Source organism: Sorex fumeus, unplaced genomic scaffold (genome assembly GCF_029834395.1).
Source record: "Sorex fumeus unplaced genomic scaffold, SorFum_2.1 ptg000098l, whole genome shotgun sequence".
NCBI lineage: Eukaryota > Metazoa > Chordata > Mammalia > Eulipotyphla > Soricidae > Sorex > Sorex fumeus.
This window is the reverse complement of record NW_026606155.1, coordinates 73,586,217-73,658,305: the sequence shown is the minus strand read 5'-3', so window position 1 is coordinate 73,658,305 and position 72,089 is coordinate 73,586,217. Positions and strand designations below refer to the sequence as shown.

Genomic DNA, 72,089 nt, shown 5'->3' with positions numbered 1-72,089 from the left:
CTGTGTGATCACAAAATAAATAATAGACAGCGTCAGTGGCGAAGTGGTCTTTCTCTCCCACTACGTGATTTCAGTGGGCATGAGTTTCTTCCCCACCCAAGCCTGCAGCTTCAACCAACCAACACAGGAAGGAGGAAACAGGGTCAACAGGCTGGTTGGTGATCAGTTCCAGTCTCACTAAGCCCCGCATTCCAGTCTCATACTGCCCCACATTCCTGTCTCCTCCTGTCCCCCATGCTAGTCTCTCCAGGCTCCATCTCACAGCCTTAGTCTCACTCCCAACCTCCAAGCACTGGGGATAGCAACTACACCCAGGTGAGGTAATATAATCAATATATAAAAGTTCTTCCTTCCAGGTAAGCTCTTCTAAGATAAGATGAAGATTTCCTGCAGCCAGGAGTTCAATCAAATGTGAAATACCGCCTAGGGGTGTGTTTACCCTTTCCTTAGTCCAATAATCATCTTAGACTTACTTACTTCTAAATAATCTTTCTATACATTTTGTGTGGACAAAGTAAGAGATAGTTAAGTTTGTAGGGTGACTCTCCTGGAGACATCTCGCTATAGATCCCAGACTACAGTGCTCAAGCCAGAACAGTTTTTCCTAACCCTAAGAGGGTCCTAATCCAGTTGTTACTCTTTGGATCATGACAGAATTTGTCCATGATCATACTTGTAACTTAGAGTTAAGTATTATGACTCTTGGACTGGCCCATTTCAATGCCAGGGTAGCTCACAGTTTGCCCTGGCCCCATCCAGTCCCTCTCTGGAACCCTGTTTTGGGGTGGTAGGAACTAAAGGCAACTGAGCCTTAAGTAGAGAAAATAGATGCCCAGGAGTGAATATATTTGGAGTCAATTAACTTCCAAGTTGCAAAAAACAGAGCATTAACTGTCTTCCTGTGTCTATACGAAAAGGACATTGCTCTGAAGTAAACTACGCAAAGGACGTAGTGGAGAAGAGGAAAGCAATATTTCACTTACAAATACAAGTCAACAGAGTCTGATTTGGAGATTAAGGTGATTGACCAGTTGGGAAAGAGATCACAGAGAAGAGGTTAAAGGTAAACACAGAGGAATGGGAGTGCCTCTGGAGCACTGTGATGGGTTTACCCAATAAACCTAAGCTCCCTACAGCCAGTTATTCTACACCCACCCAAAACAACAACAACAATTAGCTGACAATTTAGGGAATTTGCTTTGTTGATTAGGGCAACCTACTTTCCTAGAAGTTGAAGTTAATTTTAACTTGCATAAGTAAATGATATCTAATGATCTGTGTTAAAATTTTTTAATGTAAATTACACAGCCTAGCACTTTGGTCCATGCATCCCCAATTGGTAAATGATGCATAGTTAATGTGAAAAATTTGTAGGTGATTATTGCTGAAAATATGCCATTTAACTGCAGTCCATTCTAATTAGCTATTTCATGACTTTTTTAGAGTTTAAAATTTATTGAACATATTGAACACGTCACAGGTAGCTTGCCAGGGATTGCCGTGACAGCGGAATACTCTCGGTAGCTTGCTGGGATCTCCCAGAGTGGTGGAGGAATCGAACCCGGGTCGGCCATGTGCGAGGCAATTGCCCTACCCACTGTGCTATTGCTCTGGCCCCTCATTTGGTAGCATAAAGACAATTGCACTATTTTATTACTAGCATCTAATACACAATGCATTCTTTAAAATTTCAAATGCTTTAGCACATTAAGGAAGCTGTAAAACAATTAGTCTTTCATACAGAATAACAAAAGAAACAAATGCTCTTACTTAATAAATAAACTAAAACATATATACAAAAAAACATTGTAATAACAATGTTTAAGATATTTTATTTGTATAGTCATGTTACAAATTTATTTTTATTACATATTTCACATAACTACACTTGATCTTAGCCAAAAGGCCGAAAAGCCATCAGAGTCTCCTGCCCCCGCTCCTGGCCGTCCTCATCGGGGCCCCTTGGAGGGGGGGCGGGTTGAGTCTCCCTCCCCCCTCCCGCCTCGAGCAGAGCCCCAGCAGCTGAGGACCTCTGGAGCCAGCCACCGCCATGCTGGGACCACTCTCCACACGTCTGGATGGGTCTCATGCATGAAAGATCTGGCAGAGGAACCCAGTCATGCAGGTCCCGGGGCTGAGAACTCCAAGCCTGCTCGGATTGGGACTGGAACTTCTCCACCCAGATCCCCATCTTCCAGTAGGTCGGCGTCACACCCACCAGCTGTCGCCAGCGCCAGGTTGGTCTCATCAATGGCCAAGATGCAGAGACTATAAAACCCAGCTCCCGGAAGTGCACGGCCGCATTTACGGCCGCGCGACATCTTATCTTATTTTTCCTTTGGAGAATCTGGCAGGCTACCAAAAGTATCCTGCCCACACGGCAGAGTCTGGCAAGCTTCCCGTGTCCTACTCAATATGCCAAATGCCAGTAGCAATGATGGGTCTCATTCTCCTAATCCTGAAAGAACATTGAAATGGCTCTTTTAAAATCTCAGGGCTAGGAAGAAGGAGACGTTACTGGTACTCGAGGAAATCGATGAACAACAGAATGATCATGATCGTGATCGTGATTTCGCATAACAAGATATTAAATTTGATCCTCTTAGAAATGTGAAATTCATTAACAAGAAAATTGAAGTCCGTTCTACCCCTATTCATCTTTTCACACTAATTTCTCTCTCCTTTTCCTTCTTCCTTCCTTCCTTCCTTCCTTCCTTCCTTCCTTCCCTTTTTTTTTCTTTTTGGGTCACACCCAGCAATGTTCAGGGGTTACTCCTGGCTCTACACTCAGGAATTACTCCTAGCGGTGCTTAAGGGACCATATCCTACCACCAACCCTACCACCATAACACCTTTCCATCACAATATTTGAGATGTTCCCATCCCTATCCCTTACCCTTTCCCTAAAACAGAACCAAAATAATTCATTTCGTATTGTTTGTTATGAATAAATCACTAAAAATGATCCAAGAAATTTTCCTTAGAGGAAAGTGTGGGAAGATTGTTGTATTCACCCATGGGACATTAAGCCCTTCTATAAGAGGGCTTGTTGAAGGTTAAATCTTGTGTGCCCATATATATTATATAGGTTAAAGGTTAAATCTTGTGTGCCTATATATGTTATATAGGCATATATATCTATAAAAATATATTTTCCTCTACAATTGGTTGCATTCTACTTCAAACCCTGTGAGTTAAAATAATGTGTGGGTGCTCTGACAACTCACGTGCACTGGTGGCTAAGAGCCACCTCCCATCTTCCCCAGGCATTTCCAGCAGAGAGAGAGAGATGGGGAACACAGCCTGATGGTGAAAATGACCGTTTAGTGCAGAGCTGCTAGCATTCTTAGAGAACACCTGAAGGGGCCAGAGGTGTAAGACTGTGTAACCGTAACTGTGTGATTTACTGAGGTAAAGCATTCCACCAGAGGCAATAGTCTGGGGAAGATAAACTCCAGGAGACTCTCTGTTTCCAAGAGATATCTATATTGCTTCTCTTTTTTCCTCTAGTCATATGTATATATCAAATTTAAGTCAGACAATTAGTCAAACAATTAATTCTACATCTTACCAATACTTGCAGTCATTTGGATAAACAGTAAGAGATAAAGATTCCAAAACTTAGTGTTCTGGGCTCTGAGAGCAAGCAAGGCTTTTTCTGTAAATCTCAGACTAAGACCTCAGACAAGTTCAGCTTGTCCTTCCCCATGGAAGTCCTGTCATAACAGCTGACATCAGGACCAGGCATTTATGCTTTCTAAACATTATGGTGCCGGGGTAGCTTTGTCATTCGCCTCAGGTCCATCCCAGTTCCATGGTGGGACCTCCCTTCTGGGGTGTTAGGAACTATAGAAACCGAAGCCTGAGTCAAGTAACTTTAACAGATGCCCAGGAGTAGGTATATTTCAGAGTCAATCTGATGTCGGTGGGTGACTTATGTGAAGTGGGGAGGAGAAAGACGGTCACTTTCTCCCCACCTGCCTCTGCCACCCAGGACCCAGGGTTACTGGGTTCTTGTCTCGCCTCGAAGAAAGGAATTTCAGGAGTAGACAAGCAGTGAAATAAATAGATTTTATTTGGAGGATTTTTAAGGTGTGGAGAGGGAAAGAATGAAAGAGAGTAACGTACTCAAGAGAGAACACGGGCTTCTCCAAGGGCGGAGAGAGCCCCTACACACATCCTACTAGCATTAGATACAAAAGCATGAAAAGTACACATTTCAAGAGGGGAGTTGCTGATGACACATGTGCTTGGGCACCACGTGAGCACAAGCAGCACATGGGCTCGGGCAGCATATGCGCGCCCTTCCTTTGTTCAAGGTGGCCTTTATAGGATTTCTCCAACTTTCCCCCACGTGGGGCTTCTTCCCAGGTAAAAGTTCATTGCTAAGGAGGTTACCAGGGAGGATGGGAGTGGTGATGGTCTTCTTTGGGCTGGATCACATTTTAATCAGATTAAGGGTTGAGGGTTTGAGGAACTTCACAGGGAGGGGGCCTATATCCTCAGGGTCTGCCAATGGTCTTATCAGGTCTTTGTTTTCTGTATCTACAAGGTGGGTCAGTCCTGGAATTCTTCTTCCATGAAATTTTGTTAATCCAAGTTTCATTGTAAAGGGCCTTTCCCTATCTACCTGCCTACATCATATCTCCCTCTAGAGATTTCACCACCTTAAATCTTCAAGGGGAAAATGATCAGTGGTCCATCTTCTGAAGCTGCTTCATGGTGACAGAGGGGCGCAGATCCTGCCTGTGCAAGGGGGAAATCTCACACTACCTTAGTTTATAATGGGCCCCAGGCAATGAATTGGTACACTGATATCTAGTATTATATTCCCTTTTTGCTCAAGGCCCTCCCGTTGATCGTCGATTTGCTCGAGCGGGCCCAGTAACGTCTCCATTGGAGACTTTGTTGTTACTGTGTCTGGCATATCGAATACTCTCGGTAGCTTGCCGGGCTCTCCGAGAGGGGCGGAGGAATCGAACTCGGGTAGGCCATGTTGGCCGCTTGTAAGGCGAACGCCCTACCCGCTGTGCTATCGCTCCAGCCCCATTCCCTTTTTATTATTCTTAAAACCTACCTACCAGAACTCCAAAAAAAAATTGTGAACTTATCTTGTAGCTTGATTGTGAAATCAAACAGCACAAAGTGAGATTTTCTAAATTATTTTTCCATATAAATTTCTATAAAATATCATTTTAAAAATTTACTTGTTTATTTTGGTTTTGGGGTCACACTCGGCGATGCACAGGGGGTGATGCACAGGGATTACTCCTGGATCTGCACTCAGGAATTCGAGGCTGAGTTCGAGGAACCATATCAGAAGGGAATAGAACCTGTGTTGGCCGCATGCAAGGCCAAACACCCTACCCTCTGTGCTATCACTGCAGCCCTAAAATAACATTTTAAAGGTAGAACCGGATTTATTTATTTTGATCTTACTTTTTAAAAAAATCAGGAATTTTGTTGCCCAACTATGTGTTTTCAAAAGGCTGGTGGCACTCTATCTCTCTTGCTGCCTCCATTCAGTGGTCTCAGGCTGCTTCCCCCACCCCGAGAAGGTCGATGGCAATGGGCAGGCAAAGGAAGGAAAGGAAGGCCAGGATGGTCAGGATGGTCGGTATCAATTGTAGTTTATTCCAATCTCCACTCCCCTTCTGCTTCTCTTTTTTCTAGCCCGAGCCCCCTTTCATTTTCCTTCTTGCTACCCCCTCAATCTCCTTCTGGCCTCTGGATCTGACTCTGCCCACTCTGCTCTTGTAGTCTTAGTTTATATAGCAATCACATAGGGTGGTGACAAAAAAAGTGGGCTGAACATTAACAAATCAACAAAGAGAGGTAAGACCACTCCTTCAGGAGATTAACTCAAGGATAAAATCTCATCTAAAGAGATTACTCCAGATTACTAGGAGATCTGCTCAAGGGTGGGATTCTAACGAAAGGGTGTGTTCTTTCCTCAGCTAGTAATCCACTTAAATAGTTGTAGTAAATCTACTTCTAATATTTCGATCAATGTCATTCTGTATGAGCACAGTAAGAGATATAAACTTAGAGTTTGGTTCTTCCTAAGGACAGCATTTGTCCGTTATCATGCCCTCAACTTATAGTTGAGAATCGTGGCACTTTGGCCTGGCCCACTTCAATGCCAGGGTAGCTCACAGCTTGCCCTCGGTCCATTCAGTCCCTTATCGGGACACTGCTTTTGAGGTGCTAGGAACTAAGGGCAACTGAGTCAAGAAAGCAGATGCCCAGGAGTAAATATTATTCGGAGTCAATCAACTCCCAAGTTACAAAGCATAATATTGTCTTAATGTGTCCATACAGAAAGGACATTGCTTTAAGGTAAACTATTCAAAAGATGTAACTTACAGTACAAGTTCAGTGTCCTTAGAAGGATCTGATTTTACAAGTTAACAGAATCTGATTAAGGAAAAAGGTGATTAACTGATTGGGGAGACAGCATAGAAAAGAGTTTACAGATAAACACAGAGCAATGGGAGTGACTCAGGAGCACTGTGATGGGTGCAACCCAATAAACCTAAGCTCCCTGTGGGAAGGGAGAAAGGACAAACCAATGTTATCTTACACCTAACCAAATTCATTTCTTTCTTTAGGAAAAAAGAGGTTGTGGTTTTTGAATTTGAAATTGTTTTTTATTGATGCTCTCATCCCACTAGGGGGCATTCTAAGCTATAAAAGAAACAGATGAATTGTTCAGAGAGGAGACCAGGAAAAAAAAAATGTGGCTCAATCAAATTATAGACAGCAAAAGCCAGGTGAGAGGAAACCAGTGTATCAGGTTTTCAAATCTGCCATTACAATGTAAACTGCAGAACACTGGAGCCATACTTCTATAAATTCATAATGAGGCTGAATCTCTGAGCAGAGGTTCAGGAATAGGAATATTACCAGGCATTGAGTATAAGTCAACGGAGAAGAGGAAGAAGGGGTAGGAGAGGCAGATTATAAATAGAAAGAGAGGGAAAGAACAATATTTAGCTTTTCAGGCACTGTGTGAGTGGTGTGAGTGAAGATTGCAGAGCAGATTGGGTTGAAATTGTCAGAATTTTAGTTTATTCTGAAAATAAGGTGTACAAAGTCATTGGGAAAATGCTCCTGCCAGATGACAGTTCTTATGCCCTGAGTTTTTCCCAATCTCCTGATTTCAAGAAAATGTACTAACCTCTTTAACTCATAATGAAATATACAAGAGTTTCCCTACATAAGAATTTTTTTAAACTGAATTTTAAATTATATGCCCAAATAAGCTAATTTATAAATGAGGTTCCTCTGTTTCTCTTGGGGCTCCCGTTAAACTAATGGAAACCATCTTCTCCTCTCCCAGCCTCCCCCCACCATCCAGTCAAACATCATCTTCTCTTCCTAAAGGTGAATTTCAAGGAAAAAAAATCATCGTAACTTCATATACTGGAAAGAGTTCCCTTACCCTCTGCTCAGTTTGCACCCACAGTTCATAACTAATTACTGGCAGGTCTCTGGATTCAGGGGGTGGAGTTTCCTGTCAGGTGAATGACAGCTCAGATAGGGCTGGTTGTCAGTGATGCAGGGAACCCGGCATGATTCTAAGAACATTTGCCTGGGCCTGTGTATTGAAACTTTTTAGAGCAGCGTGCAAGTCACCCCAGCACCAGGACAAGTATGACACGCTGGCATGCTTTGCTGGTTCTCTTGTGGGTCCACTTTTGCTGTGAGTTGAGGAGCCCCAGAGTGCTGGGGGAGTGTTCGCCGCCAAGAGTGAGGAAGAGGAGAGGGGGGACACGCAGGGAACTCTTGCAGAGTCCTATATCCTCATGTGCATTTCTGGGATATTTTTGAGGTTCAGAAGCTGCATCAAGGTCACTCCAGTGACTTCATATGTGTTTTTCTCTTTCTAAGCAGCGGTGAGAGGGATGAAGGTGGAGCAAACTCCTTCCTCCCTGAGTCTCCAGGAGGGAACCAGCTCTACTCTGAGATGTAACTTTTCTACATCAGTGAAAAACGTGCAGTGGTTCCGACAGAATCCCGGGGGAGGCCTCATCAGTCTCCTTTACATCGCTTCAGAGGCGAAGGAGAGTGGAAGGTTAAGAGCCACAGTGAATTTTCAGGAGCGGTTCAGCACCCTAAACATCGCGGCCTCCCAGCTGCAGGACTCAGCCATCTACTTCTGTGCGGTGGAGCACAGTGCTCCCAGGTGAGCTGCAGCCTGAGCCCAAACTGCAGCTGAGCCGGCAGCCTCACCCTTCACGGGGCAGAATCCTCAAAGTAGTTTCTGCACAGGAAGTTGGGGTAACTTGGGACGCTTCAGGGTCTTATCTGGGTGGCAGTAAACTTTATTGATAAATTGTTACACATTAAAAGTATGTGTTTTTTACTAAAGTGTATCAAGGTGTTGAAAGGAACTAAGAGAAGGAGGGCCCTTTTCATGGGAAGTTATGAATATTTGAAGAGGAGATCTCTGATGGAAGTTGCCGTGCTGGAACATTGCACGTATGAAACCATGTCATTAACGGTATTGCAAAACTCCACGCCTAACATCAAAGAAGGAAGAATATCCAAGATCAAAACAGAAAAGAAATATTTCAATGAACCAATTATTAATACAAAAGGCAATTTAAAATTATTTTTCCTTGTAACTAAGGATAGTGTGCATCAAAAAGCATTCTGAATTACATATAGAGTGTCACATTTAGTTTTTTAAAACACAAGTCCCAGCAAATGTTATGGAAGCATTAGAACGGTAGCGCATCTATATGCATTTAAAATTCAGTGCAGAGTCATAGGAACTTGGAAAAAGAGCTAAATAAAACATAGAAAAATTGTCTTACTAGGGACATCAACGCTCACTAGGTTTAACAAAATTCATATGACTTATTTATCAGTTTTACGCTAATGGAGCATCATGTAGAATGATCTTTTATCAGTTAAAATGTAACTTTGAATTTAAAAATGAAAAAATAAAGAATTGAGCAGGAGAGGTAGTACAGGAGACAAAGCTCTTGCCTTTCATTGACTAGCTGTGATTTGAATCCTGATACACCTACTGTCCCTTGAGCACTGTTAGGAGTGCTCCCTGGTCACAGAACCAAAATAAGCCCTGAGCACTGCCAGGTATGGACCCACAAACCAAAAAATGTGAAGTACAACAACAACAACAAACCTTCAAAATTGATTTGGATCTTGTGCTTATGTATAGTACCTGACATTTTTATTTATTTATTTTTTAAAATTTTTATTAGTGAAACTTCAGGTGTTCAGGTCTGAAGTTTCACTAATAAAAATTTAGTGAAATAAAAATTTACTGAACACCTGAAGAACCTGCCGTCAGTACTCATCAATACACTGGCTCGGCTCTTCACATGCTACCTGGCTGAATGCAAGGTTCCGTCCCAGTGGAAAACCAGCAGGACCGTACTACTGTTCAAGAAGGGAGACATCCATGACATTGGCAACTATCGCCCGATCTGCCTATTGTCTGTCATCTACAAGTTGTTCACTCGAGTCATCCTAAATAGAATTGGCAGAACACTAGATGAAGGACAACCATGCGAGCAAGCCGGGTTCCGCAAAGGATTCAGCACCATCGACCACATCCACACGATAACCAAACTCATTGAGGTTTCTCGGGAGTTCAAGATGCTGCTCTGTCTAACGTTCATTACTTTAAAGAAGGCCTTTGATTCTGTTGAGACGGAAGCGGTCATTGAAGCCCTAGCCAATCAGGGCATTCAAGCCCAATACACCAGGATCCTCCGTGAGCTGTATTGCGGATTCACTACCAAGATCTCACAATTCTACAAAGAAGTGATCATTGATGTCAAGAGAGGGGTGCGGCAGGGTGATACCATTTCACCAAAACTCTTCAGTGCCACCCTCGAGAACATCATGCGACGACTGGAATGGGAAGGAATGGGAGTGAAGATAGATGGTCGGCAACTACACCACCTCCACTTTGCTGATGACATTGTTTTAATAACACCAAACATCAGCCAAGCGGCACAAATGCTGGCCGACTTTGACCGTGAGTGTGGAAAGGTAGGACTACAGCTGAATCTTACGAAGACAATGTTTATGAGAAACAGCCTCGTTCCTGATGCCCCATTCGCTCTTAACGGAACGACCATCTCCGAATGCAACAGCTATGTGTACCTAGGTCAACATGAAGTCAACATGACAAATGACCTGGCACCCGAGCTGCGCAGGAGGAAGAGAGCGGCTTGGAATGCCTTCAAGAACGTCGGAGAAAAAGCTAAGAGGACGAAGAACCTCCGGCTCCAGGCACATCTCTTTGATTCCACTGTTCTTCCTGCATTAACATATGCCTCAGAGACCTGGGCCCTACGCAAACAGGATGAGAACGCTATTCAGGTCTCCCAAAGAAGAATAGAAAGAGCTATGCTTGGAATATCACGTTTCACTCAAATGAGAAAAAGAATCTGGAGTTCCGACATCTGTCGACGGTCAAGAATCAGGGACGCTGTCTCGTTTGCCAAGGTGTCAAAAATCAGATGGGCTGGTCACGAAATGAGATTTAAAGATGACCACTGGACTAGAGCTATTACCGACTGGATTCCACGGGATGTCAAAAGACCGCGTGGCCGCCCACCTACCAGATGGTCAGACTTCTTCATCAAGATCATGAACGATCGGTTTGAGGCTCTTCATGTTCCCAGAGCGAACAATGCCATTGGGCTACACTAGCACACGACAGGGACAAATGGAGACGTTACTGGCTCCCACTCGAGCAAATCGACGGCTAATGGGAAGTTAAGTGATTAAGTGATTAGTGAAACACCACGAGTACAGTTGTAGACTTACAAATTTTTGTGCTAGGGTTTCAGTTATACAATGATCAAGTACCCATCCCTCCACCAGTGCCATTCTCCACCACCACTGATCCCAGTATCCCTCCTATCCCCCATCCTCCCACCCCACCCTGCCTCTGTGGCAGGGCATTCCACCTTCTTCTCTCTCTCCTTTTGGGTGCTGTGTTTTGCAAAAGAGGCATTAAGTGGCAATCATGTTAGATCTAAACTCTACTCTCAGCACGCATCTCCCAACATGGGAAGATCCTCCCAACACCCTTTATTTGGTGCTTCCTTCTCTATCTGAGCTGCCTTGTCCCTCAGCATGTGTGGCTGCCCTCCAAGCAATGGAGTAAACCTCCTGGTACTTAAAACCTGGTACTCTGCTATTCTTGGGTGTTAGTCTCTTGTTTTGTTACTTTATGTTCCCCAAATGAATGCAATCTTTCTCTGTCTGTCCCTCTTTCTGACTCATTGTGCTTAGCATGATACTTTCCATGTAGTACTATTTGTATGTAAATTTCATGACTTCATCTTTTCTAACAGCTACATAGTACTCCATTGTGTAGATGTACCAAAATTTCTTTAACCAGTCATCTGTTCTTGGGCATTCAGGTTTTTTCCAGATTCTAGCTATTGTAAAGAGTGCTGCAATGAACAAAAAACGTGCAGACGTCACTTCGACTATACTTTTTTCCTCTCTGGGTTATATTCCCAGGAGTTGTATTGCTGGATCAAATGGGAGCTCAATTTCTAATTTTTTGAGAATCGTCCATACTGTTTTCCAAAAGGGCTAAACCAGTCGGCATTCCCACCAATAGTGAAGGAGGGTCCCTTTCTTGCCACATCCATGCCAACACTGGTTGCTTTTGTTCTTTTGGATGTGGGCCAGTCTCTGTGATGTGAGATGATATCTCATTGTTGCTTTGATATGCATCTCCCTGATGGTTAATGATGCATATGCCTTTTTGCCATTTGGATTTCTTCTTTGAGAAAGTTTCTGTTCAATGCATCACCCCATTTTTTGAGGGGGTTGGATGTTTTTGTCTTGTGGAGTTCAACCAGGGCTTTGTATATCCTTGATATAAATCTCTTGTCTTTATTGGGTGACTATCCTTTCCCATTCTGTAGACTGTCTTTGTATTTTGGTCACTGTTTCTTTTGAGGTGCAGAAGCTTCTTAGTTTAAGATAGTCCCATTTGTATATCTCTGTTTTCACTTGCTTAGCCAGTGGTGTGTCATCTTTAAAGATACTGTTAGCTTCAATGAATTTCAGGAGTGTTTGCTCCATTTCTTTGCCAACTTTGTCTTCAATGTACCTTATGGATTCCGGTCTGATGTTGAGGTCTTTAATCCATTTTGATCTTCTTTTGTACATGGTGTTAGGTAGAAATCGGAGTTCACTTTTTTGCATGTAGCCGTCCAGTTTTGCCAACACAATTTGTGAGAGGCTTTTCTTCATCCACTTCATACTTCTTCCCCCCTTATCAATGATTAGATGTTGAGGGGAAATGTCAGTATATTCAACTCTGTTCCATTGGTGCAGCTCTGCATTTGTTCCAGTATCTTACTATTTTGATTATTACTTCTTTGTAGTAGAGTTTGAAGTTAGGGAGGTTGATTCCTCCCATTTTCTTTTTCCCAAGAATTGCTTTAGCTATTTGTAGGAGCTATTGCTTTAGCTATTCATAGGAGCATATGAATTTCAGGAGTGTTTGCTCCATTTCTTTGAAGAATGTCATGGGTATTGTCATAGGGATTGCATTGAATTTGTACAATGCTTTGGGGAGTATTGCCATTTTGACAATGTTAATTCTCCTGATCCATGAGCAGAGGATATCTTTCCATTTCCTTGTGTCCTCTTTAATTTCCTGAAGTAGCGTTTTGTGGTTTTCTTTGTACGGGTCTTTTACTTCCTTAGTTAAGCTGATTCCTAGGTACTTGATTTTCTGGGGCACAATTGTGAACAGGATTGTTTTTTTATGTCACTTTCTACTCTCTCATTATTCGCGTATAGGAAAGCCATGGACTTTTGGGTATTGATTTTATAGCCTGCAACGTTACTATACAAGTCTATTGTTTCTAGGAGTTTCTTGGTAGAGGTATTAGGGTTCTCCAGGTATAGTATCATATCATCTGCAAATAGTGAGAGCTTGATTTCTTCCTTTCCTACCTGAATGCCCTTAATATCTTTTTCTTGCCTAACCACTATTGCAAGTACTTCCAGTACTACATTGACCAGCAGTGGAGAGAGTGGGCATCCTTGTCTCGTCCCTGATCTTAGAGGGAATGCTCTTAGTTTTTCCCCATTGAGGATTACGCTTGCCATAGGCTTGTGGTAGATGGCTTTAACTATATTGAGGAAAGTCCTTTGTATGTCCATTTTGGCAAGGGTTTTCATCATAAACGAGTGCTGGATCTTGTCAAATGATTTCTCTCCATCTATTGATATGATCATATGGTTTTTATCTTTTCTTTTGTTGATATGATGGATTATGTTGATTGATTTTTAAATGTTAAACCATCCTTGCATCCCTGGGATGAATCCCACTTGGTCATGGTGTATGATTTTTTTGATGAGTTGTTGAATTCTATTTGCAATTTGTTGAGAATCTTTGCATCTGTGTTCATCAAGGATATCGGCCGTAGTTTTCTTTTCTTGTGGTGTCTTTGCTTCCAAAGTATTAGAGCGATATGGGCTTCATTGAAACTGTTTGGAAGAGTCTGTTTCTTCAATTTCCTGGAAAAGCTTGAGAAGAACTGGCAATAGGTCTTTTTTAAATGTTTGAAAAAATTCGCTAGTGAATCCATCTGGACCTGGGCTTTTGTTTTTGGGAAGAATTTTGATTACGGTTTCAATTTCCTTTATGTTAATAGGACTATTTAGGTACTCTAGATCTTCTTGATTCAGTCTTGGGAGATTATGGAATCCAAGAATTTATCCATTTCTTCTAGGTTCTCTTGTTTCGTGTCATACAGTCTTTCAAAGTAGTCTCTGATGATCTTTTGAATTTCTTTGGTTTCTGTTTTGATATCCCCCTTCTCATTTCTGATTCGGTTTATTAGGGTTCTCTCTCTCTCTCTCTCTCTCTCTCTCTTTCTCTCTCTTTCTTTTGAGTCTTGCTAGTTGTTTATCTATCTTGTTTATTTTCACAAAGAACCAGCTCTTAGTTTCATTGATCTTTCGGATTGTTTTTTGGGTTTCCATGTCATTGATTTCTGCTCTAATTTTTTTTATCTCTTTCCTTCTGCCTGGTTTGGTCTCCTTTTGTTGGTTCTTTTCTAAGATCTTGAGCTGTGAAGTCAAGTTGTTTATGTGGGCCCTTCCTTCCTGAGAAATGCTTGCAGAGCTATAAATTTCCCCTTAACACAGCTTTAGCTTCATTCCATAGGTTCTGGTTGTTCATGTCTTCATTCTCACTTGTTTTCAGGTATCTTCTATTTTTACCTTGATTTCCTTCCTGATCCACTCATTGTTCAACATTGAGTTATTTAATTTCCAGGTGTTTAATTTGGTTGTCCGTGTTTGTTTGACATTCAATTCTATCTTCACTGATTCGTGGTCTAAAAAGATTGTTGATATTATTTCTATCTTCCTGATTCTATTGAGGTATGTTTTGTGGCCTAGCACATGGTCTATTTTGGAAAACGCTCCGTGTGCACCGGAGAACAATGTGTATTCTTTCTTTTTGGGGTGTAAAGCCCTGTATAGGTCTATATGCCCTCTCTCTTCTATTTCTTTCTTCAAAGCCAATGCTTCCATGCTGAGTTTTGTTCTTGTTGATCTATCCAGAGGTGATAAGGTGATGTTGAAGTCTCCGACAACTATTGTGTTGCTAGCAATGTCCTCCTTAAAATTTCTTAGCAGCTGTTTTAAATATTTAGCTGTTTCCTCATTAGAAGTGTATACATTTAAGAGTGTGATTTCTTCCTGTTGTACATATCCCTTGATTTTTAGAAAATGACCTTCGCTGTCCCTTCTAATCTTTTTTAACCTGAAATTTATGTTGTTGAATACTAGTATGGCCACCTCAGCTTTTTTGAGATAGCTGTTTGCTTGCAGGATTGTTTTCCATCCTTTGACTTTGAGTCTGTGTTTGCTCCGAGTGTTGAGATGAATTTCTTGTAGGTAGCAGAATTTTGGGTTCTGTCTCTGAATCCATTTTGCCACTGTGTCTCTTAATTGGTGAATTTAGACCATTAAACGTTGAGAGAGATTATTGTTATGGGGTTTTGTGTCATCTTTCTGTAGGGGTCTGTTGTGCTTGTAGGGTTTGTCTTGTCTTATAGTAGCCCCTTTAGCCCTTCTTTTAGGTTTGATTTTGAGTCTATGAAGTTCCTGAGCTGTTGTTTATCCACAAAATAGTGTACTGTTCCTTTGAGTTTGATTTGGTTGTCCGTGTAAACTGAGAGTTTAGCCAGATAGAGTATTCTTGGTGAAGTGTTCATTTCAGTGAGTTTTTTTCACTATATCTCACCATTACCTTTGGGCTTGGAGGGTTTCCTCTGAGAGTTCTGCTGTGAATCTAAGGGGTGCTCCCCTGTATGTGATTTCCTTCTTTGACCTTGCTGCTTGCAGTATTGTGTCTCTTGTCCGTGGCATCCATGATTCTAACTATGATATGTCTTGGAGTGTTTTTGTTAGGATCTGTTTTAGCTGGCACCCTTAGGGCTCCTTGAATCTGAATGGCTGCATTGTCCAGCTCTGGGAACTTTTCAGCAATGATTTGTTTAACCTGGCTTTTTTATTGGGATTGTTTCCCTGACCTTCTGGTACTCCAATGATTCTAATGTTGTTGCTCTTGGAATCATCTCCTAGGACTCTGATTCGATCTAGAGCTATTCTGAGATCTCTTGCCATTGTTTGTTGTTGCCTGTAGGTAGACTTCGTTCAGCTAATCTTCCAGCTCACTGATTCTGTCTTCAGCTATGGCCATTCTACTGTTGAGGGCACAGACTGAAATTTTTATTTCATCCACTGAATCTTTTTTTGTGACATTTCTGTGCGCAGCTTTCCAATTTCTGCTCTCATTTCTTTCTGTATTTTCTCTATTGTTTCTCTTATGTCTTCCTTTAATTTACCGGATATCTGTCTCACTGTTTCATTGAGTTCATTGAACATCTGCTTTCTACTTTAAACCCCATAAAATGTACGCTACTCTTGGTACATTAGTGATGTAAAATATGACATGACACATGGCTGTAAATATGGCTGCGTGGTCCAGTAATAGATTCACTCGTGGGTGAGGATCCTCCAAACGTGTGGAGAGAGGTCATGAGCATGGAGGCAATGAGTTCTGGAGGTTTTCAGCTGCTGGGGTAGCTCTGTTGAGACAGGGAGGGGAACTCACCTGGCCCACTCTGTGTGGCCCCAGATGAAATAGCCTGGTATGGGGCCTGAGGCATCTCTATGGCATATCTCTCAAACCAATTTTCAGATGGTAACATTCAATGCTGGATACAGTGATGCAAAAGGCAAAATATTGACCTAAAGTATATGTTTCTAATGAGAGAGAAATCTGTCCAATGAGGAGTTTGTGTATTGCATAATATTGAGGATGGATGATAAATTTAACAAAGGTTATTAGAATAAAGAAGTTTTATATAAACACATTTTTACACAAAAATTGACATTTTGATTTGTGATTCTTCATTAAAAGTTTTCCTTAAGTATTGATGGTGTAAAATTGTGAATAAAGAATTTTGTTTATCTTCCTTATTTGTAGAAAAGTGGTACAAATCACAGGAAAGGAGTTCTTCTTTTTCTATTTTTTTTTTCATGTAGGAGTACTGCTGTTTATTCAGCCACTGATTAGGCTGATTGAATTGGTCATGAACTCCACCTTGCCTTTTTTTTTCATTTTTTATAATTTTATTTATTGAATCACTGTGAGAGCAGTTACAAAAGTTTCAGGTTTAAGTCTTGGTCACACAATGAAACACCCATACCTTCACCAGTGCCCATTCTCCACCACCAAAAGCCCCAGTATACCCCTATCCCACACCCTCCCCCTACCTGTGGGGCAGATGACCGCCACATTACTCTCTACTCTGATTACATTCAATAATTTGACACCTGAACCACCATTATTATTTGGCATTTTACCCCAATACTCAGATCTGCCAAAAAGGCAGCAGTAGACAATTTGTTCTCAATTGCTGATTATGGATAACATATGATGTCGATTTTGAAATTTCGAAATTTTAACAAATCTGGAGGGATTTCTGCCAAAACCTGCTGGGTTCTGAGATTTGTTCCTGAGTCTACGGGATCATGGCCATTTAGCAGCTTGATCAGGAGCCACAGAGGCCGTTATGTGTGGCAACTCGGGGTCTCATTAGAATGGGGAGGAAAGTGCCAGCTCCACCCCCATCCCGTGAGGCCCAGTGTGTCTCATCACTGCGGGTCCAAATCTGACTGTCCAATAGCCTCTGGAGGATGGCAGCTATCGAGAAACCAAGGGGGAGCACGTGGAGGGACAGTGGCTTCTGGAGGATGGCAGTCATCTGGCTGCCAGGGGGGAACAGGCCAAGGCATGAAACCTATTCCCACCTGAGGTGGCCTGGCACCGGTAACCTACTGCAGGGACTGAACACGTTTCTGCCAAAAGTCACTGAGTTTTGAGATTTTTATTCTGAGTCTCTGGTATCATGGCCATTAAGCAGCTTGATCAGGAGTCAGAGAGGCCATTCGTGGGCGGCGACTTGGGGTTTCATTGGGACGGGGAGGAAGGGGCCAGCTCCACCCCTATCCCATAAGACCCTGCATGTCTCATCACTGCAGGCCCAAACCTGACTGTCCAGTGGCCTCTGGAGGATGGCAGCCATCGGGCCACCAGGGGGAACAGGGCAAGGCGAAACCTATTCCCACCTGGGGTGGCCCAGTGCCAGTAACCTACTGTAGGGACCAGACGCAGTTCTGCCAAAAGCCGCTGGGTTTTGAGATTTGTTTCTGAGTCTCTGGGATCATGGCCATTAAGCAGCTAGATCTGGAACCAGAGAGGCCTTGCCTCAAGTTATATAACTGTGCCGGAGTTGGTTTGTGGGTGTGTCTCCCACATACCTAACTTTTGGCTATTTACTTTCTTGGTAAACTTTGCCCCAAGTTTTTGGGGTCTGGCCAAAGGTACAGCAGAAATTTTGAGGTATATGGAAGTCTGAAGGCGCCATCAGGCTGCTGATGCACTCACCTCACAGGTACAGATTGACCTGCTGGCAGCACCATACCCCCAGGAAAGGAGCTCTTACTTATAGAAATGCGATAGTCTTGGTACCCCAGAGATCATATCTCAAGGTCAATTCTTTAGAACCATTTATTTATTTATACACATACCTTGGAATAGATTTAATTATACCAAATTTCTCATGGCAAATCAACCAAATCTATTGGTCAAGCTATTTCCTATAGTTGAAATATAAAACTAACGGAGCTATCCCCTTATTTATCATTGAGAGTTGATCTTTTCCTTTTATCACAGTAATATTTATTGAATAAAGAGTCCAAATTTTTTATTTTTGGATCTCAGTTCTAGAAGAGCAATGCAAGACCTCTTTTCTTCTAAAAAAGAGGATTGGAGATAAAAGGCCTTTGAAATACTGAGTATTTTTTCTATCACTATTCTCAGTTTGGGTTATATTTCCATTTAGAAAAATACATGCATCATAAAACAAGAGGATAAAAGGCAAATTTGACCAAAAGGAAAGAATGTATTTTCTTAGTTTAAGTGAATGAACATGATGTTTTTCGGAGTTATCGTTTATTTGTAAATCACATCTACCATTAAACACCAAGGTTATTTACCTATTTCCTACTTACTCACCTTTACCTGGTAGTGCTCAGATATATAACTCCTGGTCTCTCCATTCAGATTTTGAACCCAATCCTAATTTATGTGACCTTTGCTTTCTTTTTGTGTGACCGAGTCCCTCAATGGCACTGCAAAACACACGGGAGCAGCAAGTTCAGTAGTTGCGGATGTGACCACTAGATGGCAGTGCTGTTGCCGCGGAACATTGGCTTCAGTAAGAACAGCCTGTGGCAGAAGCACTCTCTCATTGGTTGAGGAGCTCACGCCTGAAAACATTGGCTGTTAGGAAAAGAACTAATTTGACATTGGAAGCAACTTGTCTGCTGGGCATTGCAGGTCCACGCTTGGTCTCTAAAGGGAGGGACAATGAAACCACCCATTGGAGCCGGATTCCTGTTCCTGTGGCTGCGGATGGGCTGTGAGTTGAGAGATTGGGAGAATGAGTGAGAAGATAAACTTTAGCAGCCAAAGAAGACTTGATCGAGGTTTTCTCCAGTCCTATAGTAAAAATTATTCTGATATGTAGCGACCTATTTTCATAGTGTCACGTTTTCTTTCTCTTTAGGTGTCAGTGGAGGAGAGCAGGTGGAGCAGAGTCCTTCCACCCTGAGTGTCCAGCAGGGAAGCAAGGCTGTTATCAACTGTAACTATTCAAACAGTGCTTTAGACTACTTCCCCTGGTATAAGAAAGAACCTGGGAAAAGTCTCCAGCTGATAATATACATTCGTTCAACAAAGGCACAAGAACAAGACAAAAGATACACGGTTTTACTGAACAAGAATGAGAAACATCTTGCCCTGCACATCGCAGACACGCAGCCCGAAGACTCAGCTGTGTACTTCTGTGCAGCAAGCACACATTGCTTCCCAGGCACCTGCAACCTGTGCTGAAACCCAAGTTTTGGGGGCAGCCCCCTTTTCTTTGGTTCTGTTAGGTTTGTCTGCAATGGAAGCTAATGTATGAGACAGTAAATTATAAAAGAAGTCAGATTCATGCAGGTGTGAAAGAGTTAAAAATGTTGTTGAGTGAATGTTGCTGAATAAATCCTTGAAGAGATTTTGTTATGTTTTATATTACAATAAAGTGCATGAAGGCAATTCAACATTTTTTTCAGTCTCTGCTAATTAACTAATCATTTGTAAAAAGGTGAAATTTATTTATGAATGAGTTTTTATCTTTTGTCTTCAAGTAATGCATGCTATTTTATATTACATCACATGTTAAATATAAAATATAAACATGTGAAATGCATAATAAACCCAGATAATTTACTGCTTATATTTAGTTTTGCTGTCATTACAAATCATTGTATAATTAGAATTTAATATTTTTTACATAATATTCTTTCTTGAACTAAACAATCAAAGTTCTTTTATTTCTATTTCAGATTTATAATGGGTTTGTGGGCATTTGTCAACGTAAAAAGTAACTCTTTCAATTATTTGTGATAAAATTTATACATCTCAGGTGGAAATTTTACAGTTCTTCTTTCTTGTTGAGATAGTTTCACCAGCATTTTCCCATAGATCCTAGTCATGTTTAGATTTCTTGTGTGTTTGATGGAACTTACTAAATGAAACTATGTATTGTAGAACATGACCGTCAGATTCAGCTCACAAATATGCTTTTATTTCTCCATATTTTATTATTACAGTTATATATTAACTTTAAAAATTTAGAAATGTTATTTATTTGTTTTTTGAGAATTTAGTCTTTTAATCACGGCTACAGAGAACAAAGTTTTAATATAAGCCTACTGATTTAATTTAAATTATTTTGTGAATAACAAATATCTGAAAATTGACCTTTGATTATTCAAAAATATTGCTGGAACACAATCCATAAATCTTTATTACTTTAAGATTTATTCCAAGACTTTTTTTTTCTTTTTTGGGTCACACCCAGCAATGCAGAGGGGTTACTCCTGGGTCTGCATTCAGGAATTACTCCTGGTGGTGCTTGGGGGACCATATGGGATGCTGGGAATCGAACCCGGGTTGGCTGCGTGCAAGGTAAACACCCTACCCACTGTGCTATTGCTCAAGCCCCAGGACATTTTATTTGTATTGTTATATTTACAATATAAAATCATTGTCATTTGTATGTGCAAAAATTTTATTCGTATTTGTTGTTCATTTTACCCAACTCGAAAAAAGAATGGAAATTATATTTTTTTATTAAGATTAATTCTTAAACCATTTTTCCAATGGACAGGAATAAGCTGCTCTTCAGATTCTTTTAATATTCCCTCATATTCTAAGTATGCATAAGTTGGCAGCTGCTATGGTGAGCTGATATATCTTGGCTGAGTCTTGGGTGCTACTTAACTTGCTAGAAAATTTAAGTTTACAAGGAAACTTCAATTGAAATGAACACATCTGAATAAGAAAGTTGTTAGGATGCGGATCGTGATCTCCCTTTAACGACAAAGAAACTCCAGAGACTGCAAACAGCAAGCAAGGTTTATTGTGAGACTGGCTAGCCAGGGTCGAGCTGCCTACACAGACACGCAGGTCAGATAGGTGAGGCAAGACCCCGAACTTCTTCAAAGGGGATTTTATATAGGCCTTCACTGGCCATTACAGCAAAGCCCGCACATTTCATAGCCAATAGATTTGTAACAACATATACTTTCTTAACCAATCCATTTAAAAGTACATCACTCCTTAGCCTATAGATTCAAAGATCAGCATTTAAGTACATAGGCATTGTGGCTAGTGGGCATCTGGTACCTTGGACATTTGGTTATCACCTGGCTCCCTTTGATTCGGTGGAAGCGGATAAGGGAAAAGTTCCTAAAAGAGGTAACAGATAAGGAAGGGCTAACAAATGGTTTCCGAATTTACATCCCAGCAGGGAAGAGTCAACGAATGATTTCAGAATTTACACCCCAATAAGGAAGGGCTTCACAGCTTAGGCTCTACTAGGGAGGGGGCAGGAAAGGGAGTTACTAATTAGTAGAGTTTTAACTCTGGAATCTCCCTCAGGGTCCCAAGGGACCTTACAAAAGTCAGTATTACAGCCCTCAAACACAATTGTCTTTGTATTTCTCTCAGAGTAACAAATAGCCCCTGTGACAGAAAATGTGATGTCTTTTAGTTAGTTTCTTAGAGAATCATAGCAGAAGGAGAGGGACCCTAGAGTCAGTTTACTGGTTTCATCTTGAGAAGATTCTGTTACCATTGCTCTGAAGTGCCTTACCACACTTGGGGAGAATTTATTGTATGCAAGGAAAAGAAAATCTCTCTAGGGTGAGAATCTAGATTGATTCAGATACAGATAATTCAAGTTTAAACTTCCCCCAGGGCTGATTTTTTTCTACTCTCTGGATAATTTGCCATAATCTTGGTGAATAAAAGCAATAAAAGGCCTTTTCTGTCATGGGTCTGGAGGTCAGGAGTTGAAATGAAATGGGGGTGTTGGCAGGGATGCCTCTTTCCAGAGGCTCCAGGACAGAACCTGCCCCTTTCCTCTGCCAGCATTTCTTGGTGGGTGGGTGTCATTTCAATTTCTGTCTCCATGATATTGCTTTGATGTCTGTGGGATCCCTGGGTGACTTAGGTGGAGTGGGGAGGAGAGAGGAGGCAACCTGTAGAAGGGGATCTGCTACGTCCTCTTGATCTACCTCTGCCCTGTGAGAACAGCTGGAGAAATCTAGGACTGCCAGGAATCAGCTGTGAACCTTGCTCCTTGCAGGAAAGGGAAGTCAGTCCTGGATCCTCCCCAGGCCTTTTCGGTTTTCATTTTCCCCTCAGAGAAAAGAATTTCAGCAGACTAGCAGTAAAGTATAAGGTTTTCTTGAAGTTTTGAGGAAGGGAGAGGTATGGGGTGTGGTGGGAGGAAAAGAGGGAGAGAGACAGACAGGGAGAGGCAGAAAGACAGAGACAGAGACAGGCAGAGACAGAGAGAGAGAGACAGAGAGAGACAACGAGATGCAGATGCATCAGAGAGAGAGAGAGAGAGAGAGAGAACATAGGAACCCCATTACACCCCAGTGTTACATGTGGGCACAGGCAGTACATGGGCTCAGGTAGCACATGTGAGTACTTCCTTTGTTCAAGTTGACTCTTATAGTGTTTTCCCAACCTGCCCATGTGTGTCTTTTTACCTAGGTAAGAGAAGGTTGATATAGAGTGATTGCCAAGAGGTAGAGTAGGGAGTAGTTGATGGTCTTCTTTGATATTCCTTTCCAGGCCTTTGTTCTGCTGAAGCTTCTCTCTGAAAGGGATCCAGTCTTTTCTGGGTCTGTGCTGGCCCAGAGAAAGGTTTTATCAGGTCTTAGTTCCTGTGCTCACAAGGTGGCTTTTTTCAGCCCTGGGGCTATTGGATACTTTACTTCCCAAATTCATAGTCATGAGGGGGCCCTTCCCTAGGTACCTGTTACCTGCTTCAATTTCATTTATCTCCCACTACCATTCAGCTAAATTTTGCACATCATTGCATTTAGAACAAATAATCCAGACATTTCCCCCCTCCCCCCATCATCTCAGGATCATGACTTAAACAGAACTTAATTACCCTCCTTAGCACTTACATACTTGAGGACATTTGAAAACCAGGAGATTTAGGATCTGATTTCATTTTATTTGCTATTTTACTCTTCAAGCCTGAGATTTTTCCAAGTTGGAAAAACAAAATAATGTGCTTACTGGTACCCAGTTATTAAAATAGATCTCAGTGCCTTATTATCTCAATGATTTCACTTCTCAAAAATCATGTAAAGGGGCTGGAAAGATAGCACAGCGGGTAGGGCATTTGCCTTGCACGCAGCCGACTCTGATTCGATTCCCAGCATCCCATATTGTTCTCCGAGCACAACCCGGAGTAATTCTTGAGTGCAGAGCCAGGAGTAACCCCTGTTCATTGCCGGGTGTGACCCAAAAAGAGAAAAAAATCATGTAAAAATTGATTCTATTTCTGTGCAGCTATGTGTCTGAATTTCAAATTCTCATATTGTGTTTAGGTCATGTAAGCAATTATGGTACAATTATGGTATGATCACACAATTATGGTACAAAACTGTGCTTGTTCTGGGAAGTTATCGTCATATTATCATTTTCTCTCCCAGGCTTACCTCCTGGAAAGACATATTCATTTTTTTAAAATTTTTATCTTATTAAGAATGTCACATTAATGTAACCATAAATTTCTCCCTGCCTCTCCCATATAATTATGTGCAAAGGAGGACGTGGTTGATGAATGTGAGGGGAATGTGGGTTGGAGGAGCCTCTCAATGCAGGGGAAGTTTGATCTGACACACACACCAACTTGCTGTACCAGGAACCCCCTGTTTCCTGTTAGGGGGCAGCAGCAGCACAGACTCAGCAGTGTTTCCCTCACCCAGTCAGACTCACCTCACAGTGCAGAGCCCTGTTACTGAAGATATTTTCGGCCTGGTGGAAGAACGGAGGCATGTTGCTCTGCGGTGCTCTGAAGGTGTTCCTGGCTTCCATGTGGCTAGGTGAGCATGGCCCCAGTGGGAATGTGCCTCCTCCATGGCCAAGGGACTGGATGCAGCAGTGTCCTGTGGGTGCCCTGGGATGCAGGGTAGCAGAGTGCAATATGGAATCTCTTTGGCCCACACCTCTTATCTTTTTTCTCCCCTCCAGGATCCAGTATTGCCCAGAATGTAAATCAAACTTCGTCTTCCATACTAGTGCAGGAGACAGAGACTGTGACCCTGGACTGCACATATGATACCAGCTCCTCCATCTACAGTCTCTTTTGGTACAAGCAGCCTAGCCATCGGGAAATGATTTTCCTTATTAGTCAGGACTCCTATAATGAGGAAAATGCAAGAGAAGGTCGCTACTCACTGGATTTCCAGAAGACAAGCAAATCCATCAAACTTGTCATCTCAGCCTCCCAGGTGGAGGACTCTGCAGTGTATTTCTGTGCACTCAGAGAGACACAGTGAGTGGTGTGCCAGAGGGAGGCATACCAGAATAGCAGAGCTCTGCTTGATGCATCGACCTGCTGCAGGGACCAAAACACAGAATCGCAGGTTGCAGACAGGAAGTGGCTGGGCTGTGGCAGCTCAAGAGTAGAGTTAAAGAGAAACAGTGAGTTTAAGTGAGAACCTCACCAGAGTGTGAGTGCCCTGATTTATCCTCAGCACCACATGGTCCATCTAGTAATTCTGGGTATGACCTAGAAGTCTCTGAGCACTGCACTCCATGCTCCTGAATGCCAAGGAGCACTGCTTGAAGTAATGCTTGATACTACAGGGCTGGGGGACGACTGCCTAATCAGGGCTTATACTGAGGTGATTGCTGGTTGGATAAGAACTGACAGGAGAGCTTCCAGGGCCACCTGATCATTTCTGTGAGGCTAAAATAAAACAAAAATACTGCTATCCTGGGTCCATCGCCCATGTCCAGAATTATCATTCACCTGTCACATTCTTACTCTTGAAATCTTGCTTTGATTCGAGATATACAGAATTTTTTACTAGATTCAAGAGCTACCCAGCTGAATAACATTCTAAGAACCTTCACACTTTTTCAAAGGGGCCACTCCATCTCGGATTACTGCCAACAGTACAGATGGGTTCAAATAAACCCATATCTCTAAAAACTGGACTGTAGCACTGCCCTCCCATTGTTCATCAATTTGCTTGAGCAGGCCCAGTAACTTCTCCATTGTGAGACTTGATGTTACTGTGTTTGGCATATCGAATACATCATGGGTAGCTTGCCAGGCTTTGCTGGGCAGGCAAGATGCTCTCGGTAGCTTGCTGAGCACTCCAAGAGGGGCGGAGGAATTGAACCTGGCTTGGGCCAGGCCCGTGATTTGCAAGGCAAATGCCCTACTGCTGTCCTATCACTGTAGCCCCATCCCTAAAAATCACTTGTCTTTTTTTACTTTTGATAATAATCCTTTCTGAGAGATATCTCATTGTTTAATCACTGTATCACTGTCATCCCGTTGTTCATCGATTTGCTCGAGTGGGCACCATTAACTTCTCCATTGTGAGACTTGTTACTGTGTTTGGCATATTGAATACGTCACGGGAAGCTTGCCAGTCTCTGCCATGAGGGTAGGATAATCTTGGTAGCCTTCCAGGTTCTCTGAGAGCGAAAACTAGACAAAAAGAGGTCACATGGCCTTGCATGTGGCCATGCACTTCCGTGAGCTTGGTTTTATAGTCTCTGTATTTTGGCCTTTGATGGGATTACACAGCGGCCGTGGCAGCTGGTGGGTGCAACTGCCTAGCTACTAGAAGATGGGGGATCTGGGTGGAGGAAGCTCAGTCCAGATCCGAGCAGGCTTGAAGATCTCAGCCCTGGGTCCTGTACACCTGGGTTTCTCTGCTGGTTACTTCATGTGTGAGGCTCGTTGAGCATGTGGAGAGTGGTCTTGAGCATGGCAGTGGCTGGGTTCCGGAGGTCTTCAGCTGCAAGGGCTCTGCTCGGGGCCGGGAGGGAAACTCAACCCGCCCCCCTCCAAGGGGCCCCAGTGAAGAGAGCCAGGAGTGGGGGAAAGAGACTCTGCATTTTTCTCTTCCGGGAGCTTGGTTTTATAGTCTCTGGATCTTGGCCATTGATGGGATTACACAGCGCTGTGGTAGTGTTTAATCTGATTGTTTAATCTAATTTGTATTTTCTGAGATTTTTTTATATTGAGCATTTTGCACTTATTTGTTGGTTTCTGAATGTCTTATGTGGGGGATTGTCTATTTTGTTCCTCATCTGCTATTTGTTTGTAAGTTTAGTGGTCTGTTGTGCTGGTGATCCCAGCTACACCTTGTTGCTGGGGGTCATCACTGGGGAATCACATCATGCTGAGAAATGAACCTGAACTTCCTGCTTGTAAGAGATATATGTGGTTTTTGAGGTATCCTCTGACCAATTAGTCTACTTTTTAAAAACTTGTTTTGCTTGTTTTTGAAAATAATTTTATTGGATGATTTTCTTATATATATATGTATGTTTTTCTTTTGTGATAGCACAGCGGGTAGGGCGTTTGCCTTGCACGCAGCCAACATGGCTGACCCGAGTTCAATTCCTCCGCCCCTCTCGGAGAGCCCAGCAAGCTACCGAGAGTATTCGATATGCCAGACACAGTAACAACAAAGTCTCCAATGGAGACGTTATGGGGCCCGCTCGAGCAAATTGATGATCAACGGGAGGGCCTTTACCTTTACCTTTATATATGTATGTTATTCATAGACACACACACACACACACACATATATACACATATATATATATATATATATATACACAGGTTTGCAAATATTCTTCCCTTCCCATGGCTTGATTTTTAGCACTGTTAATGTTTGTTTGAATATATAGAAACCTTTAGTTTCCTTTAGAACTACCACCAGAGTTAGTTCTGATAATAAATCTCCTTTTAAATCTCTATGTATTTATATACATGTGCTCTGCCTAGAAAAGTGTTTATTAATGTGCAGATAGACATAAAAATTGATGGTGGTGTAATTCAGTCTGAGTCAAAAGGTTTGAGAATTGGGATGCTGATAGTGTGAGTCTCAGTCTAAGACTAAAGATCTGAGGACAAAAGATCTGAGTCTAAATATCTGAGTTGTGCCAATGTTTGAACAAAGCATAAGATAGATATATCTTCTCACAAGGAAAGAGAATTCCCCCATTCTCTCTTTGTTCTGTCCAGAGTTTTATTGGATTAGATTATGTTTACCCACTTTGGTGAAGGAGTTGTTTACCCATTCTATGATTCAAATACTAATCTATTCCAGCACACCCAGAAAAAAATTGTTTGGTAAGATATCTGTGTATTCCACATCACAATTAAGTAAGTATATAAAATTACCTATCACAGTTCCTATAATATTTTTGACAGACATTGATCATTAGGTCCCTTATTAAGTGCCTTTATAAAGTGCATTATTGTGGGGTGCTATTAGGTGCTGTGGGGTTCCGACCTGCAGGACTCCACCTATGAGGGGTATCCTGGGCGAGGGAGTCCTGAATGAGAAGGAATGGACGCACCTCTTGGATGGAAGGTATACGACCAGCCTTATTGTCTGCAAGGCCCTTATATACCTTAAGGTGGTGCAAGCGCGAAACAGAATGGGCTGATCTCTGTCATAGCTAAGACTCAGTGGACAGTGGACGGACAGTCAGGATGGATAGTCAAGATAGCCATAAAAGGAGTGGAGACTTAGAGAGGGGCTAGCCAGATTGCATCATTCAAGGGCCACGTGGTGGGATGCCATGTGCTTGTGAGGAATGTACAGGCCCACAAAGCCAAGATGGAGACCTCTCGCTCCCCACATTTGACTTGATCACTTGATTTCCCATTACTCATCGATTTGCTCAAGTGGGCGCTAGTAATGTCTCCATTCGTCCCTGTCGCATTCTAGTGTAGCTCAATGCTGTCTCTTCATTCTAAGAACATGAAGAGCCTCAAACTAATCGTTCAGGGTTTTGACGAAGAAGTCTGACCATCCTGTAGGTGGACGGCCACACAGTCTTTTGACATCACGTGGAATCCAGTCAGTAACAGCTCTAGTCCAGTGGTCATCTCCAAATCTCATTACGCGTTCAGCCCATCTGATTTTCGACACCTTGGCAAATGAGACAGCATCCCTGATTCTTGACTGTCGACGGAGGTCGGAACTCCGGATTCTTTGTCTCATTTGAGTGAAGCGTGATACTCCAAGCAAAGCTCTTCCGATTCCTCTTTGGGAGACCTGAATAGCATTCTCATCCTGTTTTCGTAGGGTCCAGGTCTCTGAGTTGTATGTTAATGCAGGAAGTACAGTGGAATCGAAGAGATGTGCCCAGAGCTGGAGGTTCTTCATCCTCTTAGCTATTTCTTTGACACTCTTGAAGGCATTCCAAGCTTCTCTCTTCCTCCTGCACAACTCAGGTGCCAGGTCATTCGTCGTGTTGACTTCTAGACCTAAGTACACATAACTGTTGCACTCGGAGATGGTCATTTCATTGAGAGCGAATGGAACGTCAGGAACGAGACTGTTTCTCATAAACATTGTCTTTGTGAGATTCAGCTGGAGTCCAACCTTTCCACACTCACGGTTGAAGTTGGCCAGCATTTGTGCTGCTTAGCTAATGGTTGGTGTTATTAGAACAATATCATCAGCAAAGCCAAAGTTGTGTAGTTGCCGACTGTCTATCTTCACTTTCCTTCCCATTCCAGTCTTCGCATGATGTTCTTGAGGGTGGCACTGAAGAATTTCGGTGAAAAAGTATCCCCATGCTGAACCCCTCTCTTTTTTTTTTTTTTTTTTGCTTTTTGGATCACACCTGGCGATGCACAGGGGTTACTCCTGGCTCTGCACTCAGGAGTTTCTCCTGGCGGTGCTCAGGGGACCATATGGGATGCTGGGAATTGAACCTGGGTCGGCTGCATGCAAGGCAAAAGCCCTACTCGCTGTGCTATCTCTTCAGCCTCTGAACCCCTCTCTTGACATCGATGATCACTTCTTTGTAGAATGGTAAGATCCTGGTAGGGAATCCGTAATACAGCTCACAGAGGATCCTGATGTATTGAGTTTGAATACCCTGACTGACTAGGGCTTCGATGACTGCTTCCGTCTCAACAGAATCAAAGGCCTTCTTTAAATCAATGAACATTAGACAGAGCAGCATCTTGAACTCCAGAGAAACCTCAATGAGCTAAGTTATCGTGTGGATATGGTTGATCATGCTGAATCCTTTGTGGAACCCGGCTTGCTCGTATGGCTGTCCTTCATCTAGTGTTCTGCCAATCCTATTCAGGATGACTCAAGTGAACAGCTTGTGGATGACAGATAATAGGCATATCAGGCGATAGTTGCCAATGTTGTGAATGTCTCCCTTCTTGTACAGTAGTACAGTCCTGCTGGTTTTCCACTGGGACGGAACCTTGTATTCAGACAGGCAGTGTGTGAAGAGCCAAGCCACTGTATTGATGAGTACTGATGGCAGGTTCTTCAGGTGTTCAGGTCTGACCTTGTCTCGGTCAGGTGCTGTTCGTTTCTTTACCAACGAAATGGCATGTCAGATTTCAGAAGGGAGAACATTGGGAATGACATATCCATCCTGCAGAATTTGGTATGTGGGCAGGTGGACGTGGCTATCAAAGAGATCTGAGTAGAAGTCATGGACAATCTTCTCCATTGCCCTTCTGGAAAATGTGATAGATCCATCAGGATGGCAGAGGGCAGTCATCTTGGTCTTGTAGTTGTCAAAGGACAGACAGGCATTAGGAATGCTTTTCCCGCCTTCTGCCACATCTACCAACACTGCTGCTCTTTTCTCTTTGAGGTCTTTATCGCATCTCTGCACCGCTTTGCGAGCTCATAAATTCGTTTGTGGTTGCCTGAGGCATGTGCCAAGCCACTTTGCTGAATAAGTTCAAGAGTTTTCAAAGACAGGCTTTTTTTTGTGGCTATCTCTCTCTTGGCATTCCTCACACAATCATGGAGGTGCTGAACCAGTCGATCATATTCCTCGTCAATGTTGTCAACCACGGCATCTTCCCATGTTGCCACAATAGTGCCAAAGAGCTCCCAGTTGATGGTCGTTCTGGGAGTTTTCTTCTTAAAATTTGCAGCCTTTTCTCCCTGCTCTGTGAAGTAAAATTTTGCACAAGGGAGATGTTGGTCAGATCCCATTTGGAATCTTGGGAAAACAGTGAAACCGGTCAGGCAAAACTGTCGATTGAATATGATGTGGTCAATTTCGTGTGGAACCGTCCACCGGGAGACTACCATGTCCAACATTTAGATTCGGCCTTCTGGAACTGATTTACCATGGATGGTCTTGGTGGACATGATGAACTCAGACAGTCTCTCACCCTGTTCGTTCCATTCTAGGCCATGGGTCCCGATATGGAGTTATTCAGCTAATCTACTCTGTCCTATCTTAGCATTAAAATCACCAACTATGATCTTGTAGAAGATATGGTCTTCTTTATAGAACTTCTCCATCTCCATGTAGAACTTCCCAACATACCAGGAATTTGTCAATAAAAACTCCAATCTGCTATATTATATGTGATTATGTAAAATTTGGGTACTGCTTAAGTATAGATATTCAAACTGTGATGTATAACCTGTCACAGTTTCCTGTTACAAAATTAGCTGACAACTGGAACTGGAGTGATGGTACAGTGGGTAGGGTACTTGCATGCAGCCCACCTGCGCCCAACCCTTGGCATTCCTTATGGTTCCCTGAGCCCACCAGGAGTAATCCCTGAATGCAGAGTTAGGAGTCAACTCTTGAGCACTGCTGTGTGTGAACCCCAAACTGAATCACCCTCCACCTGTGTGATCACAAAATAAATGATTCACAGTGCCAGTGGCGACGTGGATTTTTTTTCCCACCATGTGCTTTCAGTGGCCATGAGCCGCTTCCCCACCGAAGCCTGCAGCTGCAGCCACCCAATGCAGGAAGGAGGAAACAGGGCCAATAAGCTGGTTGATGATCAGTTGCCATTTATTCCATTTTCCCCATGTGCCTGTTTCAGTCTCACTAAGTTCCACATTCCAGACACAGACTGCCCCTCAATTCTGTCTCCTCCTGTCCACCATGCTAACCTCTCCAGCTTCCATCTCACAGCCTTGGTCTTACGCCCAACCTCCAAGCATTGGGGGTAGCAACTACACCCAAGTGAGGTAATACAATCAACATATGAAATCCCTTCCTTCCAGGGAAGCTCTCCTAAGATAAGATGACAATTTCCTGCAGCCAGGAGTTCGGTCAAGAGTGAAATACTACCTAGGGATGTGTTTGTCCTTTCCTTAGTCCAATAACCATCTTAGATTTACTTACTTCTAAATAATCTTTCTAGTTATTTTGTATGGAAAAAGTAAGAGATACATTAAGCTTGTAAGATGGCTCTCCCGGGGACATCTTGCTATAGATCCCAGTGTCTAGTACTTAGGCCAGATTAGTCTTTCCCAACCCTAAGAGCGTCCTAACCCACTTATTACTCTTTGGATCATGACAGAATTTGTCCATGACCATACTCTTAACTTAGAGTTAAGTATTATTACACTTGGCCTTGCCCATTTCAATGCCAGGGTAGCTCACAGCTTGCCCTGGGTCCATCCATTTCCTTGTCGGGAATGTTTTGAGGTGGTAAGAACTAAGGGCAACTGAGACTTAGTCGAGAAAATAGATGCCCAAGAGTGAATATGTTTGGCGTCAATTAACTCCCAAGTTGCAAAATCAGATTATTAACTATCTTCCTTTTTCTAAACAAAAAGGACTTTGCTCTGAAGTAAACTATGCAAAGGACCTAAGGAGAAGAAAAAAGCAATATTTCACTTAAAATTACAAATCAACAGAGTCTGATTTGGGGATAAAGGTAATTGATCAGTTGGGAAAGAGATCACAGAAAAGAGGTTAAAGATAAACACAGAGGAATGGGAGTGTCTAGGTAGCACTGTGTTGGGTGTAACCCAATAAACCTAAGCTCCCTGCAGTCAGGGAGAAACACAAACCAATGTTATCCTACGTTCACCCAAAACAACCACAATAATTAGCTGACAATCTTGGGAATTTGCCTTGTTGATTAGGACAACCTACTTTCCTAGTAGTTGAAGTTAATTTTAACTTGCTTAAGTAAATGATATCTAATGATCTGTGTTAAAAAAAATTTTAATGTAAATTACACATCCTAGCACTTTGGTTCATGCATTCCCAATTGGTAAATAATGCATAGTTACTGTGAAAAATTTGTAGGCGATTATTGCTGAAAATATGCCATTTAACTACAGTCCATTCTAATTAGCTATTTCATGGCTTTTTTAGAGTTTAAAATTTAGACACAATTTGCTCTAAGTGAGCATTAAAATATTAAAAATCTCATTTGGTGACATTAAGACAATTGCACTATTTTATTACTAGCATCAAATACACAATGCATTCTTTAAAATTTCAAACACTTTAGCACATTAAGAAAGCTGTAGAACAATTAGTCTTTCGTACAGAATAACAAAAGAAGCAAATGCTTTTACTCAGGAAATAATAAACTAAAACATAAATATAAAAAAACATTGTAATGACAATGTTTAAGATATTTTATTTATATAGTCAATATTTAAGATATTTTATTTGTATAAGATGTTTATTTTTATTACATATTTCACATTGCAAGATATTAAATTTGATCCTCTTAGAAATGTGAAATTCAAAAACAAGAAAATTGAAGTCCCTGCTGCCCCTATTCATCTTTTCACACTAATTTCTCTCTCCTTTCCCTTCTTCCTTCCTTCCTTCCTTCCTTCCTTCCTTCCTTCCTTCCTCCCCTTCTTTTAAAAATTTTTTTAATTTTATTTTTATAAAGTAGTTCACGGGGGTGGGGGGGCGGCGGCAGGTGAGAGCCCTCTCCACTCCAAGAGACCCAGCCCCAGCAGCTGACATCCACTACCCAACTACTGTCACGCTCGAGGTCACTTTCCACACACTCAGGCTGAGCCTCACATATGAGTGAAGTTCCAAGGAACCCAGGTAATGCGGAACTTTGTGACCTTGGACTCTGAATTCAATGGGACCTGGGAGCAGAGAACCTCTGCCTGCTTCCACCAGTCTCCAGTGACCCAGGGATCACACCCACAAGCCATACCCTGCTGGTGACAGATAATCTCCTCATCAGCCACTCTCCAGAACTTAAGGCTGCTCCTCCCAGATGGGAGTATAAAAGGAGGCCCACATAACCAATCCACTGTACTCCATGCCAGGTTGTTTTTTACTCGGGACGCCCAAGGGGGATTGGGTGAGAGCCCTCCCCACCCCAAGGGATCCAGTCTCGGCAGCCAACCTCCAACTACCCAACCAACATCACACTCCAGGCTGCTTTCCACATGCTTGGGACGAGCCTCACATATGAGTGAACATATTCCTGGACCACATCATAAGACACTCTACCCATTTTCTATAATTACCACACCATATTTAATAGAGAAATATATATACCTCTAGAGAGCCCAGCAAGTTACCGAGAGTATCCTGTCCTCATGGCAGAGCCTGGAAAGCTAGCCGTGGCATGTTCAATATGCCAAAAACGGCTATAATAATGGGTCTCATTCCCCTGACCGTGAAAGAGCCTCTGATATGTTGGGAAAGACGAGTAAGGAGAGGCTGCTAAAATCTCAGGGCTGAGACTAACGGAGACATTACTGGCACCTGCTCAAGTAAATAGAAGAATAACGGGATGACAGTGAAACAGTGATACAAAGTAGTTCGCAATACTGTATTTAATATTCAAACAACAATCTCACCACCATAACACCTTCCCACCACCTTATTTGGGATGTTCCCATCCCAATCCCCTACCCCTGCTCTAAAACAGAACCAACATAATTCATTCTGTATTGTCTGTTACGAATAAACCACTGAAATTGATCCAAGAAAGTTTCCTTAGAGGAAAGTATGGGAAGATTGTTGAATTCACCCATGGATCATTAAGCCCTTCTATAAGAGGTTATTAACATGTTGTTGAAGGTTAAATCTTGTGTATATATATAATATATACTATATGTATATATATATCTGTAAAAATCTGTTTTCCTCTAAAATTGGTTGCCTTCTACTTTAAACCCTGTGAGTTAAAATAATGTGTGGGTGCTGCGACAATGTGTGTGCATTTGGTGGCCGAGAGCAGCCTCTCATCTTCCCCAGGCCTCCCCAGAAGAGACAGAGAGATTGGGACCACAGCCTGATGGTGAAAACGACGCGTTTAGTGCAGACTGCTAGCTTACTTATAGAACATCTGAAGGGGCCAGAGGTGTAGAACTGCATAACCGTAGAGGGAATTGTCTGGGGGAGATAAACTCAAGGAGACGCTCTGATTCCATGGGATATCTATATTGCTTCTCTCTTTTCCTCTAGTCATATATATATATACATATATATATATAATCAAAAAAATAAGTTAAACAATTAGTCAAACAGTTAAATTCTAGTTCTTACCAATACTTGCATAAACACAATAAGAGATAAAGTTCCCAAAACTTAGTGTTTTGGGCTCTGAGAGCAAGTAAGGCTATTACTGAAATGCTCAGACCAAGTCCTCAGTTCAGTTCAGCTTGTCCTTCCCTATGGAAGTCCTGTCTCTTAAGTCATAACAGCTGGCAACAAGACCAGGCATTTACCCTTTCTAGACTGTCCCATTACGGTGCTGGGGTAGCTTTGTCATTTGCCCCAGGTCCATCTCCATCTGACGGTGGGACCTCCTTTTTGGGGTGTTAGGCACTACAAAAACCAGAGCCTGAGTCAAATAATTATGACAGATGCCCAGGAATGTGTTTGCTTCCGATGTTAAGTCTTTTAATGGGAGTGTTTAGCAGGGTTTTTGGAAACGCTTTATTGTTGCTGACGCTCTGCTTCTGCTTCTGCCTCCTCCTGGACCTTCTCTTCTATGTGCTGCTGATAAGAAAGTTGATAATCCAGGTAGCTGAGGTTATTTTTTTGTTTCATCAAGAATTCTCTCAGGAAGTTGTTGACCTCAGCTTCACCATTCCTCTCAGCCACTGTGTTGAGGTCTTTGAGAAGCAAGTCTAGTTGTTTTTCAAGATCTAGAGCAGTCTTGATAGCTGGTTTGCCAGTTTCCCAGGTTTGTATATCGGGTCTCTTAATCACTGGAAGGGAGATTTTAGCTCCACTAGATTTCAGGAATCTTATGAACTGCCTTGCATGTTCCTTCTTCACTTTAACTTGGTCTTCAAAAAATGGAATAAAATAAGGGACCTCTAGATCATCAGTGTAACCAAAGGTCATTGATAAATAGGCATCACTGATATTCAGCTAAAAAGATGTTATATGATTGAGAGCAAGCCTGGACTCTTTAGATAAGGAGCCATGTCGGAATTAGGCAAAACAAGGCCTACTTCCACTACCCAGCCGTCGCCACACTCCAGGACACTTTCTGGACCCGCGTGGCCGCTTTGCGGCCACGTGACACATCATAAGACACTAAATACCCATCTTTGGGAATTGTTGTACCATATTTGTAGGTAACACCTACAAGGGTGATTAGAGGTCGTCCCAAAAGCCTCTATCCCTCTCGGAAAGACTGGCAAGCTACCGAGAGTATTCCGCCCACACAGAAGAGCCTGGCAAGCTATCCGTTGTGTATTCGATATGCCAAAACCAGTAACTACAACTGGTCTCATTCACCTGACCCTGAAGGCTTCATTGACATGGCAGCACTGAGAAGGATGAGAAAGGAGAGACCGACAAAATCTCAAGGCCGACCTAGGCTGCCACAACGAAGGAAGACAAAAAGGATCATCTGTACTTTCAGTGCACGTACGCTAGCATCAGATGCATCCATCGAGGACCTGATGGTACAAGCGCGAATGATCAAGTACGACATCATTGGTCTGACCGAGAAAAGAAGGCACGAATCTCACCATGCCGTTTTCGACACTGGAGAAGAATTGTTCCTCGGAACATGTGATAAAAGAGGTGCTGGAGGTGTCGGTGTCCTTGTCAACACAAACTTGGCCAAGAGCATTGATTCATTCGAATGCCTAACAACCCGAATCAGACGTTTACATTTGAATAGATGTGGTTCACTGCCTGCAGATTCTATCTTCGTTGTCTACGCACCAACATCTCATTATGATGAAAGAGAAATCAAGAAGTTCTACATGGAGCTAGAGAAGTTCTATAAAGAAGACCACACCTTCTACAAGATCATTGTGGGTGATTTTAATGCCAAGATAGGACCGAGAAGATCAGCTGAAGAACTTCACATCGGGACCCATGGCCTAGAATGGAACGAACAGGGTGAGAGACTGTCTGAGTTCATCATGTCGACCAAGACCGTTCACGGTAACTCACATTTCCAGAAGGCAGAATCTAAACGATGGACATGGGAGTCTCCCGGTGGACGATTCCACAATGAAATAGACCACATCATGTTCAATCGACGGTTTTGCCTGACTGATGTCGCTGTTGTCCCAAAATTTCGAACGGGATCGGACCACCGTCTCCTCCGTGCAAAATTCTACTTCACAGAGCGGGGAGAAAGGGCTGCAAAGTTCAGAAAGAGAACTCCCAGAATGACCACCAACTGGGAACTCTTTGGTACTATTGAGGCAACATGGGAAGATGCCATTGTTGATAACATTGACGAGGAATACGATCGACTGGTTCAGCACCTCCATGAATGTGCGAGGAACACCAAGAGAGAGATAGCCACAAAAAATCGCCTATCTTCGAAAACTCTTGAGCTAAATTGCCAGCGTGGTTTGGCTCATGCCTCAGGCAATCGCAAGCTAACATCTGAGCTCGGAAAGCAGTGCAGAGATGCGACAAGGAAGACCTCAAAGAGAGAAGAGCAGAAGTACTGGTAGATGCGGCAGAAGCCGGGAAAAGTATTCGTAATGCCCGCCTGTCCTTCGCCAACTATAAGACCAAGATGACTGCCCTCCAACGTCCTGATGGATCCATCACATCCTCCAGAATGGCAATGGAGAAGATTATCCATGCCTTCTACTCAAATCTCTTCGATAGCCATGTCCACTTGCCGACATACCAAATTCCACAGGATGGATATGTCGTTCCCAACGTTCTCCCTTCCGAAATCCGACACGCCATTTCGTCGGTAAAGAAACAAACAGCACCCGGCCCAGACAAGGTCAGACCTGAACACCTGAAGAACCTGCCGTCAGTACTCATCAATACACTGGCTCGGCTCTTCACTCGCTACCTGTCTGAATGCAAGGTTCCGTCCCAATGGAAAACCAGCAGGATTGTACTACTGTTCAAGAAGGGAGACATCCATGACATTGGCAACTATCGCCCGATCTGCCTATTGTCTGTCATCTACAAGTTGTTCACTCGAGTCATCCTAAATAGGATTGGCAGAACACTAGATGAAGGACAACCATGCGAGCAAGCCGGGTTCCGCAAAGGATTCAGCACAATCGACCATATCCACACGATAACCAAGCTCATTGAGGTTTCTCGGGAGTTCAAGATGCCGCTCTGTTTAACGTTCATTGATTTAAAGAAGGCCTTTGATCCTGTTGAGATGGAAGCAGTCATTGAAGCCCTAGCCAATCAGGGCATTCAAGCCCAATACATCAGGATCCTTCGTGAGCTGTATTGCGGATTCACTACCAGGATCTCAGCATTCTACAAAGAAGAATGATCATAGATGTCAAGAGAGGGGTTCAGCAGGGTGATACCATTTCACCGAAACTCTTCAGTGCCACCCTCGAGAACATCATGGGACGACTATAATGGGAAGGAATGGGAGTGAAGATAGATGGTCGGCAAGTACACCACATCCGCTTTGCTGATGACATTGTTTTAATAACACCAAACATCAGCCAAGCGGCACAAATGCTGGCCGACTTTGACCGTGAGTGTGGAAAGGTAGGACTACAGCTGAATCTTACAAAGAAAATGTTTATGAGAAACAGCCTCGTTCCTGACGCCCCATTCGCTCTCAACGGAACAACCATCTCCGAATGCAACAGCTATGTGTACCTAGGTCGAGAGGTCAACATGACAAATGACCTGGCACCCGAGCTTCGCAGGAGGAAGAGAGCTGCTTGGAACGCCTTCAAGAACGTCCAAGAAATAGCTAAGAGGACGAAGAACCTCCGGCTCCGGGCACATCTCTTTGATTCCACTGTTCTTCCTGCATTAACATATGCCTCAGAGATCTGGGCCCTACGCAAACAAGATGAGAACGCTATTCAGGTCTCCCAAAGAAGAATAGAAAGAGCTATGCTTGGAATATCACGTTTCACTCAAATGAGAGAAAGAATCCGGAGTTCTGACATCCGTCAACGATCAAGAATCGAAAATCAGATGGGCTGGTCACGTAATGAGATTTAAAGACGACCGCTGGACTAGAGCTGTTACTGACTGGATTCCAGGGGATGTCAAAAGACTGCGTGGCCGCCCACCTACCAGATGGTCAGACTTCTTCGTCAAGATCACGAAAGATCGGTTTGAGGCTCTTCATGTTCCCAGAGCAAACAGATGCCATTGGGCTACACTAGCACGCGACAGGGACAAATGGAGAGGTTACTGGTGCCCGCTTGAGCAAATCAACGACTAACGGGAAGTTAAGTGATTAAGTGATGCCCAGGAATAGATATATTTCAGGATCAATCAACTCCTTAATGTTAGGAGCATAGCATTAAAGTCTTTCTGTGTTTAAGCAAAGAACATTGCTCTATAGTTAAAATATGAAAAGGAAAAATAGAAAAGCAAGTAATTCAGTACAAATACAAAAGCCAGAATTACCAGAAAGTTTGGCTTAGAAGTAACCAAGACTGACTTGGGGAACAGTGACTATTAGGTGTAAAACACATAGGAAAGGTTAAAGATAAACTCAGGAGATTAGGGATGCTCACAAGAGCACTGTAAGCTTTTCTGGCAGGAGGAAAAGGGACAATCCACTGATGAAGCCTGAAAAACTTAGGGTTGATATCCAACAAAACCCCACCAAATTTGGTGTGCTACTCTTGAAATATTAGTGGTGTGAGGTATGACTTATTGTGAAGCCACCTTCATGGCTGAGTGGTCCAGGAGAAAGTTCACTGTGGTTGAAGCTCGGCCCGAGCATGTGGAAAGCGGCCGTGAGCATGGGAGAGGTTGAGTTCTGGAGGTTTTCAGCTATGAGGTCTGGGTCCCTTGTAGTGGAGAGGGGCCTCACTGCCCCCCTCTGGGATACCGCAAATGAGACAATCTGGTGCTGGGTCCTGCATTATGGCTATGGCAGTGTCATTTTATGATAGCTTCCAAGAGAGGACAATGAGTCTCTTGATCATGGCCATCTTTCCTTCCTTCCTTCCTTCCTTCCTTCCTTCCTTCCTTCCTTCCTTCCTTCCTTCCTTCCTCCCTCCCTCCCTCCCTCCCTCCTCCCTCCCTCCCTCCCTCTCTCCCTCCTTCCTTTCTTTTCTTTTTTAATGTGTTTTTTCTTTGTCACACTTGACAATGCTCAGGGTATATTCCCTTCTCATTATTTCTGTGCATAGAATAATTATTTACAATGATGAGTTTGTAAACATTTATGACTCATGCATTCTTTTTCCTGTGCCCAGGGTGTTATAGTATAGTGTATTATTTGCATTTATTTTTCCTCTTTGGTTGTACTTTTTCTATACCTGATTTGTTATATTTAGAATTATGTCAGTAGTTCATTGGAGCAAGTTTCATACTAGTTATATTATTAGCACAGTCAGTCTGAGAGAGTTTACCAAATGAATTATATTTCCTATAACCATTAACAAAATAATTAAATTGAAAACATTTCAATACAATAATAGAAAAATGAATGTACTCCATTCTCCCTTAAGCCTTTTATCAGGTCTTCTCTCTTTCTAAACTGATTTTCATGTCCTACACACCCGGCTTCTTCTCCCCCCTCCATTTTATTTTGGCAGCATGACTTAAAATAATGTTAATAATAGTGTTTCACGCATACAGTTTTCCAACCCTGCACCGTCCACCAGCGTTAGTGTCCCTTCACCAATGTTCCTGTTCCCCTTCCCTCCTGAGTTTGGCAGACTCAGTTTTTGATGTTTTTAATTCCTTTACTATGTTTTTTTTTATACATATGTGAGGGAGATTGTTGTGCATTTGTCCCTCTGATGGACTTCACTCAACATGACAACTCTATTTCATCCATGTAGAGGTACATATATCCTCTATATATGAATGTATATATTTCTTTATCCACCTCATCTGGTCTTGGATACTTGGGTTGCTTTCAAATCTTGACTACTGTGAATAGAGCTTCAATAACACAGGAGTGCAAATGATTTTTTCAAATACTGTTTTGCTTTTCTTTAGATAGAGTCTAAGAAATGAAATTTCTGGGCCATATAAAAATTTAATTACTAATTTTTTTCTTGAGATATCTCCACACCGTTTTTCATAGAGGCTGAAATAGAGCACATTTCCACCAAAGTGAATGAGGGTTAGTTTTGCCCCACATCCCTGCCAGTACTGATTCTTTCCATTTTTGTAGTGAGTGTTTGGGCCATACTTTGTTGTTCTAAGGACTTACTACTTGCTGTGTGCTTAGGAATTGCTACTGCTAGTACTCAGTACTATGTGGGGTGCCAGAGATCTAACCCAGGTCAATCACATGTAAGGCACTTGCCTTACCCACTGAACTATCTCTCTGGGTACTCTATCTCTGTTTCTATATTTTTTGGTGTGTGACAACCTCACTAGTGGGGATGATAGGTAAGGTAAAGGTAAAGGCCCTCCCGTTGATCGTCGATTTGCTCGAGCGGGCCCAGTAACGTCTCCATTGGAGACTTTGTTGTTACTGTGTCTGGCATATCGAATACTCTCGGTAGCTTGCCAGGCTCTCCGAGAGGGGCGGAGGAATCGAACTCGGGTCGGCCATGTTGGCCGCTTGTAAGGCGAACGCCCTACCCGCTGTGCTATCGCTCCAGCCCTATGGGGATGATATATCATTGTTTTGAGCTTTATTTATCTCATTGTTTTTCTCTGATGATTAAAGATAAAGACCATTGTATCATATACCTCATTCTCTAACTTCTTTCTGCACCCTGTTTTTAGAGAAACAAGTGCTCGTGGTAATATATGAGGTTGGCTTTTTACGGTTTGTGTCATAGATTAAAGATCAGCATCTGAACAGTTAGTCATGAGAAATGAATGTACGAAAGGTAGTACACCTACAGTATGAAACATGATGCATCAGAAGAACCTATGGGTGTTCAAAAAGAGCAATAGAGATTTACTGCTATGTGTTTTACACCTAATAGTCACTGTTCCCCAATTCACTCTTGGTTACTTCTAAGCCAAACTTTCTGGTTATTCTGGGTTACAGAAATGTATGCATAAAATGTATATTTAGTGTTTAATTGAAAACTATAGAAAGTTCTATATAGTTTCTGTTGTTCAATTTATAGTAAAATAGCAGAAGCAGAAACTCTAAATTGATTTAGAAAAAAAGAGAAGAAAGGATCAATGTTAGGAAATGAAGTCAGAAGGGATTTTTGTCTAAACCTGGGTGGTAACTCAAAGGCTGAGGAACCTGCTGTGCCTATGGGAGTCCCGAACTGATCCCTGGTTCCACATGGTCTTACAAGCATAGCCATAGGAGAAACTGAGCACCATACCGTGAGTAGTGTGGGTATGAACCTTTAACCAAAACCCCACAAAAACTAAAGCAAAACACAAAACCCTAAAAAATCTGAAAACAAAAGAGATTTTTAAATAAAGTTAGGTTCAAAAGATATAATAAAACATCCAATGTGTTATTATATTAGCACTGCCCTATAGCACTGTCCTCCTGTTGTTCATCGATTTGCTCGAGCGGGTCCAGTAACGTCTCCATTTTGAGACTTGCTGATACTGTGAAATTCTTATATTCATCAATCTCTTTTAGTGCTAAAATAGTCCAAGTCACAATAGTTATCATAAAGCCTTTTTTCTATATCTTATTTTGTGCTTCAAAGAAGGAGGAAATTATTACTTTCTTACTAAGATTTTGTCTGACCATCCAAGTATAAGTCTTTCCCCTCCTTTGAGAATATATAACTTTTATTTTATACTCTTCTTTGGGGGCTAATTACTTGACTCTGTGTTATAATTACCTATCCTTTTCATATCCAGCGTTATATCCCCTTTTTATTATTCTTAAAACCTAGGAAAACTCCAAAAATGTTTGTGAACTTGTCTTGTACCTTGGTAGTGAAATCAAACAGCACGAAGTGAGATTTTCTAAATTATTTTTCTATGTAAATCTCTATAAAATATCATTTTATTTATCTATTTATTTATTTTGGTTTTGGGGTCACACTCGGCAGTGCACAGGGATCACTCCTGGCTCTGCACTCAGGAATTACTCCTGGCTGAGCTCAAGGGACCATAGCAGATGCTGGGAATCAAGCCCAGGTTGGCAGCGTGCAAGGCAAACGCCCTACCCCCTTTGCTATCACTGCAGCCCTTAAATAACATTTTAAAGGTAGAACCAGATTCATTTTTAATCTTACTTTTTGAAAAATCAGGAATTTTGTTGCCCAACCAAATGCATTTCTTTCTTTAGGAACAAGAGGTTGTGGTTTTTGAATTTGAAATTGTTTTTATTGATGCTCTCATCCCACTAGGGGGCATTCTAAGCTATAAAAGAAACACATGAGCTTTTCAGAGAGGAGACCAGAAAAAAAAAGTGGCTCAATCAAATTAAAGACAGCGGAAATGGGACAGGAAACCAGTGTATCAGGTTTTCAAATCTGCCATTACAATGTAAACTGCAGAACACTGGAGCCATACCTCTATAGGTCCATAATGAGGCTGAATCTCTGAGCAGAGGTGCAGGAGTAGGAATATTACTTGGTGTTGAGTATAAGTCAATGGAGAAAAAGCAAGAGCAGGTAGGAGAGGCTGATTAAAAATAGAAAGAGCGGGAAAGAACAATATTTAGCTTTTCAGGCACTGTGTGAGTGGTGTGAGTGAAGATTGCAGAGCAGATTGTCAGAATCTCAGTTTATTCTGAAAATAAGGTTTATAAAGTCATTGGGAAAATTTTCCTGCCAGATGGCAGTTCTTATGCCCTGAGTTTCTACCAATCTCCTGATTTCAAGAAAATGTACTAACCTCTTTAACTCATAATGAAATATACAAGAGTTTCCCTACATAAGAATTTTTTAAACTGAATTTTAAATTAGATGCCCGAATAAGTTATTTAATAAATGGGGTTCCTCTGTTTCTTTTGAGGTTCCCGTTATGGTAATGGAAACCATCTTCTCCTCTCCCAGCCTCCCCCAACCATCCAGTCAGATATCATCTTCTCTTCCTAAAGGTGAGTTTCAAGGAAAACATCATGGTAACTTCATATACTGTAAAGAGTTCTCTTACCCCCTGCTCAGTTTGCACCCACAGTTCATAACTAATCACTGGCAGGTCTCTGGATTCAGGGGGTGGAGTTTCCTGTCAGGTGAATGACAGCTCAGATAGGGCTTATTGTCAGTGTTTCAGGGAACCCGGCATGGTTCTAAGAACGTTTGCCTGGCCCTGCGTATTGAAACTTTTTAGAGCAGCGTGCAAGTCAACCCAGCACCTGGACAAGCGACTATGACACGCTGGCGAACTCTGCTGGGACTCCTGTGGATCCAGGTTTGCTGTGAGTTGGGGCGTCCCAGATGGAGCTGGAGGAGTGTTCACTGCCAAGAGTGAAGAAGAGGAGAGGGGGGACACGCAGGGAGCTTTATGGGACACGCAGGGTCCCATATCCTCATGGGCATTTCTGGGATATTTTCGAGGTTCAGAAGCTGCATCAAGGTCACCCCAGTGACTTCATATGCATTTTTCTCTTTCTAAACAGCGGTGAGAGGGATGAAGGTGGAGCAGACTCCTCCCTCCCTGATTCTCCAGGAGGGAACCAGCTCTACTCTGAGATGTAACTTTTCTACAGCAGTGAATAATGTGCAGTGGTTCCGACAGAATCCCAGGGGAGGCCTCATCAGACTCCTTTACATCGCTTCAGAGGCGAAGGAGAGTGGAAGGTTAAGAGCCACAATGAATTTTCAGGAGCGGTTCAGCACCCTGAACATCGCGGCCTCCCAGCTGCAGGACTCAGCCACCTACTTCTGTGCAGTGGAGCACAGTGCTCCCAGGTGAGCTGCAGCCTGAGCCCAAACTGCAACTGAGCCGGCAGCCTCACCCTTCACGGGGCAGAATCCTCACAGTAGCTTCTGCACAGGAAGTTGGGGTAACTTGGGACTCTTCAGGGCCTTAACTAGGTGACAGTAAACTTTATTGATAAATTATTACACATTGAAAGTACATATAACCACGAGTTGTCTCCCCAAAGCAGCTCTCCTGCACGAACATGGCCCCACAGGCACACGGACCTAATTTGGAACCCAGCAGCTATTGGCAAAAATGTGAATGGACTATGCATTAAGCTACAGCACCGGTGCCCCCTCTCCCGGAGGTAAAGGGTGTCTGTCTCTTCTGCCTTCCCCCACCCCCACCCCTACGGCAAGGTGGCCACTGCCTCTGAGCTTATTGGACAGCCAGGTATGAGCTGGCGGTGATGGGGCAACTGTGGTTTCATGACATGGGGGGCGGAATCTGCACATTCTTCTTGCCCTGCCAAGACCACAAGCTGCCCCCCACAAGCGAGTGGCTCTCTGGCGCGGCCATGGACCCAGAGGCACACGAACCAATCTCGGAACTATGCAACTTTTGGCAGAAATCCCTCCAGACTTAATTAGTAAAATATCAGAAATCTAAAATCTAAAATCTAACATCATAACCAGCATAACCAGCAATAGAAAACAAATTATAAGCAATAGAAAACAAATTATTTCACGACGCCTCTTCAGCAGGTCTGATTGTTAGGGGGAAATTCCAAATAATAATGGGTGCATCTTTTGTCGAAATAATGAATGTAGTCAAAGTAGAGAGAGAGTTAAGTGGAAATCATCTGCCTCACAGGCATCGTGAGGGGTGGGGTGGGGGGTATAATAGGATTATTGGTGGTGGAAAATGTGCACTGGTGAAGAGATGGATGTTTGATCATTGCATGACCGAGCCTTAAACCTGAAAGCTTTGTAACTTTTCTCACGGTGATTCAATAAATAAATTTTTAAAAATAAATAAATAAAAGTATCTATAGGTGTGTGTGTGTGTTTCACAATAAAGTGTATTGAGGTGTTATTAGGATTCTCAATAAGTCTAATTACTGGAAGCAGAAATTAAAAGTAAAGATACTAGCTTCAATGAGAAGATACACCATTTTCATGAGAAGTTATGAATATTTGAAGAGGAGGTCTCTGATGGAAGTTGCAGTGTTGGAATATTGCACGTATGAAACTATATCATTAACAATATTGCAAAACTCCATGCCTAACATCAAAGAAGAATGAAGAATATCCAAGATCAAAACAAAAAAGAAATGTTTCAATGAACCATTTATTAATACAAAAGGCAATTGAAAATTATTTTCCCTTGTAACTAAAACCAGTGTGGGGGTTGGAGCAATAGCACAGTGGATAGGGCATTTGCCTTGCATGAGGCCAACCCAGGTTCGATTCCCAGCATCCCATATGGTCCCCTGAGCACGCCAGGGTTAATTCCTGAGTGTAGAGCCAGGAGTAACCCTTGTGCATCTCCAGGTGTGACCCAAAAAGACAAAAAAAAAAAAACCACAGTATGCATCAACAAGCATTCCGAATTATATAGAAGCAAAGTGTCACATTTAGTTCTTTAAACACAAGTCCCAGCAAATGTTATGAAAACATTAGAATGTTAGTGCATATACATGCATTTAAAATTCAGTGCAGATTCATATGAACCGGTTAAATAGCTGAAACATAGAAACATTGTCTTACTAGAGACATCATCTCTCACTAGGTTAACCAAAATTTATAAGTCTTATTTATCAGTTTTATGCTAATTCAGCAGCATGTAGAATTATCTAAAGAACTTTTATCAGTTAAAACATAAATTTGAATTTAAAAATGAAAAAATACAGAATTGGGCAGGAGAGATATACAAGAGATAAGGCTCTTGCCCTGCATTGACTAGCTGTGATTTGAATCCTGATACACATATTGTCCCTTGAGGACTGTTAGGAGTGCTCCTGCGTCACAGAACTACCAATAAGCCCTGAGCACTGCCAGGTATGACCCACAAACCAAAAAACATAAAGTAAAATAACAACACAGAAACAAACCTTCAAAATTGATTTGGATCTTGTGCTTATGTATAGTATCTGACATTTTTATTATATTAAATAAAGTTATAAAAGTATAAATTTCAGTAAGCTATTTTATTTGAGAAACAAAAGTTAAATAGCATCCAGGAATATCAGTAACAAACATTAGCTATTATTTCACATAAATTTATGATGTTTCAAATTTTTATTATATAATTAAAGTGTTTATTGTTGAGCCTCACGCATGAAGGAACAGGCCAAAGAACCCAGGTGCACGGGACCCGGGGTTGAGATCTCCAAACTTGCTCACATTGGGACTGGGCCTCCTCCATCCAGATCCCCCATCTTCCAGTAGCTATGCGTTACACCCACCAACTGCCCCTGGTGTGACCTCTTGTCTCGTTCTCACTCTTGGAGAACCCGACGGGCTACTGAGTGTATCCTGCCCACACAGTAGAGCCTGACAAGCTCCCCATGGCATATTCGATATGACAAAACCCAGTAACAATGATGGGTCTCATTCACCTGACCCAGAAGGAGCCTCCAACGTGGCACCTGCTAAAATCTCAGGGCTAGGACGAATGGAGACGTTACTGGTACCTACTTGAGGAAATCGATGAACAACAGGATGACAGTGATACAGTGATAGTGATTGTTGAATACGTATCACCAAGTGTTATGTTTATGAAGATATAAAGAAAATATTTTTTAAAGAGCTTTATGTTTTATTATTGAATGACACGGGGCTGGAGCGATAGCACAGCAGTAGGGCATTTGCCTTGCACGCAGCCAACATGGCCGACCCGAGTTCGATTCCTCCGCCCCGCTCGGAGAGCCCGGCAAGCTACCGAGAGTATCTCGTCCACACGGCAGAGCCTGGCAAGCTCCCCGTGACGTATTGGATATGCCAAACACAGTAACAACAAAGTCTCCAATGGAGACGTTACTGGGCCGTTCGAGCAAATCGACGAACAACGGGAGGGCCTTTACCTTTACCTTTACCTTATTGAATGACACATTTTTTTCTGGGTTTTGAATCATGGACACAAATTTTCGATTTCATTGATTCTCACAAATGTTTATAGTCATCCCTGCCTGGGAATTTTGAATGTGTAAACTTACTTAGAAGGAGAGAGTTAAAATCTAGGACAATCTAGTTGTTTAAGAAAAGATTTATTTTTTTGCTTTGTATTTGAGTGCAGTCATTCATTAACTCCAGTTTCTACAATTTTGTCATTTTATTGTTTTAGTAAACTTTAATTGAAATTACACCCACCAATTGCCCCTCGTGCCATGCTAACCCATCAACGGCCAAGACCCAGGAACTACAAAACCCAGCTACAGGAAGAGAACAGTGCAGAGTCTCCTGCCCCTGTGGCTGGCTGTCCTCACCAAAGCCCCTTGGAGGGGGCGGGTTGAGTTTCCCTCCCCGCCCCAAGTAGAGCCCCAGTAGCTGAAGACCTCTCGAACCAGCTACAGCCATGTTTAAGAGCACTCTCCACACGTTCGGACAAGCCTCACGCAAGAAGGAAATGGCAGAGGAACCCAGGCAAGTGGATCTGGGGCTGAGATCTCCACGCCTGCTCAGATCGGGACTGGGCCTCCTCCACCCAGATCCCCATCTTCCAGTAGGTAGGCGTTACACCCACCAACTGCCCCCGGTGCCGTGCTATCCCATCAATGGCCAAGACACAGACACTATAAAACCCAGCATCCAGAAGTGCATGGCCGCATTTGAGGCCACACAACCTCTCATTATCTAGTTCTTACTCTTGGAGAGCCTGGCAGGCTACCGAGAGTTTCCTGCCTGCACAGAAAAGTCTGACAAACTCCCATGGCATACTCGATATGCCAAAACTCAGTAACAATGATGAGCTGACTCTGAAAGAGCCTCAATGTGGCACTTTCTAAAATCTCAGGGCTAGGATGAAGGAGATGTTACTTGTGCCTGCTCTAGGAAATTGATGAACAATAGGATGAAAGTGATGCAGTGAATTGAAATAACATTGTATTGCAGTATTATATAAATTTATGTAAACATCATTATAAGCCAGCATATCACTTGATCACTTGACATCCCGTTACTCATCGATTTGCTCGAGCGGGCACCAGTAATATCTCCATTTGTCCCTGTCACATGCGAGTGTAGCCCAATGGTGTCTTCTCATTATAGGAACAAGAACAGCCTCAAACCGATCATTCAGGGTCTTGATGAAGAAATCTGACCATCTCATAGGTTGGCCATGCGATCTTTTGACATCCCATGAAATCCAGTCAGTAATCGCTCTAGTCCAGTGGTCATCTCCAAATCTCATTACGTGTCCAGTCCATCTGTTTTTTGATGCCTTGGCAAACAGGAAAGCGTCCCTGATTCTTGATTGTAGACAGAGGTCAAAACTATGGATTCTTTCTGTCATTGGCGTGAAGCGTGATATTCCAAGCATAGCTATTTTGATTCCTCTTTGGGAGACCTGAATAGCTTTCTCATCCTGTTTTCGTAGGGCCCAGATCTCTGAGGGGTATGTTAATGCAGGAAGAACAGTGGAATCAAAGAGATGTGCCCAGAGCTGGAGTTTCTTTGTCCTCTTAGCTATTTCTTCGACACTATTGAAGGCGTTCCAAGCCGCTCTCTTCCTCCTGCGCAACTCAGGTGCCAGGTCATTCGTCATGTTGACTTCTTGACCTAGATACACACAACTGTTGCATTCGAAGATATTTATCCTGTTGAGAGTGACTGGAACGTCAGGAAGGAGTCTGTTTCTCATAAACATTGTCTTCGTGAGATTCAGCTGTAGTGCAACCTTTCCACGCTCACAGTTGAAGTCGGCCAGCATTTGTGTCGCTTGGCTGATGTTTGGTGTTATAGAACGATGTCATCAGTGAAGCGGAGGTGGTGTAGTTGCCAACCGTCTATCTTCACTCCCATTCCTTCCCATTCCAGTAGTCACATGATGTTCTCAAGGGTGGCACTGAAGAGTTTCGGTGAAATGGTATCACCCTGCCGAACCCCTCTCTTGATGTCATTGATTATCTACCTGTAGAATGGTGACATCCTGGTAGTGAATCCACAATATAGTTCTTGGAGGATCCTGATGTATTAAGTTTGAACGCCCTGTTTGGCTAGGGCTTCGATGACTGCTTCAGTCTCAGCAGAATCAAAGGCCTCCTTTAAATCAATGAACGTTAGACAGAGCAGCATCTTGAACTCCCGAGAAACCTCAATAGGCTTGGTTATCATGTGGATATGTTTGATTGTGCTGAATCCCTTTTGGAAACCGGCATATGATACTGATAAAAAGAATAAGTACATCGTTTCTGTCTTAAAATGTGAATTTTTGCATTACAAATCCCCCAACTTTATTTGAGATAATATGATTTGTAACAATTCCCACGCTATTATTTATACTTGGAATGCTGCCTTCCACTCCCTCCACCAGAGTTGGTAATGGAAAACCATCCACCATTGTCCCATTGTCTTTCCCCTTTTTGAACTTTTTCTAAGATAAGAAATATTTAAATTACCAAGGTGAAAAGGAAAATTTCACAATAGGATGGAGGACAAGATTGTTAATTCAGAACCCTATAGGCAGTTTCAAAGAAAACAAAATATTTTATTTATTTATTTATTTATTTATTTTTTTATTGAATCACCATGAGAACAGTTACAAAGCTTTCAGGTTTAAGTCTTGGTCATACAATGATCAAACACCCATCCTTCACCAGTGCACATTTTCCACCACCAAGAACCCCAATATACCCACCTCCCACCCCTCCCCCTGACAGTGTGGCAACTGTTTTCTACTTTACTCTCTCTCTACTTTGATATATTCAATCTTTTGACAGAAGACCTACCATTATTATTTGGAATTTCTCCCCAATATTCAGATCTGCTGAGAAGACATCATTAGATAATTTGTTTTCTATTTCTAATAATGACGAGCATCTGATGTCACGCGGCCCAATAGCGACTGCGCAATTTTGGATTTTTGATATTTTAGTAATTAAGCCACTAGGTTCTGGGATTGGTTTGTGTGCCTCTTGGATCATGGCCATTCAGGAGCCGGAGGAGCCGTTTGTGGGTGGCAACTCGGGGTCTTGTCAGTTCCAGCCCCCATCCTGTGAGATCCCACGTGTCTCATCACTGCAGGCTCATACCTCTCAGTCCAATAGGCTCTGAAAGATAGAGGTCACCATGCCATCGAGGGGAAGAAAGAAGGGACAATGCACTTCCCCACACCCCCTCCCCGGAGGCGGCACAGGGCCTTAGCTTATTTCACAGTCCAGAAGCATGAGTCACAGTGATAGAGTTACAAAGCTTTCATGTTTGATATTCAGCTATCCAACAATCAATCACCCATCCCTCCACCAGTGCAAACTTTCCACCAACAATATCCCCATTATCTCCTCCATTTCCATCTCAGTTCTTACCCTGCCTCTACAGCAGACAATTGTTCCGATACTCTCACTATAGTTTTGGGCATTATATTTTGCTTGGATATTCCCACCACCATTCAAGCCTGCCTTCTTGAGATAGATGCTAGATCATCTATTTTCCATTGCTCACTTTGCATATCAGGAAAGGTCGCATGGCCGCATTAGATCGGAGGAATACTCCTGGTGCCCACATACTGGAGCCATGCTTGTAGAAGCTTATGGTCGCCGGGATTCCATCTGGAGAAGGCTGGGAGACTGCACCTGCTCCATCTGGGGCACCCCAGTGATATGGGCTCAGTTTGGGGCCCAGAGGATTCTCCGATGTCGTGGTGCCCACTGGGTTTCTTCACTGCTGAGAGAAAACTAAAAATATTTGACATCAGATCAAAATTTCAAAAATGGTGTTCTTAGTAAAAACCTGGAAGAGTGACTTTTCTAACTGCATGGGAACAGACAGTTTATAATCACTTTTATTTCTGCTTCATCTTTGTCCAAGCGTTTCACCACTTCTATAATTTAATATTGTGCACTAGATTGTTGTACATATACACAGAATTTTTTGGGGGTGGGGTCACACCCAGCGTTGCTCAGAATTAACTCCTGGCTCATGCACTCAGGAATTACTCCTGGTGGTGATCGGGGGACCATATATAAGATGCTGGGAATTGAACCCAGGTCGGCCACGTGCAAGACAAACATCCTACCCACTGTGCTATCGCTCCAGCCCCCAACACAGAAAATTTTAGAGCATATCATCCCTTAATTTCATTGCATATAATTTTTCTTAGCAGCAGATTTGCTTTTTTTTAATTGGTAAAGCTCAACAATATATTTTCACAATATTAAAAAACTTCCCTTGAATATATTCAACTTAACTTTTGGCATAAGTACTAACAAAAATGAAAAGCAATTCATGAAACCAGCATGACAGCTGAAATATCATATAGAAAGAAATGAACATCACGGGATAGATGTTGGAACTTGGTATGACTGAAACTCAGTCATGAACAACTTAGTAGCTGTGTACGTCAGAGTGAATCAAGTAGCACTGTAGAACCGTAGCACTGTCCTCCCATTGTTCATTGATTTGCTTGGGCGGGCCCAGTAATGTCTTCATTGCGAAACCTGTTGTTACTGTGTTTGGCATATCAAATTCGTCAAGGATAGCTTGCCAGGCTTTGCCATGCGGGCGAGATACACAGTATACATATTTGTGCATGTAGAAAATATTTCTTCTAGTTCACGTGAGACAGAAATATTTATCATAGAATATTGATTTCTCCGCCCCTCTCGGAGAGCCCGGCAAGCTACCGAGAGTATTCGATATGCCAAACACAGTAACAACAAAGTCTCCAATGGAGATGTTACTGGGCCCGCTCGAGCAAATCGACGATCAACGGGAGGGCCTTTACTTTTACCTTTATTGATTTCATCCAGGTGGTGAAATAGGTTATGTCTGCGTCCAGGTTCTATCACCATAAAACCAAATGGGAGTCATCATTTGATATAAACTGCTACTTTATCAAATATCAGAATTTAGAAGGTGAAGGTGAATACAGAGATCAGTAAGGAAGGCAATAGTTTGTTACAATTTTTCAGTCTTGATGGGACTAAAAACTAAGGGGCAACTCCCGGTATAATGCTCTGGGTTCTGTTCCAAAGGTATTTGGAGATTCATGCAGTGTGGGAGATTGAACTCAGGTCTCCTGCATGCAAAACATTAGTCCTTTGAGTAATCTTTTTGTCAGGAAGGACATTATTTTATAGGAGGCTTTCAATATTCCTCCGAGTTGGCTTAAATGCAGCAAATGTCTTCAGTGTTTTCTGACAATGTTTTGTATTTCCTTCTACTTTTTTGGTTTGTTTGCTTTGGGGCCACACCTGGCTATGCTCAGGGATTGCTCCTGACTCTGTAGTCCTAGAAGTGCTCAGGGGACCATATGTGATGTCGACCATGTGCCAGGCAAGTGCCTTAAACCCTGTACTACCTCCTTGGCCCCATCTGGGAATGTTTTATCCCTTCCTCAAATCTAAATGACTTAGTCCTAGGATAAAGATCTCTAGGCTGAAGGATTTTTTTTCTCTCTAGTACTTTGAATATATCATTCAATTCCTTGCCTGTAGAGTTTTAGGTGAGATATCTGTTGTGAATTTTCTTTTGTTTCTCTGTGACTCAATGTTTTGTTTCTCTCTCGCCATTTTAACTAATCTCTTTCTTTGGTTTTTGCCTCTTAATGAGCAATGTGTCTTGGTGGTGAATTTATTTTGCTTGGTACTCTCTAGGCATCCTGAGTCTGTGCTCAGATATCCCTTCTCAGAATACAGAAGTTCTCAGCTTGATTGGAAAATTATTTCTCTAAATATTCTACTAAATACTTCATATTTTCTTCACTTTTTTAAACATTAAAACATTAAACATTTCGATTGCCTTTTATTTGGGGGGATTTTCTTCTGTTTTGCCTCTTTGCACATGAATTTGGTTATCAGTATTGAGGTTTTCATCTTAAGAAAAATTTGATATGTTATAATTATAAAAGGGCTGGAGCGATAGCACAGCGGTAGAGTGCCTTGCTCGCAGACAGCCCGGCTGAGCTGGGTTTGATTCCCCCGCCCCTCTTGGAGAGCCCGGCAAGCTACCAAGAGTATCTCAACTGCACGGCAAAGCCTGGCAAGCTATCTGCGATGTATTCAATATGCCAAACACAGCAACAAGTCTCAAGAAAATGGAGACATTACTGGGCCCGCTCGACCAAATCGATGAACAACGGGAGGACAGTGACAGTGATATAGTTATAAAAACTACTTGGCTGGAGAAATAGTACAGCAGGTAAGGTACCACATATGATCTTTTGAGCACCACTAGGAGTGATCTTTGGGCTGCTGGGGCTAACTCCACTGGGGCAGGGAGGGGAACTCACCTGCTCTGCTCTGGGTGGCCCCAGATGAAACAGTCTGGGTGGGTATAAGGCATCTCTAAGGCATATCTCTCAAAGCATTTTCAGATGATAGCATTCAATGCTGGGTACAGTGACAAAAAAGGCAAAATATTGACCTAAAGTATATGCCTCTAACGAGAGAGAAATCTGTCCAATGAAGGGTTTCTCTATAGAATAATATTGAGGATGGATGATAAATTTAACAAAGGTCATTAAAATAAAGAAGTTTTATATAAACACATTTTTACACAAAAATTGACATTTTGATTTGTCATTCTTTATTAATAGTTTTCCTTAAGTATTGACGTTGTAAAATTGTGAATAAAGAATTTTATTTATTTCCCTTATTTCTAGAAAAGCAGAAAGTACAAATCACAGGAAAGGAGTTCTTACTTATGGAAATGCAACAGTCTTGGTGCCCCAGAGATCATATCTCAAGGTCAATTCTTTAGAATCATTTATTTATTTATACACATACCTTGGAATAGATTTAATCATACCAAATTCCTCATGGCAAATCATCCAAATCTATTGGTCAAGCTATTTTCTATAGTTGAAATATAAAAAGAACGGAGCTATCCCTTTGCTTCCTTATCATTGAGATTTGATCTTTTCCTTTTATCACAGTAGTCTTTATTGAATAAAGAGTCCACATTTTTTATTATTGGATCTAGGTTCTAGAAAAGAGCAATGCTATGTATTGGGCAAGACCTCTTTTCTTCTAAAAAAGAGGATTGGAGATAAAAGACCTTTGAAATATTGAGTGTTTTTTTTAACACCATACTCATGTTCTGTTATATTTCCATTTAGAAAAATACATTCTTCATAAAACACGAGGCTAAAAGGCTAATTTGACCAAAAGGAAGGAATATATTTTTTTAGTTTAAGTGAATGAGCGATAGCACAGTGGGTAAGGCGTTCGCCTTACAAGCGGCCAACATGGCCGACCCGAGTTCGATTCCTCCGCCCCTCTCGGAGAGCCCAGCAAGCTACCAAGAGTATTCGATATGCCAGACACAGTAACAACAAAGTCTCCAATGGAGACGTTACTGGGCCCGCTCGAGCAAATCAATGATCAACGGGAGGGCCTTTACCTTTACCTTTAAGTGAATGAACATGACGTTTTTTTGAGTTATCGTTTATTTGTAAACCATATCTGCCGTTAAACACCAAGGGTATTTACCTATTTCCTACTTACTCACTATGACCTAGTAGTGCGCAGATATTTAACTCCTGGTCTCTCCATTTAGATTTTGAACCCAGTCCTAATTTATGCAACCTTTGCTTTCTTTTTGTGTCTGAGTCCCTCAAAGGCGCTACAAAACACACGGGAGCTGCAAGTTCAGTAGTTGTAGATGTTACCACAAGATGGCAGTGCACCCTGCTGCTGCAGGACAATGGCTTAAAAAAACAGGCTGTGGCAGAAGCACTGTCTCATTGGTTGAATAGCTCAAGCTAGAAAACACTGGCTGTTAGGAAAAGGACTAACTTGACACTGGAAGCAATTGGTGTGCTGGGCATTGCAGACCCCGTTTGGTCTCTAAAGGGAGCGACAATGAAGCCATCTATTGGAGCTGGATTCGTGTTCTTGTGGCTGCAGATGGGCTGTGAGTTGAGAGATTGGGAGAATGAGTGAGAAGATAAACTTTAGCAGCCAAAGAAGACTTGATCGAGGTTTTCTCCAGTCCTATAATTCTGGTATATAGCGACCTATTTTCCTAGTGTCACGTTTTCTTTCTCTTTAGGTGTCAGTAGAGGAGAGCGGGTGGAGCAGAGTCCTTCCACCCTGAGTGTCCAGCAGGGAAGCAAGGCTGTTGTCAACTGTAACTATTCGGACAGTACTTCAAGCTACTTTCCCTGGTATAAGAAAGAACCTGGGAAAAGTCTCCAGCTGATAATATACATTCGTTCAACAAAGGCACAAGAACAAGACAAAAGATACACGGTTTTACTGAACAAGAATGAGAAACATCTTGCCCTGCACATCGCAGACACGCAGCCCGAAGACTCAGCTGTGTACTTCTGTGCAGCAAGCACACATTGCTTCCCAGGCACCTGCAACCTGTGCTGAAACCCAAGTTTTGGGGGCAGCCCCCTTTTCTTTGGTTCTGTTAGGTTTGTCTGCAATGGAAGCTAATGTATGAGATAGTAAATTATAAAAGAAGTCAGATTCATGCAGGTGTGAAAGAGTTAAATATGTTGTTGAGTGAATGTTGCTGAATAAATCCTTGAAGAGATTTTGTTATGTTTTATATTACAATAAAGTGCATGAAGGCAATTCAACATTTTTTTCAGTCTCTGCTAATTAACTAATCATTTGTAAAAAGGTGAAATTTATTTATGAATGAGTTTTTATCTTTTGTCTTCAAGTAATGCATGCTATTTTGTATTACATCACATGTTAAAAATAAAATATAAACATGTGAAATGCATAATAAAACCAGATAATTTATTGCTTATATTTAGTTTTGCTGTCATTACAAATCATTGTATAATTAGAATTTAATATTTTTTACATAATATTCTTTCTTGAACTAAACAATCAAAATTCTTTTATTTCTATTTCAGATTTATAATGGGTTTGTGGGCATTTGTCAACGTAAAAAGTAACTCTTTCAATTATTTGTGATAAAATTTATACATCTCAGGTGGAAATTTTACAGCTCTTCTTTCTTGTTGAGATAGTTTCACCAGCATTTTCCCATAGATCCTAGTCATGTTTAGATTTCTTGTGTGTTTGATGGAACTTACTAAGTAAAACTATGTATTGTAGAACATGACCGTCAGATTCAGCTCACAAATATGCTTTTATTTCTCCATATTTTATTATTACGGTTATATATTAACTTTAAAAATTTAGAAATGTTATTTATTTGTTTTTTGAGAATTTAGTCTTTTAATCATGGCTACAGAGAACAAAGTTTTAATATAAGCCTATTGATTTAATTTAAATTATTTTGTGAATAACAAATATCTGAAAATTGACCTTTGATTATTCAAAAAATATTGCTGGAACACAATCCATAAATCTTTATTACTTTAAGATTTATTCCAAGACTTTTTTTTTTCTTTTTTGGGTCACACCCAGCAATGCAGAGGGGTTACTCCTGGGTCTGCATTCAGGAATTACTCCTGGTGGTGCTTGGGGGACCATATGGGACGCTGGGAATCGAACCCGGGTTGGCTGCATGCAAGGTAAACGCCCTACCCACTGTGCTATTGCTCAAGCCCCAGGACATTTTATTTGTATTGTTATATTTACAATATAAAATCATTGTCATTTGTATGTGCAAAAATTTTATTCGAATTTGTTGTTCATTTTACCCAACTCGAAAAAAGAATGGAAATTATATTTTTTTATTAAGATTAATTCTTAAACCATTTTCCCAATGGACAGGAATAAGCTGCTCTTCAGATTCTTTTAATATTCCCTCATATTCTAAGTATGCATAAGTTGGCAGCTGCTATGGTGAGCTGATATATCTTGGCTGAGTCTTGGGTGCTACTTACTTGCTAGAAAATTTAAGCTTACAAGGAAACTTCAATTGAAATGAACACATCTGAATAAGAAAGTTGTTAGGACGCGGATTGTGATCTCCCTTTAACGACAAAGAGACTCCAGAGACTGCAAACAGCAAGCAAGGCTTATTGTGAGACTGGCTAGCCAGGGTCGAGCTGCCTACACAGACACACAGGTCAGATAGGTGAGGCAAGACCCCGAACTTCTTCAAAGGGGATTTTATATAGGCCTTCACTGGCCATTACAGCAAAGCCCGCGCATTTCACAGCCAATAGATTTGTAACAACATATACTTTCTTAACCAATCCATTTAAAAGTACATCACTCCTTAGCCTATAGATTCAAAGATCAGCATTTAAGTACATAGGCATTGTGGCTAGTGGGCATCTGGTACCTTGGACATTTGGTTATCACCTGGCTCCCTTTGATTAGGTGGAAGCAGATAAGGGAAAAGTTCCAAACAGAGGTAACAGATAAGGAAGGGCCAACAAATGGTTTCCGAATTTACATCCCAGCAGGGAAGAGTCAACAAATGGTTTCAGAATTTACACCCCAATAATATTGGAAGGGCTTCACAGTTTAGGCTCTACTAGGGAGGGTGCAGGAAAGGGAGTTACTAATTAGTAGAGTTTTAACTCTGGAATCTCCCTCAGGGTCCCAAGGGACTTTACAAAAGTCAGTATTACAGCCCTCAAACACAATTGTCTTTATATTTCTCTCAGAGTAACAAATAGCCCCTGTGACAGAAAACGTGATGTCTTTTAGTTAGATAGTTTCTTAGAGAATCCTAGCAGAAGGAGAGGGACCCTAGAGTCAGTTTACTGGTTTCATCTTGAGAAGATTCTGTTACCATTGCTCTGAAGTGCCTTACCACACTTGGGGAGAATTTATTGTATGCAAGGAAAAGAAAATCTCTCTAGGGTGAGAATCTAGATTGATTCAGATACAGATAATTCAAGTTTAAACTTCCCCCAGGGCTGATTTTTTTTCTACTCTCTGGATAATTTGCCATAATCTTGGTGAATAAAAGCAATAAAAGGCCTTTTCTGTCATGGGTCTGGAGGTCAGGAGTTGAAAATTGTTTTTCTTGTGCTGAATGAAATGGGGGTGTTAGCAGGGATGCCTCTTTCCAGAGGCTCCAGGACAGAACCTGCCCCTTTCCTCTGGCAGCATTTCTTAGTGGGTGGGTGTCATTCCAATCTCTGTCTCCATGATCTTGCTTTGATGCCTGTGGGATCCCTGGGTGACTTAGGTGGAGTGGGGAGGAGAGAGGGGGCAGCCTGTAGAAGGGGATCTGCTACGTTCTCTAGATCTACCTCTGCCCTGTGGGAACAGCTGGAGAAATCTAGGACTGCCAGGAATCAGCTGTGAACCTTGCTCCTTGCAGGAAAGGGAAGTCAGTCCTGGATCCTCCCCAGGCCTTTTCGGTTTTCATTTTCCCCTCAGAGAAAAGAATTTCAGCAGACTAGCAGTAAAGTATAAGGTTTTCTTGAAGTTTTGAGGAAGGGAGAGGTATGGGGTGTGGTGGGAGGAAAAGAGGGAGAGAGACAGACAGGGAGAGGCAGAAAGACAGAGACAGAGACAGGCAGAGACAGAGAGAGAGAGAGACAGAGAGAGACAACGAGATGCAGATGCATCAGAGAGAGAGAGAGAGAGAGAGAGAGAGAGAGAGAGAGAACATAGGAACCCCATTACACCCCAGTGTTACATGTGGGCACAGGCAGTACATGGGCTCAGGTAGCACATGTGAGTACTTCCTTTGTTCAAGTTGACTCTTACAGTGTTTTCCCAACCTGCCCATGTGTGTCTTTTTACCTAGGTAAGAGAAGGTTGATATAGAGTGATTGCCAAGAGGTAGAGTTGGGAGTAGTTGATGGTCTTCTTTGATATTCCTTTCCAGGCCTTTGTTCTGCTGAAGCTTCTCTCTGAAGGGATCCAGTCTTTTCTGGGTCTGTGCTGGCCCAGAGAAAGGTTTTATCAGGTCTTAGTTCCTGTGCTCACAAGGTGGCTTTTTTCAGCCCTGGGGCTATTGGATACTTTACTTCCCAAATTCATAGTCATGAGGGGACCCTTCCCTAGGTACCTGTTACCTGCTTCAATTTCATTTATCTCCCACTACCATTCAGCTAAATTTTGCACATCATTGCATTTAGAACAAATAATCCAGACATTTCCCCCCCTCCCCCCATCATCTCAGGATCATGACTTAAACAGAACTTAATTACCCTCCTTAGCACTTATATACTTGAGGGCATTTGAAGACCAGGAGATTTAGGATCTGATTTCATTTTATTTGCTATTTTACCCTTCAAGCCTGAGATTTTTCCAAGTTGGAAAAACAAAATAATGTGCTTACTGGTACCCAGTTATTAAAATAGATCTCAGTGCCTTATTATCTCAATGATTTCACTTCTCAAAAATCATGTAAAGGGGCTGGAAAGATAGCACAGAGGGTAGGGCATTTGCCTTGCACGCAGCCAACTCTGATTCGATTCCCAGCATCCCATATGGTTCTCTGAGCACCACCCAGAGTAATTCTTGAGTGCAGAGCCAGGAGTAACCCCTGTTCATTGCCGGGTGTGACCCAAAAAGAGAAAAAAATCATGTAAAAATTGATTCTATTTCTGTGCAGCTATGTGTATGAATTTCAAATTCTCATATTGTGTTTAGGTCATGTAAGCAATTATGGTACAATTATGGTATGATCACACAATTATGGTACAAAACTGTGCTTGTTCTGGGAAGTTATCGTCATATTATCATTTTCTCTCCCAGGCTTACCTCCTGGAAAGACATATTCATTTTTTTTAAATTTTTATCTTATTAAGAATGTCACATTAATGTAACCATAAATTTCTCCCTGCCTCTCCCATATAATTATGTGCAAAGGAGGATGTGGTTAATGAATGTGAGGGGAATGTGGGTTGGAGGAGCCTCTCAATGCAGGGGAAGTTTGATCTGACACACACCAACTTGCTGTACCAGGAACCCCCTGTTTCCTGTTAGGGGGCAGCAGCAGCACAGACTCAGCAGTCAGACTCACCTCACAGTGCAGAGCCCTGATACTGAAGATATTTTCGGCCTGGTGGAAGAACGGAGGCATGTTGCTCTGCGGTGCTCTGAAGGTGTTCCTGGCTTCCATGTGGCTAGGTGAGCATGGCCCCAGTGGGAATGTGCCTCTTCCATGGCCAAGGGACTGGATGCAGCAGTGTCCTGTGGGTACCCTGGGTTGCAGGGTAGCAGAGTGCAATATGGAATCTCTTTGGCCCACACCTCTTATCTTTTTTCTCCCCTCCAGGATCCAGTATTGCCCAGAATGTGAATCAAAGTTCATCTTCCATACTAGTGCAAGAGACAGAGACTGTGACCTTGGACTGCACGTATGATACCAGCTCCTCCAGCTACAGTCTCTTTTGGTACAAGCAGCCTAGCCATCGGGAAATGATTTTCCTTATTCGTCAGGACTCCTATAGTGAGGAAAATGCAAGAGAAGGTCGTTACTCTCTGGATTTCCAGAAGACAAGCAAATCCATCAAACTTGTCATCTCAGCCTCCTAGGTGGAGGACTCTGCAGTGTATTTCTGTGCACTCAGAGAGACACAGTGAGTGGTGTGCCAGAGGGAGGCGTACCAGAATAGCAGAGCTCTGCTTGATGCATCCACCTGCTGCAGGGACCAAAACACAGAATCGCAGGTTGCAGACAGGAAGTGGCTGGGCTGTGGCAGCTCAAGAGTAGAGTTAAAGAGAAACAGTGAGTTTAAGTGAGAACCTCACCAGAGTGTGAGTGCCCTGATTTATCCTCAGCACCACATGGTCCATCTAGTAATTCTGGGTATGGCCTAGAAGTCTCTGAGCACTGCACTCCATGCTCCTGAATGCCAAGGAGCACTGCTTGAAGTAATGCTTGATACTACAGGGCTGGAGGACCACTGCCTCATCAGGGCTTATACTGAGGTGATTGCTGGTTGGATAAGAACTGACAAGAGAGCTTCCAGGGCCACCTGATCATTTCTGTGAGGCTAAAATAAAACAAAAATACTGCTTTCCTGGGTCCATCGCCCATGTCCAGAATTATCATTCACCTGTCACATTCTTACTCTTGAAATCTTGCTTTGATTAGAGATATACAGAATTTTGTACTAGATTCAAGAGCTACCCAGCTGAATAACATTCTAAGAACCTTCACACTTTTTCAAAGGGGCCACTCCATCTCGGATTACTCCAACAGTACAGATGGGTTCAAATAAACCCATATCTCTAAAAACTGGACTGTAGCACTGCCCTCCCATTGTTCATCAATTTGCTTGAGCAGGCCCAGTAACTTCTCCATTGTGAGACTTGATGTTACTGTGTTTGGCATATCGAATACATCATGGGTAGCTTGCCAGGCTTTGCTGGGCGGGCAAGATGCTCTCGGTAGCTTGCTGAGCACTCCAAGAGGGGCGGAGGAATTGAACCTGGCTTGGCCAGGCCCGTGGTTTGCAAGGCAAATGCCCTACTGCTGTCCTATCACTGTAGCCCCATCCCTAAAAATCACTTGTCTTTTTTACTTTTGATAATAATCCTTTCTGAGAGATATCTCATTGTTTAATCACTGTATCACTGTCATCCCGTTGTTCATCGATTTGCTCGAGTGGGCACCATTAACTTCTCCATTGTGAGACTTGTTACTGTGTTTGGCATATTGAATACGTCACGGGAAGCTTGCCAGTCTCTGCCATGAGGGTAGGATAATCTTGGTAGCCTTCCAGGTTCTCTGAGAGCGAAAACTAGACAAAAAGAGGTCACATGGCCTTGCATGTGGCCATGCACTTCCGTGAGCTTGGTTTTATAGTCTCTGTATTTTGGCCTTTGATGGGATTACACAGCGGCCGTGGCAGCTGGTGGGTGCAACTGCCTAGCTACTAGAAGATGGGGGATCTGGGTGGAGGAAGCTCAGTCCAGATCCGAGCAGGCTTGAAGATCTCAGCCCTGGGTCCTGTACACCTGGGTTTCTCTGCTGGTTACTTCATGTGTGAGGCTCGTTGAGCATGTGGAGAGTGGTCTTGAGCATGGCAGTGGCTGGGTTCCGGAGGTCTTCAGCTGCAAGGGCTCTGCTCGGGGCCGGGAGGGAAACTCAACCCGCCCCCCTCCAAGGGGCCCCAGTGAAGAGAGCCAGGAGTGGGGGAAAGAGACTCTGCATTTTTCTCTTCCGGGAGCTTGGTTTTATAGTCTCTGGATCTTGGCCATTGATGGGATTACACAGCGCTGTGGTAGTGTTTAATCTGATTGTTTAATCTAATTTGTATTTTCTGAGATTTTTTTATATTGAGCATTTTGCACTTATTTGTTGGTTTCTGAATGTCTTATGTGGGGGATTGTCTATTTTGTTCCTCATCTGCTATTTGTTTGTAAGTTTAGTGGTCTGTTGTGCTGGTGATCCCAGCTACACCTTGTTGCTGGGGGTCATCACTGGGGAATCACATCATGCTGAGAAATGAACCTGAACTTCCTGCTTGTAAGAGATATATGTGGTTTTTGAGGTATCCTCTGACCAATTAGTCTACTTTTTAAAAACTTGTTTTGCTTGTTTTTGAAAATAATTTTATTGGATGATTTTCATCTATATATATATGTATGTTTTTCTTTTGTGATAGCACAGCGGGTAGGGCGTTTGCCTTGCACGCAGCCAATATGGCTGACCCGAGTTCGATTCCTCCGCCCCTCTCGGAGAGCCCGGCAAGCTACCGAGAGTATTGGATATGCCAGACACAGTAACAACAAAGTCTCCAATGGAGACGTTACTGGGCCCGCTCGAGCAAATCGATGATCAACGGGAGGGCCTTTACCTTTACCTTTATATATGTATGTTATTCATAGACACACACACACACACACACACACACACATATATATATATATATATATATATATATATACAGGTTTGCAAATATTCTTCACTTCCCATGGCTTGATTTTTAGCACTGTTAATGTTTGTTTGAATATATAGAAACCTTTAGTTTCCTTTAGAACTACCACCAGAGTTAGTTCTGATAATAAATCTCCTTTTAAATCTCTATGTATTTATATACATGTGCTCTGCCTAGAAAAGTGTTCATTAATGTGCAGATAGACATAAAAATTGATGGTGGTGTAATTCAGTGTGAGTCAAAAGGTTTGAGAATTGGGATGCTGATAGTGTGAGTCTCAGTCTAAGACTAAAGATCTGAGGACAAAAGATCTGAGTCTAAATATCTGAGTTGTGCCAATGTTTGAACAAAGCATAAGATGGATATATCTTCTCACAAGGAAAGAGAATTCCCCCATTCTCTCTTTGTTCTGTCCAGAGTTTTATTGGATTAGATTATGTTTACCCACTTTGGTGAAGGAGTTGTTTACCCATTCTATGATTCAAATACTAATCTATTCCAGCACACCCAGAAAAAAATTGTTTGGTAAGCTATCTGTGTATTCCACATCACAATTAAGTAAGTATATAAAATTACCTATCACAGTTCCTATAATATTTTTGACAGACATTGATCATTAGGTCCCTTATTAAGTGCCTTTATAAAGTGCATTATTGTGGGGTGCTATTAGGTGCTGTGGGGTTCCGACCTGCAGGACTCCACCTATGAGGGGTATCCTGGGCGAGGGAGTCCTGAATGAGAAGGAATGGACGCACCTCTTGGATGGAAGGTATACGACCAGCCTTATTGTCTGCAAGGCACTTATATACCTTAAGGTGGTGCAAGCACGAAACAGAATGGGCTGATCTCTGTCATAGCTAAGACTCAGTGGACAGTGGACGGACAGTCAGGATGGATAGTCAAGATAGCCATAAAAGGAGTGGAGACTTAGAGAGGGGCTAACCAGATTGCATCATTCAAGGGCCACGTGGTGGGATGCCATGTGCTTGTGAGGAATGTACAGGCCCACAAAGCCAAGATGGAGACCTCTCACTCCCCACATTTGACTTGATCACTTGATTTCCCATTACTCATCGATTTGCTCAAGTGGGCGCTAGTAATGTCTCCATTCGTCCCTGTCGCATGCTAGTGTAGTTCAATGCTGTCTCTTCATTCTAAGAACATGAAGAGCCTCAAACTAATCGTTCAGGGTTTTGACGAAGAAGTCTGACCATCCTGTAGGTGGACGGCCACACAGTCTTTTGACATCGCGTGGAATCCAGTCAGTAACAGCTCTAGTCCAGTGGTCATCTCCAAATCTCATTACGCGTTCAGCCCATCTGATTTTCGACACCTTGGCAAATGAGACAGCATCCCTGATTCTTGACTGTCGACGGAGGTCGGAACTCCGGATTCTTTGTCTCATTTGAGTGAAGCGTGATACTCCAAGCAAAGCTCTTCTGATTCCTCTTTGGGAGACCCGAATAGCATTCTCATCCTGTTTTCGTAGGGTCCAGGTCTCTGAGTTGTATGTTAATGCAGGAAGTACAGTGGAATCGAAGAGATGTGCCCAGAGCTGGAGGTTCTTCGTCCTCTTAGCTATTTCTTTGACGCTCTTGAAGGCATTCCAAGCTTCTCTCTTCCTCCTGCGCAACTCAGGTGCCAGGTCATTCGTCGTGTTGACTTCTAGACCTAAGTACACATAACTGTTGCACTCGGAGATGGTCATTTCATTGAGAGCGAATGGAACGTCAGGAACGAGACTGTTTCTCATAAACATTTTCTTTGTGAGATTCAGCTGGAGTCCAACCTTTCCACACTCACGGTTGAAGTTGGCCAGCATTTGTGCTGCTTAGCTAATGGTTGGTGTTATTAGAAGAATATCATCAGCAAAGCCAAAGTTGTGTAGTTGCCGACTGTCTATCTTCACTTTCCTTCCCATTCCAGTCTTCGCATGATGTTCTTGAGGGTGGCACTGAAGAATTTCGGTGAAAAAGTATCCCCATGTTGAACCCCTCTCTTTTTTTTTTTTTTTTTTTTTTGCTTTTTGGATCACACCTGGCGATGCACAGGGGTTACTCCTGGCTCTGCACTCAGGAGTTTCTCCTGGCGGTGCTCAGGGGACCATATGGGATGCTGGGAATTGAACCTGGGTCGGCTGCGTGCAAGGCAAAAGCCCTACTCGCTGTGCTATCTCTTCAGCCTCTGAACCCCTCTCTTGACATCGATGATCACTTCTTTGTAGAATGGTAAGATCCTGGTAGGGAATCCGTAATACAGCTCACAGAGGATCCTGATGTATTGAGTTTGAATGCCCTGACTGACTAGGGCTTCGATGACTGCTTCCGTCTCAACAGAATCAAAGGCCTTCTTTAAATCAATGAACGTTAGACAGAGCAGCATCTTGAACTCCAGAGAAACCTCAATGAGCTAGGTTATCGTGTGGATATGGTTGATCATGCTGAATCCTTTGTGGAACCCAGCTTGCTCGCATGGTTGTCCTTCTTCTAGTGTTCTGCCAATCCTATTCAGGATGACTCAAGTGAACAGCTTGTGGATGATAGATAATAGGCATATCAGGCGATAGTTGCCAATGTTGTGAATGTCTCCCTTCTTGTACAGTAGTACAGTCCTGCTGGTTTTCCACTGGGACGGAACCTTGTATTCAGACAGGCAGTGTGTGAAGAGCCAAGCCACTGTATTGATGAGTACTGATGGCAGGTTCTTCAGGTGTTCAGGTCTGACCTTGTCTCGGTCAGGTGCTGTTCGTTTCTTTACCAACGAAATGGCATGTCAGATTTCAGAAGGGAGAACATTGGGAACGACATATCCATCCTGCAGAATTTGGTATGTGGGCAGGTGGACGTGGCTATCAAAGAGATCTGAGTAGAAGTCATGGACAATCTTCTCCATTGCCCTTCTGGAAAATGTGATAGATCCATCAGGATGTCAGAGGGCAGTCATCTTGGTCTTGTAGTTGGCAAAGGACAGACAGGCGTTAGGAATGCTTTTCCCGCCTTCTGCCGCATCTACCAACACTGCTGCTCTTTTCTCTTTGAGGTCTTTATCGCATCTCTGCACCGCTTTGCGAGCTCATAAATTCGTTTGTGGTTGCCTGAGGCATGTGCCAAGCCACTTTGCTGAATAAGTTCAAGAGTTTTCAAAGACAGGCTTTTTTTTTGTGGCTATCTCTCTCTTGGCATTCCTCACACAATCATGGAGGTGCTGAACCAGTCGATCATATTCCTCGTCAATGTTGTCAACGATGGCATCTTCCCATGTTGCCACAATAGTGCCAAAGAGCTCCCAGTTGATGGTCGTTCTGGGAGTTTTCTTCTTAAACTTTGCAGCCTTTTCTCCCTGCTCTGTGAAGTAAAATTTTGCACAAGGGAGATGTTGGTCAGATCCCATTTGGAATCTTTGGAAAACAGTGAAACCGGTCAGGCAAAACTGTCGATTGAATATGATGTGGTCAATTTCGTGTGGAACCGTCCACCGGGAGACTACCATGTCCAACATTTAGATTCGGCCTTCTGGAACTGATTTACCATGGATGGTCTTGGTGGACATGATGAACTCAGACAGTCTCTCACCCTGTTCGTTCCATTCTAGGCCATGGGTCCCGATATGGAGTTATTCAGCTAATCTTCTCTGTCCTATCTTAGCATTAAAATCACCAACTATGATCTTGTAGAAGATATGGTCTTCTTTATAGAACTTCTCCATCTCCATGTAGAACTTCCCAACATACCAGGAATTTGTCAATAAAAACTCCAATCTGGTATATTATATGTGATTATGTAAAATTTGGGTACTGCTTAAGTATAGATATTCAAACTGTGATGTATAACCTGCCACAGTTTCCTGTTACAAAATTAGCTGACAACTGGAACTGGAGTGATGGTACAGTGGGTAGGGTACTTGCATGCAGCCCACCTGCGCTCAACCCTTGGCATTCCTTATGGTTCCCTGAGCCCACCAGGAGTAATCCCTGAATGCAGAGTTAGGAGTCAACTCTTGAGCACTGCTGTGTGTGAACCCCAAACTGAATCACCCTCCACCTGTGTGATCACAAAATAAATGATTCACAGTGCCAGTGGCGACGTGGATTTTTTTTCCCACCATGTGCTTTCAGTGGCCATGAGCCGCTTCCCCACCGAAGCCTGCAGCTGCAGCCACCCAATGCAGGAAGGAGGAAACAGGGCCAATAAGCTGGTTGATGATCAGTTGCCATTTATTCCATTTTCCCCATGTGCCTGTTTCAGTCTCACTAAGTTCCACATTCCAGACACAGACTGCCCCTCAATTCTGTCTCCTCCTGTCCCCCATGCTAACCTCTCCAGCTTCCATCTCACAGCCTTGGTCTTACGCCCAACCTCCAAGCATTGGGGGTAGCAACTACACCCAAGTGAGGTAATACAATCAACATATGAAATCCCTTCCTTCCAGGGAAGCACTCCTAAGATAAGATGACAATTTCCTGCAGCCAGGAGTTCGGTCAAGAGTGAAATACTACCTAGGGATGTGTTTGTCCTTTCCTTAGTCCAATAACCATCTTAGATTTACTTACTTCTAAATAATCTTTCTAGTTGTTTTGTATGGAAAAAGTAAGAGATACATTAAGCTTGTAAGGTGGCTCTCCCGGGGACATCTTGCTATAGATCCCAGTGTCTAGTACTTAGGCCAGATTAGTCTTTCCTAACCCTAAGAGCGTCCTAACCCAGTTATTACTCTTTGGATCATGACAGAATTTGTCCATGACCATACTCTTAACTTAGAGTTAAGTATTATTACACTTGGCCTTGCCCATTTCAATGCCAGGGTAGCTCACAGCTTGCCCTGGGTCCATCCATTTCCTTGTCGGGAATGTTTTGAGGTGGTAAGAACTAAGGGCAACTGAGGCTTAGTCGAGAAAATAGATGCCCAAGAGTGAATATGTTTGGCATCAATTAACTCCCAAGTTGCAAAATCAGATTATTAACTATCTTCCTTTGTCTAAACAAAAAGGACTTTGCTCTGAAGTAAACTATGCAAAGGACATAAGGAGAAGAAAAAAGCAATATTTCACTTAAAATTACAAATCAACAGAGTCTGATCTGGGGATAAAGGTAATTGACCAGTTGGGAAAGAGATCACAGAAAAGAGGTTAAAGATAAACACAGAGGAATGGGAGTGTCTAGGTAGCACTGTGATGGGTGTAACCCAATAAACCTAAGCTCCCTGCAGTCAGGGAGAAACACAAACCAATGTTATCCTACGTTCACCCAAAACAACCACAATAATTAGCTGACAATCTTGGGAATTTGCCTTGTTGATTAGGACAACCTACTTTCCTAGTAGTTGAAGTTAATTTTAACTTGCTTAAGTAAATGATATCAAATGATCTGTGTTAAAAAAAATTTTAATGTAAATTACACATCCTAGCACTTTGGTCCATGCATTCCCAATTGGTAAATAATGCATAGTTACTGTGAAAAATTTGTAGGCGATTATTGCTGAAAATATGCCATTTAACTACACTCCATTCTAATTAGCTATTTCATGGCTTTTTTAGAGTTTAAAATCTAGACACAATTTGCTCTAAGTGAGCATTAAAATATTAAAAATCTCATTTGGTGACATTCAGACAATTGCACTATTTTATTACTAGCATCAAATACACAATGCATTCTTTAAAATTTCAAACACTTTAGCACATTAAGGAAGCTGTAGAACAATTAGTCTTTCGTACAGAATAACAAAAGAAGCAAATGCTTTTACTCAGGAAATAATAAACTAAAACATAAATATAAAAAAACATTGTAATGACAATGTTTAAGATATTTTATTTGTATAGTCAATATTTAAGATATTTTATTTGTATAAGATGTCTTATTTTTATTACATATTTCACATTGCAAGATATTAAATTTGATCCTCTTAGAAATGTGAAATTCAAAAACAAGAAAATTGAAGTCCCTGCTGCCCCTATTCATCTTTTCACACTAATTTCTCTCTCCTTTCCCTTCTTCCTTCCTTCCTTCCTTCCTTCCTCCCCTTCTTTTAAAAATTTTTTTAATTTTATTTTTATAAAGTAGTTCACGGGGGGGGGGGGGGGCGGTGGCAGGTGAGAGCCCTCTCCACTCCAAGAGACCCAGCCCCAGCAGCTGACATCCACTACCCAACTACTGTCACGCTCGAGGTCGCTTTCCACACACTCAGGCTGAGCCTCACATATGAGTGAAGTTCCAAGGAACCCAGGTAATGCGGAACTTTGTGACCTTGGACTCTGAATTCAATGGGACCTGGGAGCAGAGAACCTCTGCCTGCTTCCACCAGTCTCCAGTGACCCAGGGATCACACCCACAAGCCATACCCTGCTGGTGCCAGATAATCTCCTCATCAGCCACTCTCCAGAACTTAAGGCTGCTCCTCCCAGATGGGAGTATAAAAGGAGGCCTACATAACCAATCCACTGTACTCCATGCCAGGTTGTTTTTCACTCGGGATGCCCAAGGGGGATTGGGTGAGAGCCCTCCCCACCCCAAGGGATCCAGTCTCGGCAGCCAACCTCCAACTACCCAACCAACATCACACTCCAGGCTGCTTTCCACATGCTTGGGCCGAGCCTCACATATGAGTGAACATATTCCTGGACCACATCATAAGACACTCTACCCATTTTCTATAATTACCACACCATATTTAATAGAGAAATATATATACCTCTAGAGAGCCCAGCAAGTTACCGAGAGTATCCTGTCCTCATGGCAGAACCTGGAAAGCTAGCCGTGGCATGTTCGATATGCCAAAAACGGTTATAATAATGGGTCTCATTCCCCTGACCATGAAAGAGCCTCTGATATGTTGGGAAAGACGAATAAGGAGAGGCTGCTAAAATCTCAGGGCTGAGACTAATGGAGACATTACTGGCACCTGCTCAAGTAAATAGAAGAATAATGGGATGACAGTGAAACAGTGATACAAAGTAGTTCGCAATACTGTATTTAATATTCAAACAACAATCTCACCACCATAACAACTTCCCACCATCTTATTTGGGATGTTCCCATCCCAATCCCCTACCCCTGCTCTAAAACAGAACCAACATAATTCATTCTGTATTGTCTGTTACGAATAAACCACTGAAATTGATCCAAGAAAGTTTCCTTAGAGGAAAGTATGGGAAGATTGTTGAATTCACCCATGGATCATTAAGCCCTTCTATAAGAGGTTATTAACATGTTGTTGAAGGTTAAATCTTGTGTATATATATAATATATATTATATGTATATATATATATATCTGTAAAAATCTGTTTTCCTCTAAAATTGGTTGCCTTCTACTTTAAACCCTGTGAGTTAAAATAATGTGTGGGTGCTGCGACAATGTGTGTGCATTTGGTGGCCGAGAGCAGCCTCTCATCTTCCCCAGGCCTCCCCAGAAGAGACAGAGAGATTGGGACCACAGCCTGATGGTGAAAACGACGCGTTTAGTGCAGACTGCTAGCTTACTTATAGAACATCTGAAGGGGCCAGAGGTGTAGAACTGCATAACTGTAGAGGGAATTGTCTGGGGGAGATAAACTCAAGGAGATGCTCTGATTCCATGGGATATCTATATTGCTTCTCTCTTTTCCTCTAGTCATATATATATATACATATATATATCAAAAAAATAAGTTAAACAATTAGTCAAACAGTTAAATTCTAGTTCTTACCAATACTTGCATAAACACAATAAGAGATAAAGTTTCCAAAACTTAGTGTTTTGGGTTCTGAGAGCCAGTAAGTCTTTTACTGAAATGCTCAGACCAAGTCCTCAGGTCAGTTCAGCTTGTCCTTCCCTATGGAAGTCCTGTCTCTTAAGTCATAACAGCTGGCAACAAGACCAGGCATTTACCATTTCTAGACTGTCCCATTACGGTGCTGGGGTAGCTTTGTCATTTGCCCCAGGTCCATCTCCATCTGACGGTGGGACCTCCTTTTTTGGGGTGTTAGGCACTACAAAAACCAGAGCCTGAGTCAAATAATTATGACAGATGCCCAGGAATGTGTTTGCTTCCGATGTTAAGTCTTTTAATGGGAGTGTTTAGCAGGCTTTTTGGAAACGCTTTATTGTTGCTGACGCTCTGCTTCTGCTTCTGCTTCTGCCTCCTCCTGGGCCTTCTCTTCTATATGCTGCTGATAAGAAAGTTGAAAATCCAGGTAGCTGAGGTTATTTTTTTGTTTCATCAAGAATTCTCTCAGGAAGTTGTTGACCTCAGCTTCACCATTCCTCTCAGCCACTGTGTTGAGGTCTTTGAGAAGCAAGTCTAGTTGTTTTTCAAGATCTAGAGCAGTCTTGATAGCTGGTTTGCCAGTTTCCCAGGTTTGTATATCGGGTCTCTTAATCACTGGAAGGGAGATTTTAGCTCCACTAGATTTCAGGAATCTTATGAACTGCCTTGCATGTTCCTTCTTCACTTTAACTTGGTCTTCAAAAAATGGAATAAAATAAGGCACCTCTAGATCATCAGTGTAACCAAAGGTCATTGATAAATAGGCATCACTGATATTCAGCTGAAAAGATGTTATATGATTGAGAGCAAGCCTGGACTCTTTAGATAAGGAGCTTCTTGAAGCCATGTCAGAATTAGGCAAAACAAGGCCTACTTCCACTACCCAGCCGTCGCCACACTCCAGGACACTTTCCGGACCCGCGTGGCCACTTTGCGGCCACATGACACATCATAAGACACTAAATACCCATCTTCGGGAATTGTTGTACCATATTTGATAGGGTTCAAATATGGTAACACCTACAAGGGTGATTAGAGGTCGTCCCAAAAGCCTCTATCCCTCTCGGAAAGACTGGCAAGCTACCGAGAGTATTCCACCCACACGGAAGAGCCTGGCAAGCTATCTGCTGTGTATTCGATATGCCAAAACCAGTAACTACAACTGGTCTCATTCACCTGACCCTGAAGGCTTCATTGACATGGCAGCACTGAGAAGGATGAGAAAGGAGAGGCCGACAAAATCTCAAGGCCGACCTAGGCTGCCACAATGAAGGAAGACAAAAATGATCGTCTGTACTTTCAGTGCGCGTACGCTAGCATCAGATGCATCCATCGAG

At 42.5% G+C, this 72,089-nt stretch overlaps 2 protein-coding genes and 5 gene segments (V, D, J or C); 5 read left to right on the top strand and 2 right to left on the bottom strand.

Moving 5' to 3' along the window:
* The first annotated feature begins 18,973 nt into the window (after positions 1–18,973).
* Positions 18,974–19,498, top strand: LOC130041669 (T cell receptor alpha variable 13-1-like). The segment is given in 2 exon segments: positions 18,974–19,025; positions 19,173–19,498. Coding segments are annotated over 2 exon segments (378 nt in total).
* A 4,522-nt stretch (positions 19,499–24,020) lies between these two features.
* LOC130042000 (T cell receptor alpha variable 14/delta variable 4-like) lies at positions 24,021–24,525 on the top strand. The segment is given in 2 exon segments: positions 24,021–24,069; positions 24,218–24,525. Coding segments are annotated over 2 exon segments (357 nt in total).
* A 10,381-nt stretch (positions 24,526–34,906) lies between these two features.
* LOC130041668 (soma ferritin-like) lies at positions 34,907–35,320 on the bottom strand. The gene has a single exon (XM_056133920.1). The coding sequence runs from the start codon at positions 35,318–35,320 to the stop codon at positions 34,907–34,909; it is 414 nt and encodes a 137-aa protein (XP_055989895.1).
* Positions 35,321–43,624: 8,304 nt separating this feature from the next.
* Positions 43,625–44,170, top strand: LOC130041666 (T cell receptor alpha variable 22-like). The segment is given in 2 exon segments: positions 43,625–43,673; positions 43,875–44,170. Coding segments are annotated over 2 exon segments (345 nt in total).
* A 10,969-nt stretch (positions 44,171–55,139) lies between these two features.
* Positions 55,140–55,655, top strand: LOC130041665 (T cell receptor alpha variable 13-1-like). The segment is given in 2 exon segments: positions 55,140–55,191; positions 55,330–55,655. Coding segments are annotated over 2 exon segments (378 nt in total).
* Positions 55,656–60,205: 4,550 nt separating this feature from the next.
* Positions 60,206–60,662, top strand: LOC130041664 (T cell receptor alpha variable 14/delta variable 4-like). The segment is given in 2 exon segments: positions 60,206–60,254; positions 60,403–60,662. Coding segments are annotated over 2 exon segments (309 nt in total).
* Positions 60,663–71,086: 10,424 nt separating this feature from the next.
* Positions 71,087–71,599, bottom strand: LOC130041663 (soma ferritin-like). The gene has a single exon (XM_056133919.1). The coding sequence runs from the start codon at positions 71,597–71,599 to the stop codon at positions 71,087–71,089; it is 513 nt and encodes a 170-aa protein (XP_055989894.1).
* Between the last annotated feature and the right edge of the window lie 490 nt (positions 71,600–72,089).

Coding starts and splice junctions, on each gene's coding strand:
- LOC130041668 (XM_056133920.1), bottom strand. CDS start 35,320: ATGACCTTTGGTTACACTGATGATCTAGAGGTCCCTTATTTTATTCCA.
- LOC130041663 (XM_056133919.1), bottom strand. CDS start 71,599: ATGGCTTCAAGAAGCTCCTTATCTAAAGAGTCCAGGCTTGCTCTCAAT.